Below are 62,940 nucleotides of genomic sequence, written 5' to 3' on the forward strand. Positions count from 1 at the left end.
AACATCCAGAGAGACAAAGAATTAATGTTTTGTTTTCATATTCAGTTTTATAAATACAAGGGTTTTTGTTTTATTTACTTTTATTCTAAGACACTAAATCCCCTTCAACGCGCAATCGTTGACAAACGGGATTAAAGTAAAAAGTGCCAATTTATGAGAATATTAGAAAAAAACTTACGTCAAAAATTTTTACGCTGGGTCATTTTTTAGGGTTTTTAAAGAAAAATTTAAATTTTGCCTAAGTAGGGGTTGGGTCCCTTTAATAACTGTCATGAAACTAATTTTTTATGATCGTATTATGCACATACATAAACTGGTTTCGGTAACATTTCGTGTATCAAAAATATTTACAGTGGTACCCGAGATAGAATCTATGTGCCAAAAGGTAAAATGATACAAGTTTCATATTGCTAGTATACGATTATATTATGCTAAATGGTGTCTGCCATGAAATTTAATTGTACTCCTTGTGAGGAAGTAATATATAATATGACGTACTGACCCTATTAAGCACTCCTAATTGATACTGTTCTTTTACAGGACTTGTAAAAATAAAGGAACGGTATTTGATTGTCTGGTATGTGGTTCAAGCATTTTTTTCAACAGATTTTGAATCATGCAGCGAAGGTTTTGGATTTTGTACCCGTATGTTCTAAGTTATCTTCAAGCTACTGATGGAAAGCAATTGCCTCGCCCAGGGTCGACTCCGCGGCCACTGGAGTACCCTCTCCCTCAGCGCACTGCCTCGCCCAGGGTCGACTCCGCGGCCACTGGATTACCCTCTCCCTCAGCGCACTGCCCTGCTGAGTTTGCTGTATGCTTCTAAGTTGATGCGCTAGACTTTTAATTCGACCCTATTTCAACAGACTGATTAACCTGTATCGTATATTTTAAATCGGTTTTGGAGAAAGCTTGAGGATTATTTTTATCTCTCACTTATCTGCTTGTACTGAACGAACCTCGCAAATTAGTTCTGTCCGTGGTTAGTAATAGCGGTCATCCGTATCTGCTGTTTTTTAAACAACAATATACCGGTATTGAGTTATAAGGTTTACAAATCACCGGTCTTGTGTTTCCAAGTAAAACAAATATATACATGTATTTATATTTTATCTTCCTGGTATCTGTCTGTACTGCACACTGCGTCATATTCATACATTGATTGTTTACTACTTCCTGGAGTTCTGGCTGGTAAGGATTATTGAGACCGCGGTCAATTTCCGCTCTTATCGGGATTCGAACCTCCGGATCAGGAGTCCGACGCTCTACACCTACATGATTCAAAGAAAGAAATTACCTTTAGGGCTCTCCACTTTTGTTGTTATTCATCAGTCGCACAATTAAAAAGTATGTACAAGTGAACATTATAGTTATATTTAATATATACATTTGTAACCTTCGTTTCATATGTCGGTAAAAAGCTACACATAGCTTATGTTAACTTGTTGAATCCCTGCGACAATAAATGCATTTTGATTTGAACGGTGAGGTATCTCCAAAGAATTGCCAAAGAGCGCGGTATATCAGTTACAAACGAGGACGTTAGTAGATAATTGACGGTACAATCGGTGGAGACTGAATTTCAACTTTTTGTGTTAAGTTTCAGGTTTATTTTCGTGTTCAGTTGTGAAAGAAGCGCAGCTTTGGATTGACTTCAACAACTATAGGGAAATGTGCATAATTATTTTACTTTTACCGTGTGTGTTTGGAGTCGTGGTTTCTGCTAGAACATGTAAGTGCAGCTACATATTTGAAATATCATTGTCCATATATTAATGTATTTTATACATTATTATATTTTCAGGATTGTACACACTATTTTATTTTAGGTCAAGTGTAAGGAAAATTAAGCTGTGAAGTCTGTTTTCATAAAAAAGCTAGTTCTTATGTGTTTTACGACAAGCCGTAATTATACTAGGGTTCGAGCCTGAAAAAAGGGCTTGCATTGAAAATCAATGGGACAAACTACTTTTTGTGTATATATTGGTGGTCTAGTTGTGGCATGCTTGACTCAGTCCGGAGATTCGGGTTTGAAGTCCCGTTCCAGACATTTGCCATTTCTGGGATGCTCCTGAGAGAAGAGGTCATCAATGGTTCTTTCCAGGGAAGATGGGACCGCGTGAGTCGGCGTGTATCGATGCTGTACACCAGACACATTAAAGAACCAAGGTGTCTTTTCATAAATTGCTGAAGTTAGGCTATACCTTGTACAAGTCCTATCCTCGTTCTCGATTTGGTCAGATCTGTTCTAGCAGAGAATGAATTTCGCGTCCTGAGTGACTTCCGTGTTCATAATAATATGTTATGTATCTTTAAACTGAGGGGTACTATATAAATCTGGTATAACAATGAATATACTTTCCACTGTGCTACATTTTCATATTTTCTATCATTATATTTGCATCTATATGCTTAATTTTCAGGTATTTGCCTTTCATCAAAGAGATTACTGAAACTAGATCAAGCTGATTTTATGACTTTATCCGAACAAGAACATGTTTTATAATCATATATGTCGTCTTTAGAAAATAACCATACCGGTTAAAACTTTATTTGTAGCAAACAATAAGTATAATTTTATGGATCAGCGCAACATCGGAATCCAACAGAATATTTAAACCGGAAAAATTGTACAGTTTTTAATTGTATCTTAAATAAGTAATGGAGTAATTATCTATAACTAATCTTGGCAAGATTGCTTTCGAAGATAAAATATCTCAGTTTTGTATGGTGTACCTTTTAGGTCGAAAGTCCATTTGCGTGGGCGCACATTTCAGAAAATACGTGCACGCGCAAATATATAGGTAATAATGCCGTAGTGTGTAATGTTTTATTTAGATTCTCACAGTAGTTTGTGTTCTGCTGAATGGCCGAATTTTTCACTTCAGTTTCAGTCAAAAGCTATTCGGTTGTTTAGAGTATTTTACTGATTCTAGTGTTACCTATGACATTGATATTTTGATTACTATCGGTATTAGCATTTTTTTAAGTAATAATTATGGTTGGACCATGTTCTCCTACATGAAACGATATAGAATCTGCACCATGTTTTGACATCTGACCTTAATAGTGTCCCAGAATCCTTTTAACTGATGATGCTAGCACACAAACGTGTTCGGTGGGATGGAGGTCAGTTATTACTGAAAAATGGAAATGTAAATGTATAACCACTGACATCGTTGTTTAGACTGGCGTCAAGTAGTAATAAGTTGTAAGAAAATTTTACTTCGACATTTATAAATTGATCACCCCTCACATACACGTATATATGAGCCGCGCCATGAGAAAACCAACATAGTGGCTTTGCGACCAGCATGGATCCAGAACAGCCTGCGCATCCGCGCAGTCTGGTCAGGATCCATGCTGTTCGCTTTCAAAGTCTATTGCAATTAGAGAAACTGTTAGCGAACAGCATGGATCCTGACCAGACTGCGCGGATGCGCAGGCTGGTATGGATCCATGCTGGTCGCAAAGCCACCATGTTGATTTTCTCATGGCGCCGCTCATATTATGATTTATCAACACATTTAAACACACATGAAGAAATTTGGTACGTTAAACGTTTTTATAATACCTGTCACAGAACATAATACTCTTGAAATCCCGTTGTAAGTTGTCTGTAAGTCAATGATATACTGCAGTTTTCCTTTGTACATACCGGTAACTAGTTTATCAAATCTTTGTCCAGCAACCTTTCCAATCTATTTCCTTGTCAAAATGGTAAAGTAAAGGTAAATAAAACTAAAAAAATAAAGACCGGCTTTTTTTGATAAGACTGATAAAATCCCTTTGGTCTACAGTTGTACACACAATTACCATTTTCTAATAATTAATTGATAGTTGAATGATGTTTCACACATTCTTATGAGCATGCGCATTGAACTGGAAAATAATGATCTTCAAAGGGTTACTGGTGAAAAAAAAGGAAACGGAAGTAACAAATAAAGAATGTATAGGCTTTTTAAACAATATTATCAAGATTTATTGTAAACTAAGCCTTTCAGCAGCTATGCGGAGTAGCACCACTATAAGGTTCGAAACTGAAAATCTGGCTGACTCAGTTAACGCACTGATTTTATTTATAACGTTTCCGTACATTGGAAGTATATGAGGACTACACTGGTCAGTCATGTCAGTTGATCGGTCTGTCCATAATTCGTTTACGGTAGTTATACCTAACAGGTGGAAAGATTAACCTAAAATTTGCAATTATCATTGAGCTAATCAAGACAATGTGATGAGCGTACAAGACAGATCAAGGGGTCCAAGGTCAAGGTCACACTTGGAGCTCAAATGTCAAATAGGTTAACTTCATGTCCGGTTCATATTGTCAAAACCGCTTAGAAGATACCCGTAAAACTAGCACTGGTAACTGTTTACCTCGTCAGGACGACGTGCAGAGCGGAAAACGCACATAACTAGGTCCAATGTCATGGTCACACTCGGAGGTCGATGGTCAAATAGTTGCACTTAGTGTCAACTCCATATCCTCTAAACCGCTGGGAAAAACATAAATCCAGCAATAAATATTAACCTCATCTAGACGTGCAGTACGTTCAACCCAGATTACTAGGTCCAACGCCAAGGTCACATTTGGAGGTTAAAGGTTAAATACTTTTATTCATGTCTCCTCCATATCTTCTTAACTGTTGTGATGATTTTCATAAAGCTGGCATCAATTGTTTACCTCATCAAGATGACATGCAGAGAACATTACCCGGGTCAGTAAGTCCAAGGTCAAGGTCACATTTAGAAGTCAGCAATCAAATAGTTTCAATTCATTGCATGTCTTCTAAACCACTAGAATAAACTTCATAAATGAAGCGTCAAATGTTAACTTCATCCAGACGGCAGACGACATGCAGATTGCACAACACAGATCACTAGGTCCAAGGTGAAAGTTACAGGTAGAGGTCAAATAGCTTATAGATTAAATTTTTGTCTATTCTATATCTTCTTTACCTCTAGAAGGATTTTCATAAAACTAGCATCATTGGTTACCCTAACCCAAGACGACAGTCAAGGTCACACTTGAAGGTCAACGGTCATGCCCACATTTTAGTAGCTTCTTGCCATTATATTAGTTATCAATTATGTTGACTTCACAGTTCTGTTTATTGACATATAGACCAAATGGATTTTCATTTCATTTCCGTATGTACTTTGAGGTTTGGGAAAATAGATATTTACAATGCACGTCTGGTTCAGGACAGAAGTATAAACATATTTATATACTGGAATTGAAACAAAATGTCAGAAATGGACTATAAAAACAGGTATTAACAATTTTGTGCGTAATTTATGATTTATGATAAGTTTTGCATAAGTCATACCGTCCTCTGAATGGATTTAAACGAACATGCATGAAAGTTGTTTGATCCGAAATATAAGAACAATGTTTAAAACAATGAATTAAGATCTAAAACAAATGAAATATACAAGTATATTTTCTCTATCCTGACATTCTTAGCTATTATTCGGTGACAGACCATGAAATTATTTTGTCTATAGAATATAATGTATGATATAATAAAATATACATGTATATGTAATAATAGATCAGTAATTAATTTGGATTTCATGTCATAAAATGTGACACTATAGCTCTGCGTACTTAAAGACCCACCACAGCCTAGTGGCCTACTTTTTCCTCCCACATGAATATCGTAAAAAATCTGATGAAACTGGTATAATACAGCTATACAAGTTAGACCCTCCCTGAATTAATGTTTTTCGCAACTTCGTCTGCAAAAGTATCCAATCATCTCTTTTCTGTATAGTTTTAAACGCATGGATAAGTATCTATCTTATCCTACAGAAAAAAATGTAGTCTTCTTGTCATTATATTAGTTATTATATTAGCAAATTGATACATTAAATACTGGTTTTCATTCAATAAAATGTTGACACAAACACAATGCTGATTTCGTGATTACTATGGAATGCCAAACACGGCTTAACGATTTAGTGTGATTCGGCTGTGGTAAGTTTTAAGGCGACAGTGTTAAACATTATGTGATACATATATACATTATGAGGTGGTTCGATGTCATTCGGCAGTGATAACTTGCCATTTTTCATTGGACAGTGCACAGTCGAATGTCAAGTTAGCATTGCCGAAGAACAAGTTAGCACTGCCAAATGATAATTTGCCACTACCAAAACATCAGAATGAAAATGTATACATCATAATGTAAAGTGACAGTACATTGTATTAGAATGAAAAGTTACCACTAACGGATGGCAACTATCATCTGCCTAATGACAAGTTAGCACTGTCGAATGAAACATCATAATATAAAGGGACGGCATCGGAATGAAAAGTTGCCACAAACGAATGACAAGTAACAACTGCCGAATGACAATTAGTATTGCCGAATAGCAAGTTTCTACTGCCGAATGAGGAGTTACCACAGTCGAATGATAAGTGTTCACTGCCAAATGAGCAGTTTCCTCTATCAAATGACAAGTTTGTACGGCGGAATAACGAGTAACCACTGCCGAATGAAAACAGGCCACAGCCGAATGATGAAAAGTGACAACATTAGAATGAAAAGTTAGCACTGCCGAATGACAATTTAGCACGGTCGAATGACGAGTTACCACTGCCGAATGAAAGCTTCCAACAGCCGAATGACAATATGCCATGAAAGTCGTGTTTGACATCCCATAGATTTAATCATAGATTTAATGGCTGAAAGGTGACAGACATTTGCAAAATTTGTATATGTACATATAAACCATTAGGTTTTAATGTGCCCTTGATGTGGCGTCTTGGACCGATATGCTCTTTTACGGGTAGGTTTACGATAGTTAAGACATATAGCAGTTTTATCCTCTAAAATGTTGAGCTGTGCTGGAATTCTTCTGTGACGTTGGGACATTAGTTAGATGCTGCCAGGCTTCGAGATGTGTCTTGACGGGGATTTTGTAACTGTTCATTCAGATCTACCCCGATTTTCGATGGCGTCAGAGATTTCATTTTGCCGATGATGTTGGTGCAGATTTAACTGACGATGTTAATTTCAGTTGAAGGTGCTGCTGTAACTGGTATGTTTTAATATTTTTCCAGGCTTTGAGATGTCGCCTAAAGATGATGTATTCATCATGGCTGGTTCCGAGCTGCAGGTGAATTGTTCATTGAAGATGCTTGAGAATGGTAGCGACTGTGTTGATGATTACAATATCTATAATATTACAATACGGAAGGTAACATTAAAAGCATGCTTGATTTAAAGGAAATTGAGAACATTTACTTTTTAACACTTGGCTATATTTTATACCTGTAATTCGAGGGCTCAAAGCGAAACTAGTCTAAGTGTATATAGAAATAGAAGCAGATAGACTAGTTTCGCGTTGAGCCCTCGGCATGTTTACAACTGTAAATCCTTAAAGAAATACATCGTACAATTTGCGGAAGATACCATTTGAAAATTTTACTTCCTGAAAAAAAAGCCCATTTGCAAAAACTTGAAAAGTTTATTATTATTAAAAAAAAATGTCTAAAAAGTCTATGGTGATATCCATATGTCAATTTATGCATGAATCAATGCTCATATTGAACACTTTATGTCTTCTTTGACCGATAATTATGCTGGCGAGAGAACACACCATGCACTAAGGGTTATTTCTAACCCGACACCTATATAATGCCATGTAGTTCGATTATTTATGAACGGATTTTGTTCAAATTTTGAATATAAATAATGTAACACATAAGACTTACTTCTCCTTAATTATTTGATCCCAGTTGATAAACATACAGGTAAAGAACTTAAATAAAAATATCGCTGTAAAATCCTAATTTACAAAATGGCATAACGCAAAATTCTAACAATGTGAAAAGTAACTGAATCACAGAACAGCTTGTACGTCCGAGTAATTAATACTTCGTGTGTCCTCCCATTACAAGTTTTTCAAGAACTATCTTAGTTCTACCAAAATATCGGACGAAAAACATATGAATAGTGATACTTTATTTAAGTAATTTTCGTGTGAATGAGATGACCCCCTGTTTACATCATTGACATGGCGGGAGAAATTCGTTTGATAAAACTTTTTTTTCAATACACATAAAATGCAGCAAATTTTGTCAAAATGTATAATAAAATACTGTAAATGCAGTGAAAAAATATTAATTTTGAAAAAATAATCACTTCCTGGGTTTGTTTACATGACTGACCAATCAGAACGCACAGATGTTACCTTATTCCCAGGTATACACTTACCTCATTCCCTGTACTTTTTTGAATTGGTGGTCTCTGACCATATGTACACTCGCATCCTTCCGTCGTTGTGGTACAAGTTAAACCGACTCTCATCCGTGAACAGGACATTTAACCACTCAGCCCATGTCATACGCTGGTGCCGTCGGGCCCATCGCTCCCGCTGTTGTCGGTGACGACGTGTTAGAATAAGTCCCCTAGCCTAGCTCTTATTCCGTGAATAGAATTCCAGAATAACTTAATTAAAATAAAAATCGGTAGTTTTGCTTACCAACATTTCCTCGTGCAAAGTGTTGAAATCGTGCATGTACCAGGCGCAAAACTGCTGGATCGTCAGGGTTGAACATTTTTATAATTTCTGAACAGCTGATGTAGCCAACCAACTTTGTGTATAGTTTCAAACTAATACATTGAACTATATCCGAGAAAACGGAATTTAAAAAGTAACGGGTTAGAAATGGCCCTATATGTACTGTTTAACTAAATGTATATTTATTATCAAAGCCCAAATGAGTCCGCCATTACCACGTACTCTGTATGTCTCTTTGCAGGGAAGTAAAGAATTTTCATCAGATTTATTTGAGTACTTTGCGGGAAAGAAAACATTGACGCTAACGATCCGGAATGTGACATTTGAAGACGACGGGTTTTACAATTGTGTATATGGTGGCAACATTCAGTCTACAATGCGCATGCACATAGGAGGTATACATAAATATTTCTTTGGGAAGTTTTTCTGTAAATGAAGGAAAAATTATAATTCACTGACCATGAATATTTTCTACACCACACATGAATAAAAAAAGGCGAAAGTTTATAAAGAAGTCATTTTATCTTTTCAGATTAATACATGTGTGAACAAATCATAAAATGACATACTTGATTGGATACTTAACATATTTTTGTCACTTTGTCATTTCAGAGCCTCCAGGAGCCCCTGAAAATCTGAGTTGCATCTCCAGGAACTTCAATGACCTGAGTTGTTCTTTTGCCTTAAGTGAAAAAATAGTGAATATTCCTACTGGGAACAAAATAAAGTTCAAAATGTAAGTTTATGTCATATTTATATTGAAAGTTATTAAAAAGTGAACTTGCAAGACCATTTCAGTTTTCAGCTTTAAATAAAACTCAAATGTAGATTTTACAGTTGTTTAAATATCTTACTCACATATTTGTATGTTGAGAGGTGTGGTGTACTTAATACTGCTTTACTGTTTGTTTATACTAATACATGTATATTTTATCATAATATTTGAATCATTCTCTGGTCCACCTCAGTACTTATGTCATATCGGAAAGCTGTTATAGCAACAACAACAATACAAGAAAATGCAGCCAAGAAATAAAATTAACTTCATAGAACAAAATTATTAGAACAGTAGGCTAAGCTTGCTCAGAGATATATTCTTGCTAGGCATAGATCACACGAGGAGGTAATGAAATATCTAAACTCGATATATATGAAAATTAATCTGAGATGAACATAGCTAGAAGTAGTACATACGAAATTGGATTCAGCCAGTTCAATATAAGCCATATAATTATGATTTTAAAAAAATAGGGTTTTTATAATACATGTAGTAGCTCGATCTGGGATGCTGTATTCGGCTCGAGTGGATATTGCTAGATCGGATCTCACGAGGCGCGCAAGCGCCGAATGTGGTTCATCCTTGCAAAATCCAGGAGAGCCAAATACAAAATCCCAGACTGAGCTATTGTTATAATGACCCTTTTATTATATACCTCCGTCTTTTTGTTTGTTGTTCTGTTACCGAACGAAATCTTTATTGTTTGTCCATGCTAAAATAGAAATGAAAGAAGTTTTCAAGTTTTTGTGTGCGCTTTTTATAGAACTGTGTCAGGTCGTGAGTATTAAATGAAAATAGTCCGGCAACATACAATACAAAAGGTACAATACGGACGGAACATTTTTCTGCCTGTTCATATTTACCTGTGAAATACAAGCAGTATTTTCGACAGAATTTATATAGGTATTAATAAATCGTCATATCGACTTTATGTAACAGCTGAAATCTGTAACAACACGTATAAGTGTATAGACGTCATTAAGAATATTAATCGAAACAATTTATATCTTGCACATTAGTGCTTAACATTTTAAAGTCCGGTTATCATGATAGTAACCATGTATTATATTATTATTTATTACCATTATATTATTGTTGTTTGACAAGTTTGACAAGCGCAGTGGATTTTATTATTTAAGGTTTTTCAAATTAGTTCATATATTCAATGCCGTTTTTGAAAATCCAGTTGTCCTAACCGATAACAGAGGATGTAAAATGCAAACTTATTTCATATTTACAATTGACAAGTAAATATTCAGTTAGAATATTAAGTTACGACACGCCACACGGAGGTTTGTAATACGGCATTTCGTTAGTCGGCGGAGCGCGAGATCATGTTGGCGAAGCGCAAGAACACGATAGCGAAGCGCGAACTTATTCCGCAGTTTCGCCGTTGTGAGCTCGGGCTCCTCAGTTGTGATTCCATACTTCGTGCATCAGCGGTACGCGGATAGAGGAGAGCGCCGGAGATCAGGCTGAAGAAACTGCGAAATAATTTCGCGCTTTGCCAGCACGGTCTCGCACTTCGCCGTTTTGATCTCGCGCTTCGTGCATGGCCAATAGAAGAGAGGGGGTCATGGCCCTAACGAACACAGTTTTTTTTAAAAAAAACAGTTAAATTTAGTCTTTTTCGGAAAATGTCAACAATAAAGATATGAACTAGTTTTTTTTAATACTGAGAATGACCGTTTTACTTTTGTTGTTTTTTCCCCCTGTAGATTCGATGGAGATTATCTGTAACATGACAAGGGATTAAAGCCACGTTTTGCGTGTTGTGTACCCGCAACAATATCACATTCCATACATAACTGCAGCAAGCTTTCAAAGCATCCACTCAAAATATATGTATAATATGTATAAAATACTCAATAGCAGAAGTTATATATTTATCCTAAACCGGTTATTAAATTATCTTTTAATGGAAGTCCGGACACCACTGTCTAACATTCGGTATAACGTCAAAAGTTAAAGTGACAATTTGTTGGGTTCATTTTGGAATGATTGTTGTTAAAGTCACACCATCATTAGACTGTTCAAGGCCATATTCTTGAAAAGAACGGCCTTGTTTTTATCCTGTAGGCTGTAAGGGCACAGCTTGGTTTAGGTTAATCGAGATACAAGTTCTAGGTCATGGACGCAATTTAACATATTACTGATATTACCACGAGGGTGGATAAAAAAGAGAAACCAGTATCCCCTTTAAGTGCAAAGCAATGGAGCTAGGCAGCTAAGCCGGTAATCGAGAAACTAACGTGTACTGTCATATCGGTGCTGTATCTAGTTATATTAGCTGCCAAGGACCAAGGGCTGATCCAGATAGCTTGGGATGAGCTGGCTTATGTCTACTCTGGGCTTAATGAAGATTTACTCATTCCATTGTGCACATACTCCATTGTGGTTAGATGGAGCAGCTTTACTCGTGTTATGTAACTAATACAATACAAAGTTAACAGTAGGAGAGTTTATCTATCTCTCTCTCTTCCTACCACACACAAACACGTGCGCGCGCATGCAAGGACGCACACGCACGCACGAACACACACACTTGTCCTTAATCCTGCTTCCGGTCCCGAGGACGAAACTTTACTTGTCATTGCTCTGCTGTATATGATGCCATTCACGGCATGTTCATATTCTGGTGTCTGTTTCGTACTTAGGATGTTTTTGTTTTCCTTTTGAAATTTTGAAATATACGTTTCCATGTTGTCTTGTATAGCTGTAATTGTTTGAAACAGGAACAGGCAGAAATGGACCAACATCACAGAATCAAACTACCATTGTAACAAGTCAATGTGCACCTTCTGGTTGAATAGCCGGAATGATGCGCCTTCTGCGTACACCTTCACGCCCAGTGCTCAATATAAAATTCGTGCCATTGCATGGAACAAACTTGGCAAAAAGTCTACAGATCTAGAAATTGGAAACACAGGCAGTATAGGTATTCCAAATTGTATAAAATTAAACAGTTTGCTTCAAAAATCAATATACACGCACATTCTAATCAGAACTGTACGCATCGCTTTTAAAAGCACATGTACTAGTATGTAAGGATATCGTTCCATTGACGCCCATAATGTTATTGCCTGGATTATAATTTTACCACAATTTTGTTGAACCATAAACAACTGAAAGAAATGTTGTTGAAACTGATTTAAATCAAAGTAAAAATATTTTTAAAAGTTTTGAATATACTGAATACTAACTGTGCATTAGATGGACATGAGCATACACTTTAATTAAGGTAGCCCTATATTTATGATTTTGGATTGTTTTCCTAGTAAGGAATGTGGAAATGATTATAATATATGAACAACTACGATTATTGTATCATATGAAACAATTTTGTCGTTCTTTTTTTTCCTCATTTAAAATGTTTATTTCTCATCCATCAATTTGATATTCAAAAGGAAGTTAATTAACGTAGTGGAATCTGCGGTTTTACTGTGAAATGTAGCTGAAACTTCCGATATCATCTTCACCTTTTACAAAATTACGGTTAAAATGCATTGTCGCATAAAATTTGGTGAACTAAATGATACCACAAATGTTAAAATATTCATAAAGCTATCAGGTTACGATGATTTTTATTTATGAAAGAAGTAGGAGAACATCCATCCAGATTGTTGATTTAGCATGAATAAAGTTTCAAAGTACATATAGGGGGCCTATGATATTAGGATATCGTGGCATTGCTTATATTTTTTGATAGTCTATGACAACCAAAATTATTACGTTATTGTTTTGATTATAATTTTGTCACACTTTAACATGAATAAAGTTTCAAAGTACATATAGGTTGGCTCTGATATTAGGATATCGTGGCATTGCTTATATTTTCTGATAGTCTATGGCTACCAAAATTTATTACGTTATTGTTTTGATTATAATTTTGCCACACTTTTGCTTAGCCATAAACAACTGGGTGAATTGTTGTTGAAACTGACTTATATCAAAGTAAAAAGATATTTTCAAAAATTTTGAATTGACTGTCTTAGAAATAAACACGGATAATAATTATTATGATTTATATTTATGAAAGAAGTAGGAGAACATCAAATCCAGATTGTTGATTTAGCATGAATAAAGTTTCAAAATTATGGTGGCATATTTCTGCCAACCACATATCCACTTATTTATGTAGACAGTTTTCACTAAAAATGCCACATATCCAGTTATTATCTGGCAAGTGGCAAAATTGCGTGTTATCCAGATAATTATGTTAACAGGACAAAACTGCCTGTTAGTGCCCACTTCTGCCATCCACATATTCACATAAATAAGTGGTTATTGTGAAAGTTATCTTGATATCCAGTTAATATTCGTACCCAAATTGGCGATTAACGGTTAGACTTTTCGTCCCCTATAAGGAATGAATGAGTGTATATCCACCTCGTCCCCAACCACCACCACTAATGGTTTGTGCAACTTATAGAAATGATTTATAACATTCAGAATTTATTTATTTGGTTGGGTTTAACGTCGCACCGACACAACCATAGGTCATATAGCGACCGTTCCCAGCTTTGATGGTGGAGGAAGACCCCTTCCGGGCGTTATTTCATCACGAGCGGGCACCTGGGTAGAACCACTGACCTCCCGTAAGCCAGCTGGATGGCTTCCTCAAGCCCCATGTGAGGCTCGAACCCACATCGATGAGGGACAAGTGATTTTGAAGTCAGCGGCCTTAACCACTCGGCCACAGAGGCCCCTATAACATTCAGAAGGAATGATAAATTTGCATATTTATTGTGCCCATTTATTTATTTCATTCATTCCGTAATGATAGAGGACGATTACGGGATATTACCAGTCATAACTGACTAACTGACAAAAATCAAGATACTAAGTGAATATGTAGATGGCAGTAGTGGGCACTAACAGGCAGTTTTGTCCTGCTAAGATAAGTGGATAACACACAGTTTTGTCACTTGCCAGATAATAACTGAATAAGTGACATTTTTACGAAAAATTTCGAGATAAATAAGTGGATATGTGGTTGGCAGAAATATGCCACCATACAAAGTACATATAGGGGGCCTATGATATTAGGATATCGTGGCATTGCTTATATTTTTTTATAGTCTATGACAACCAAAATGTATTACGTTATTGTTTTGATTATAATTTTGCCACACTTTTGCTTAGCCATAAACAGCTGGGTGAATTGTTGTTGAAACTGACTTATATCAAAGTAAAAAAATATTTTCAAAAATTTTGAATTGACTGTCTTAAAAATAAACACGGGTAATAATTATGTCTCCCACCACACAGTGGTGCGGTAGACATATTGATTTACTCCAGTCTCTGCGTGTGTGTGTGTGTGTGTGCGTGTGCGTGTGCGTATGCGTGTGCGTGTGCGCGCGCGTGTGTGTGTCACAAAGCTTGTCCGCACTCTAAGTCGAACATTTCTCATTAGATCTTCACCAAACTTGAACAAAATGTGTTTGCCAATAAGTGCTCGGCCAAGTTCTATAACTAGCCAAATCGGCCGAGGAACTTCAGAATTATGGCCCTTGAATTACCAAAAAAAAAACAGATTTTTTTGCGCATTTTTGCCCTCAATCCGGCACCTATACTTTTAAAAGTAGTATAGGGGTCCTTTTGGTGTCAAAAAAGCGCATGCACATGTGCTCTAAGTAAACAGTATATAAAGACTGACTTACTATTTAGATGATTAGGCAGTTATGGGAGACATGCGCTTTTCTCAAAAGCATCTTTAGTTAACAGGTATTGTAGATAATTGTTAGTTATAGCATATACTTCTTTTAGCACATAAGTGCGTCAAAATTTCTTGATAGAAGAAAAAAGCTCTTTATAAAATGTTTTACTTGTTACATACAATGAAATGTTTTGCTTGTTACATAAAGAAATTGGGTGTTACTATTAAAATTTAATGACTTTTAATGTGTTAAATCCAGAACGAGTGTGTCCAAATGATTTCCGTTAAAATGCCTTAGTTTATATTTTGTCGTAATGACATTCTTTGGTTTAAAGTAGGTCATGTGGCGACTTTCCAGCTTTGATGGTGGAGGAAGACCCCAGGTGCCCCCTCCGTACATTTTTTTTCATCATGGGCGGGCACTTGGCCTTATTGATTTTATTGTGGCTATTCTTCATTTTCTTTTCCCGTTCACTGATTTTTTCTTCAGTTTGAAATGAAATTCTACATCGTAGAAGCAAAGTCTGATCCAAACCTAACTAAATATTTGTAAATTGAATCAAAGTTATAGCTAGTTAACCTGTTATATAGCGATATCATTGGGATTCGAACCAGCGACCTCCAGGTTTGGCAATCACCCGGACAATCGCCATCCCCGCCAATCCATTTTAAATGTAGCAATGTATATTTTTCAGTGAAGCCCGATCCTGTGGACAACATTGGTTTTGATTTCACGAAGTTTAGTCGGCGTGTCAGGCTGCGATGGAGTTGCCCAAAGGATCTAACTTTTTCAGATTCATCATTTATAGCCATGGATTATAAAATAGCAGTTACTTCGGAGTGGCAGAATAGAACACTGGTGAGAGTACACGTTTACTGACTATAGTGTTTTCAATCATAATGACCTAATCATTTTGTAGCACTTTAATACTTAAACTCAAAATGATATACACCAGGACCCCTCCGGCTGGCTAGTCAATGCGAACGTATGAATATTTAAAATATTGAAAGAAGTCAATCCCGTCCGATGTGTGTGTTTCCCTGACAATTTGACAATCGCCTAAATACATTCGTCCCAACGACCGATTCATATGTCATATGAAGAAATTGTTAGTTAAGGGGTCTCCGTGGCCAAGTGTTCAAGTTCGGTGACTTCGAATTAATTGCCCCCCCCCCCCCCCCACCCCCACGCCCCCTCACCATTGTGGGTTCGAAACCTTGCTTTGGATGTAGAATTTTTTCCATGTGAGGAAGCCAGTCAGCTGGCTTCCAGATGGTACTGCCCAGGTCACAGGTGCCTTACACTACCACGAAAAGCTGGAAAGGCCGGCGTTTGATCTATATTGTATGGCTACGGCTGTGGGTACTGTAAACCCAACAAAAAAGTAGCAGTCAATAAATCTTAGGAATACTCAGCATTCTAACTTGTACGCCGTATAGCCTTAAAAATGGAGAGAAACAACAATTTATGGATCAGTACTTCCGCGGAATGATAATACTGTCGATATGATGTGCTATTAAAGTATTGCATTACAAATTAAGCGATTGTGAATGTGGTTTCAAATAAACACATTGCGAAAGAGGAGGGCTTACAAATGGTAAATGTATTGAAGAGCAAACAGCTGTTACGTGAAAAAATGATTGAATGCAACTGAGGCACCGGTATTTAACTATGAAGTTGATGAATAAATACTGTTTAAAGCATTTAAAGATCAACCATTAATGTGAACAGATTTTTATAGGTTTAATGCTTTACATTGATTTCTACATTTAACGTAAGGTATCTCCGTTGGTGGACATAAATTCTATAGATTATAATAGAATTTATGTTAACTTTTAAAATATGTAGGCTAGTTTTGAAATTATCGTCAGAAAAAAACCGATAGGGTATTTTCAAAAAGTAAATTGCAGCGATTTCGGGCTATAAATTTCGGAAATTGTTACTGTATCAATATTTTTGCATTTATAAGACAACACTCAAGTGTAAAAAAAAATGAGATGTTCATGAACCAAGAATCTTTACAAGAATATTCCTGTGGCAAGTACATCTTTATACTTAAAACCGAAATGATTTAAGATATTTTCAAAATTCATGAAATTCCTACGACCATTCCTGGATATCTGTACATTTGTACCGTGACAATGAAGTGCAAAGTTTCGAAACATTAAACCTACCATAGCATTTTATAATTGTTGAACCTCCACATTCCATCCCTGGTGATTATTTAATTGAAACGTTGTTATCTCGGCTGAGTATTTTGTCACGCGACTGATGTACCCATTACATTATTGTATCGATAATTTTCACAAAGTTCTAGCACTATAGATTGTCGGTAAGTAAATAAAGACACCAATATTTATTCCTATTTTTGCAGCTGGTTGAGAACAAGACAACCGCTGTTATGGAGCACTACATAGAAAACCTCATACCGTTCACAAGTTATACTGTAACTGTCCAGGCTAAACCTTCAGCGGCTGTCCTTGACATCTACTGGAGCAATACCAGCGTAGTAACCTTTGTTACCTTAAGTACAGGTACGTGTAAATTCCATCAAAGACATGTAGAACATTCTTCACGAATATATACTTTACACTACGTTCTATATAAAATGTTGGCAAATTATAACACGGTGAAGTTGTTTTTTTTTATTTAACGAAAGGAAGTGTACATTTGAAGAAATAATGACCATTTGAATGGTGAAATATAAATGTATACTTGACTCAGAAAACGTTTTAAATATTAAGTAAATGACTTTTAATCAATATTTTAGTAATAAATACTACTATACCTTTGTTTAATTAGCATTTTTACAACATTTCACTTAAAATGAACCGTCTTTGGATTTGATGATGACTGATGTTTATCCACTTCAGCTATGATACACTTTTACGGATAACTACGTCTTCGTCATTGTCAGTATGAAATTGTACAGTATGCGCCCACTCCCACTACCCCCCCCCCCCCCCCCCCCCCCCACACACACACTAAATATTAAGCGTATGCAAATTCCATAACATCTTTGAATATGTTTAATCAAATTTATTTTATTTAGTATCGGAGCATGCAGTATCAGTAACAGCTGGTTCTTATATGATGGTAGACCCTGGACGTCCGCTTCTTTACTGGAAGGTACGTGCGCATAAAAAGACAATTATTTCGAAACGTTTGTTAGACTATAAGCAAACCAGTATCTAAATTTTTCTAGTTGTATGTCACTTTAATTAATTGTATGGCTATAAGAAGATAGTATATTTTGATTGCATCCTTTCCAGCTTGTGGGTTAGTATAGTATAGAAGGTGCTGAGGGTTTTTACTATCATAAGGTCATTGAATTATTTGTTTAAGATGAGTGCATGCAAAATGAAAAACACAGTAATCATTCTTATTTATACATGTATCAGAACCCGGCTAGAAGATACTGGTACGGAAATATCACCGGTTATAAAACAATGCTCGAGAAAGTCGTGCTATCAGAAAACACTGTTGATGAGTTAGGTCGCATAGACAAGGGCTACAACTGGAAAAATCCTATACATATATATGGTTCAGAGCCTCTATCTGAGAATATAGAAGGGATGGCTGTATCTGCAGTACTGAATAATAAATCACTCAAGGAAAACAGTTACCAAGTGGAAATGATGCTGACAAATACGGAAGGCGTTTCCAGCAATCGCAGTAAAATGATTGTTCCAAACTGGAATATAGGTAGACTTTTATTTGCAAATATTATATATGAAGACAACATTTATAATAGGATAAAATCTTTATCAATCTTTAGATGACTCTACAAAATTCCACGGTGGTACCGTTTTTTCTGCAACATGTAGAAACAAAATCCAATTTACAATCGTTCATAAATTGATGAGCATTTGAATGAACATTTCTTTACGTATTTGGCTTTTGAACCTTGACGCCGCCCAATCTCTTACACCCTTGTAAATCCTAAAATATATGTTACTATAAATTTAGGCCAGGCACTGAGACCGGAGTGGGTATCAGTTGAGATTGCCGATTCATCAGTATATATTTCCTGGTACATGGATCCGGAGTACTGTGCTGTTGTCACCTCAGTGACATACTACTGGTGTATAGTGGACAGTATCCACCCCTTTACCAACTCTAACGTTTCTTGCAAGGTGAGTGTTATATGCCTCAATTGTAAAACACATTCTATGTCAGTCGCTAAGACCCGAGTGGCTGTCAGTTTACATCTAACTATATAGATTTGATGTACTCCTGTTACGATTGTCGTCCTGCTGGGTTTGGTGTGGCGCTGTTCCGCTGGTCAATACCGCTGATGTTTGGTGTATTTATCATATTTCTTGTCAATGACTTAAGTAAAGATGTGAACTCATCATTTGGGGTTTTGCAGGAACAGTTTGACTGGAAAACAGTGAACATATCAGATGGATGTGGCAGTCGTATAAGTCACGAGATACAGAATTCTGCTGATCCTCATGATATTAAATACTCTGTATCTGTCCAAACAAGTAGTCAGCTTAGTGGAGGGATGATGTGGGAGAAGTTCCGCTTCAGTAAATATAATGGTATATGGCAGTTTCTGCTCTCTTCATTCTCTCTTTGCTCTGCATTCTGCTTGTAATCATATACAACATAGATGTAGGAATACGCTTACTCTGGCAAGGAATAAATGGTATAAACATTGTTAGAGAGACTGATATTTCATACCTGTACAAGAATGGAAATTAGATTTTTTTTATATATTTCAATAAACGCACATTTTCACAAAATCTGGGTTACATGTTTTCTTTTATACTTTACTAGAAAACTTAACGAAGTTTACGAGATTGTGCGCAATCAAAGATATTAATTTTGAATATTTTCTTTGTCGTTTTTATGTCACCCTTTCCTATAAAAAGGTTTTTCTTAAACGCTGAACCCTGCTATTCTACCAAATTTCAGTGCCAGAGAAGCCACTGTATGCCGTCTCCACCGATGGTACTAACCTAAAGGTACATATTCTGTATGGAGACTACTATACCAGTAAAGGCGGAAGTCCCGATAATTACTCCGTTGAGTACCGTGAATGTTTACAGAATGATGACTGCCTTACAGGTTTGTAGTCCATTTTTACCGTTAGCTTGCTGGCGGCAGGTGATTCTACCTTTGTCACCAGTGCACATCCGCTCATGCAGGCTCATCTTGGTCTGCACTCCTCGCTGTTAAGTCATTAAATTTTCAGTGAAAACCCATTTGATTATAAGTGGTACTGCTCAAATTGTATGATGGACCAGTCCATTTTAGAAATTTAGCAGGGTAAAGGTTAATCTAAGTCTGTGAGTTCTCACATTGAAAGTAGAGGAATTTACCTAGTGTTGCTGAAAATGCTATTTCATTATTAAAGATATTGCAGCCTACTGAAGCACTTGTGATACTATTACAATAGTTGATGACATCTTTAAAATCGCTGATTAATATCTGTATTCTCAAATATGATCTTATTAAAAGGATGTTAGGATTTGCTAGTTTGAAGGAAATAACGGATAGGGCTACCTCACTTTAGTAGTTTCTGTAAATAGTCAGTCATTAAAAATATATATGGCAAAATGACTGGGGCAATTTGTGGCAAATAACATGTGTTTCTTGAAAATACGCATTTGTACTGATAAACAAAATCATTGGTAGTTTAGGCGATAGTTGTTACATAACTTTTACCATCGATTAATACAATTGGGACTCGTGCAATCACAATCCATGCATTTGTCTTTTAATAGAATCATTGTTTGGAGTTCAGATGCGAAGGAATTATATCACGGTGGCGCAACCTGAGTGCGTGCTGTAATAACACGTATCAGAACAGCAAGCAATGATTTTATTCAAGAGCAAATCACTGTTTGAGATAAATTTTCGATTCTAACGCGATAACAAGGATAAATATCTACAACCTTGACTACATCCATGGCACAGAATATTTGACGGTTTTGTGAAATTTTCCTTTCCAGTGCGCCGTTACAACGCTTGACCCTACGACGTAATAATTGTGATGTACAAACTATGATTTTGTTGCACACCAGTCTTTTTGATTAATAGCAAAATTAAATCAGGTCTAGATAGAATAAGTACTAATGAATACGAAATGCTGTTTGCGGATTTTTTTCAGGTATTTCGAACGGAACTATCCACTTATTTCCTGCAAACTTTATAAACCCTGTGTACATGATTGGTAACATGAAGTCTGGTTCCCAGTACCGAGTTCGTGTATCATCTTTTAATAGTGTGGGACGCAGTGAATATGGGGAACAATTCAAGATCACTTTCGCCAACGGTAACGAATCAAATTATACTTAGCTAAATGCAGTATAATACAATCATACTTAGCTAAATGCATTATAATACAATCATACTTGGCTAAATGCAGTATAATACAATGCACTGTACAAAATGTGTATTCTGCTCAAAATATTTTATTAAGACATCTTAATGTCTTGTCCGAAATAGAACAGTATGGACAAATATATGGCGTTCTATAGACTTTTAGGCAAGGCATGTAATTAAGAAAAACCTTTAGCCACAGTAATGATATAAAATGAAGAGGTCAATTCTTTGTTTGAGAGTAAGATCAAAATACATTTCATGGAGTGTACGTCAGTTACAAGATTGAAATTGTAATACGATTGTAATAGCCACGGGTACAAATGTTAGATATGGTGTTCACGAGTAAAAAACATTTCGATATTATGTACATGTATATGTACAATTTTTCACAAGTTGAAGCCATATTCACATGACATGTTAAGTGTTCACAAAGGAAAGAAATTGTGATTTTATATGTAAAAGAAACATAATTCCTTTTTATTTCACTTTTTTTAAGTTTTAACAAAATGTAACCCATTTTAATGTTGGCCTGTTCCATTGTGAAATTTATTAATATCAGCTGTGTGTTTTACTGTGACATTACCAGATATAGTTCACTGTGATAATTAAGTAATTCACAGATAACATGTACATCACTTTTAAGACTATTTTGATATATTGATTCGTGGAATTTGAAGAGCAGCTAAGTATGCGTTTGAATTATTGTTCCTAGTATTATTCTTAGTCAGTATTTTGTCATTATTTGACAATATTAATTCTTTGAAAATTTCCGACACAGTTCATTAACACCACCAGGTATATTTAGGTTAAGTATCCACTTGATGTTATCAGGCGTGTTTGTTTTGATTAAATTGAAATTATTTTATTCATATTCAAAACCATTGGGCCTCGCATTTTTCTACAGCTCAGTGACTAATCAACATTTTTTTAAGTAACTTGCTGTCCCTGTCCAAAGTTTTTAATTTGTTCGTACAGAATAATTTAGAGTCGTTATTGTTGGCTCTCTTTGACGTTCCTGCGTGCCTTTGCATGTGTTTTGCTTTCAACTGTATAACATCGGTATATAAGTTCTCTTCAAGAGACGTGTTTATGTTACCACATGACTTTTTTTTTGCTACGCCAACCTCAAGACGTAATTAACTTCGAATTTTACTTTCAGATGAAACCGTTTCAGTTGCTGGAGCGTTGGGTGGAACAGCTGGAGGCATAGTGTGTGTTTTTTTGTTGCTAGTTTTGTAAGTACTTCCAGACATTGAAATGTTCAGCATACAGATATATAGATATCCTTCCATTTCACAGGTAGTGTTTATTCGATGTATAACATATTCTTAGACTGAACGAAATGGACCACTTAGAAACCTCCGCGATTACTGTCAAATCTGTTCAAATTAGGAATATTCCGTTCGCCAATGCCATGCATATTTTCCTCTGAATTCTCTAGACCATATCTTTATGTACCTTTATATAGAATTACACAATGCCAATGGTAAGCAAATCATTGATGACTTTTACCTGTCATCAAAAGTTTTGTATTTCAGAAACCGTTTCAACGTTGGGAATGAGATTTAGGAGTGTTGCACATTTCATAACCTCTCATGAACAGACTCAGTCAAACCGATTTTGATATTATTTGGCTTGGTTACTTTCTGTGCTTCCAGAACATCTTCAAACAGATTTTATAACATATTGTAAAATCATTTAATTTCGTGGGCATGAAATTTCGTGGTTTTGTTCGAAACCGCAATTTCGTGGGGATATGATTCGTGGATTTCAACTTTTGAACATAAAATGAATTGGAATTTTACTTGTTTGTTGGGATTAAATTCCGTGGATTGACTCAACCACGAAATCCACGAAAATTAGTCCCCCACGAATATTAATGATTTCACAGTAGTATAAACAGACATTTGCTATTTTAAGTCACCAATTTCATGTAAATGGAAGCTTAGAATCAGCAGTTACATTTTACGTATATTTGCCTCAAACATTATGATTCTTGGAAGCCGTTTTAAAAATAAAATGCGATGTACTGTTATCCTTTCAGGATTTGGTATGGAAGGAAAAAGTACAATGACATACAGATAGAAGCGTCTATAAAAATGCCGGTAAGGTTGAAAATTCTAAGTTGTTATCCTGCCAGTATTGTAAGAAATAAATATATTTATTACCGGTTGCAGTATATTACTATTAGTTTGCATTTTGTTCGTCAAAGTACCAAAACATTTGAGTGAATTCTGGACAAAAAAGCTCTCTCCTACAAATCATATGATCTGTGTGCAGCTGTATTTTGTTCACAAAACCAGATGTTACATGTCTATGCGTTATTTGTATGTTAGGTTGTTGACCATCAACATTGCCATTGATTAACTGGATACTGAGATAGCTGTTGAATGCCTTAAAACCACCGTTATCTATTATGTGCCCTCATGAATTAGTTTTTAAATCAAATATCGTTTGGTACTTTGTGTTATTCTTACGTTATTTTGAAAATATTTCTAGCGCATTTGTACATTGATGTATAGATATATTGTGTTATGCTTCTTTTTAATATTCTCGAATCTGAATTTGCGAATGTAAACATGTTTTTATTATGTCTTCCAATATGGGGGAGATCTACTGATTTTGTCTTGTCTTGCTGTCAGTCTGTCCCGTCAGTCAAAAAAAACTTTATCGCACCATTCTGAAACTACTAGTAGAAAGCTTGTCTTGCATGTAAAAGCATTTCCCTGTTGAATGATTTTAATGGCCCACTTAAATGTCATTACTGGAGAGAGAGTGCATGCTATGTTTTGGTGCTAAAGGTGTTTCAGATCATTTCCCTTTCTGTTTGTATCACAAACATGGTATGGATAAATATTTCTTTTTGACTATCTCTAGACACATATGAGCCGTGCCATGAGAAAATCAACATAGTGGGTGTGCGACCAGCATGGATCCAGACCAGCCTGCGCATCCGCGCAGTCTGGGCAGGCTCCATGCTGTTCGCTAACAGTTTCTCCAATTCCAATAGGCTTTAAAAGCGAACAGCATGGAGCCTGACCAGACTGCGCGGATGCGCAGGCTGGTCTGGATCCATGCTGGTCGCACACCCACTATGTTGATTTTCTCATGGCTCGGCTCATATCGTTTTGCTGTAGCCGGATATTGCATAATCAGTTCATCTTCCCATATTTAAATGAACATGTGCTTCTCTACTTACTGTTAGACATTGCCGGTTGAGATGAAAACGGATTCGGACTATCAGTGGGATGTTTCAAAACATCATTCATTAAATTTAGAAATAACAGGAGTTCCTTATATTTAACTACAATTATTTTTATATGTGACTGCTTGAGCTTTTCATTTCTGATTCAATAATTACAAGCAAACCCTGAAGCAATCTGACTAAAGTACATCTCCTATATTACGCTACGCATAGGATCTGAAAAACGACCTATTCATTGCTCGTTCTGACGGCATCTTTCGCAGCCAATCAGAGCCTAGCTTTCACATCTTGCAATCTACAGTAGCATTGACTTTTGATTTTACAATTCCTTATGTCGTTAATGGGATCAGATAGCCGGTTAGCTCAGTCGGCTTAGGCCACTTGCTTTGTTCTAGCGTAGGTGTCCGGGTTCGATCCGGAGTAACCGCATATTTTCTTATCCTTTGACAATCGAACACGTGTTCAGATTGGTATTAAAAATAGCAATTAATGGAAATCAAAATATACAGGAGACGTAATGTGATGGGTCGTTCTCAGATCTTCGTTTAGAAGATCAAGTACTTTAGTCAGATTGACCCTGAAGTGACTTTTCAAAATGTTATCATTGTTTTACTGGTCATTTAATTTCTCTTATTACAGCATAATTGTATTAGGAAGACATGAAACAGTTCCGGATTGAAATATTTACTCCGTAAAGAGAACTGTTTCCAATCTTAAAATTGTAACTTAACATGCAGGCTAATCTTATATATTTAAATTCTCTACAAGTTTTGCATATAAAGAGAGAATCGTTTATTTTCATATAGATAACATCGGTACAGTAATATCAAGGATGATCCTTTCCGCGAGATCACATGTGCGATCCGACGTTCAAGACGTCATTCACACACACACACACACACAAAAAACACAAAAAAACAAAAAAAAAAAAAACATGAGAAAAATGGCGTCATTCGAAAAAAAAAATATTCAAAGTCGGACTTTCACATCCACGAATCGCGCTAGCGCTAGCTAAATGCACACAAATAGCGTTTACTCCTTAATAAAGTTTGTTAAGTAAGGGACTGGTCATATGTATTTGATACTGATTTTGGCTCAATTTTACGATCAAAGCACCCCAAGGGACCCCTCCTGTTAGTTAACATTAGCCTGCTGGCGGCAAGTGATTCCGCCTTTGCGACCAGTGCAGACCAAGATCAGTCTGTCTGCTCTCTATTTAGTCAGTAAATTTTCAGTGAACACCCCTTTGAATAATAAGTAGTACTTATTATGTTTATGTTAATATTTTACAGGATGATCTACCAGTGGATGAAATGACAAAGATGGTAGAAGATAGGATATCTATGGTAAAATATCTGAAAATTCTGCATATTTTGTGCAGACATATTTCATTCGTGTGATTCAACTGTTTATTATTCTACAATGGTGGCTGTTATTCCTTCGATAGAAGCAAGTTTTTTCAAACGCGTTGTTTTACAGTATTACAATAATGTAACATGTTAACTATCTGGATCAAGCGGCAAACCCCATCCATTTATTAAGCCATCCACCGGTTCAGTTTGTGAATAATTTCTAAAAAATTCAGCGGAATATATCACAAAGGCTCTAAATTTGTTTGAATGCAGTCTGTTTATTTCATTTTAATTAAAGCTGCACTTTTACACATAAATGTTAATTGATTGCCAACGTATTTCCTGGCTCAGTGCGTTTAGTTTGTTATATGAGCCGCGCCATGAGAAAACCAACATAGTGGCTTTGCGACCAGCATGGATCCAGACCAGCCTGCGAATCCGCGCAGTCTGGTCAGGATCCATGCTGTTCGATAACAGTTTCTCTAATTGCAATAGACTTTGAAAGCGAACAGCATGGATCCTGACCAGACTGCGCGGATACGCAGGCTGGTCTGGATCCATGCTGGTCGCAAAGCCATTATGTTGGTTTTCTCATGGCGCGGCTCATATATATCAGAATATATTTTGTTCGACAAGTCTGCTGCTTCTATCAATTCAATTTTTCAAGTGTTTCATTACAGTTAAAATAATTTGATTTATGGCAACGTTATCCTACAGTGATGGATACCTGTAATCCTTTGGCCTTAAAAAACTTCAAAGGCAGTTTGGCAGACATTTGTACATGTATATTCTACACAAAATAATGTAAGATTTATTTCGCCAACTTCAGGTCTCAGATGACCACGACAGTGGCAAAGGTACAGATAGTCTGAGGTCCAGTCTTGGTAAGTCTTTTTCTGTTCAGCAGCTGGAAGGTTTGTGCTGTATTGTATTTATAAGATCAAATCAACCCTTAACCAGGTTCAAGTATTGCCTTTCATAACACCAATCTATATCTAAACTAGAAGCCTAGATGATGTCAAAATTTAATCAGTATTTCACGGATATTACAATATTTTAGCAGACGTTATGCTAAGTATCATCATGGTCAATGTTGGAGGATTTGTAAAGTTATAATATTTATACTACAGTATGCTATTTTGAAGACTGATTTACAAGCTTGGTGAGATTGAGATCTCATCAGTATTACTATATAATTTCGACGTTTTTTTAAGATGATGCAACCTGTCCAGAGGCCAGATCATTGGGTTTAAATTCATATTGCATCGGCAATGGTATTTGCGGACCAACAAATCAGAGGACATCGACAGCCCAGAACGTGTTTCTGAATGGAAACTTATGCGAAACAGTGTGTGAGAAAATCGCGTTTGATGGTGAATGTGAAATATATACTGATAAAACAACCGAGGAAATGTCCAATGAAAGACGTAAAAGCAATCAGCAAAGACTTCCTACCAGCTCCTTTGGAGATTCTGCCCATAAATTATCATCGGACAAAAGTGAAAGTTCACCAGATACTTTTATAGCTGACAGGTCTAAACTGCATTTGACTGAACTCTGCTCGGGCTTTGTTACGGAAACACCAGTGGAAGGAAAATCTTCATTGGATCGGGAGTTGAATGGGCAAGGATATGTTCTTCATGGTACTGAAATGAACATTCCAATAACTCTCGAGAAAGTATTTTGTAATACCGATTATGTGGCAGCAGTTGCTGACACTGAACGTTACGACAGAAAGGGAGAACTTTTACCAATAAAGGGAGAAACATATGGACATGAACATCTACTTAATGACAGTACATGTGGTTCATCAAGGCTGAGTACATATCAAAAGTCAGAGAAAGAAAGTTTTGACGTAGACTCTGATTACGTGAAGGCATTGAATAACGGAGACAATTGTCAGAGAAAGGAAGGTTATGTGCTCAATTCGGATGCTGAATTGCTGCAAAAGATGTTAGATAATAGAATGGTGAACGCCTCTATTGGAATGAAAGACGAAGACTGTTATCAAAATACAGGTTCCATTTCATACGTACCAGAAGCGTTTAATTCAGTGATAGAAAATGCCACTTGTAGAACGCAGGTAGTAAATACTGTTGATACGGAAAATCCATATGTACTAGAGAGGGACCATTTTCCACTTGAACAAGTTTATCAAAGACCATCAAAGATGGGACAATGTTCGTGGAAACCGAAGGCATAAAATTTCAAGAAAATAGTTAAATAGATCCTGGACAACGACAAGATAATTTAGTAAGTGAAGTCATAACACCAAATGAAAACACTGAAGAAGAGATAGACACTTTAGATAACATAACTTCATTGAAAAAGAAACTTATTGAGCATGTTGATGATTGCAATATGTGTCTGCAAGAAGATTTAACTTTAGACCATCAAGAGCCCGATAGAAATATCTCTGCAAATCCAGGTTCATTCATTGAATTAATCAAACCCAGTCAAATAAGTGCTGATAAATTTCTAACTGAACCTTTGCTTGGATGTGAAGATACTTTTTTATCTAGCAAAGAAGCTAATCTTACAGCAGAAATATATGTACTCTCTACAGATGTTGATAGTATAAAGAAAACTGTGTTGAGTTCAACGTATGTGAGAGATGTTCATAACGTTTATAATGATATGAAAACATTTAAAGATTTCCCTCGAGAAACATATGTACCTATTGTTGATATAGAAAACGTAAAGCAACCTAACTGTTCTTCAGTGATAAATGTTGATGCCCAGGATGTTCCTGACTACATATATGATATTAGTTGATAATCTTAAATGTTGATTAGAACACATATTAGTATTAGAGAGAAAAAAACCTCTGATAATGTTTAATTATGTCAGAATATTGCCCAGATCTATAAATGTTTAACGGTTTTTAAATCTAATGTGTACATTTTAGCAGTATAACTCAGCTAAATAATCCACAAATGAATTGTAGGGTTGTAAGTTTTAGGGTGAAAATCATTTTAATGGCATAATTTTACTGACATATGCCTGATACAGTGACCCCCACCCCCCCCCACCCTTGTCCAAACTAATTTGACATTCATTGATATGCATGATTATATAAAATTATTCACATTCCCTCATTCTTTCCCATTGAAAATTATGACGTTTGGAAAGGTGCGAAAGTTACGTCAACGCTGCTTAGTGATACCGGGTCCTTGTTTTGACGACGTCCACGTATAGTTAGGGAGAACGTCTCTTAAGTGACCTCGCAGTTGTTCCGTCTGGTGAAAAAATTAGCCGGGAAGCTGTTAAATGCATCAACATGAGTGCAATTTATAATTTAATATTCTTCACAAATGGAAAGGAAATATAATGTAAATACAAGAAATGAATTTTTTTCCGTGTTCATGCAAAATGAACGGCAGAATAGGATCGGCAATAGGATCGCTAGCACGATTCATTATTAATTTGCCGATCCTAGTTTGTTCATTTCGCAGGAACACCGAAATGATAATTATATTGTTGATGCATGTGATATTTTCCTTTGTGATAAACTATATTCTATGTGATATTCATAGCTAAAAATAAAATCATTAACTGCCTCTCTATGTCATGCCATCAACACAAAGAATCACAATGGTGTTATCCTTGGTGTTGTGTGCATGTCACGGTATCTATGCTCGTGGTATTTTTGTAGTTATCATACATGTAGAAGGATGAAAACTGTGAGAACAGAATATTATCATTTATTGAAGAAGAATTGAAAATTGAAGACGCAAAATCTAACATAAAGCTACACAGGGCGCATAGGCTAGGGAAATACAGCCAACATGAAACTCGACCAATTGTTGCGAAGTTTGCCTATTATCCAGATAGAGAGAGAGTGAGGAAATCTTCAAAGCAGTTAGGCGGCACAACATTCGGGATCAGCGAACAATTCCCCAGGGAAATCATGGAAACTAGAAAAAAGTTAATCCCAGTCATGAAAAAAGCACGGGAAAACGGAGATGAGGCGTTTTTGAAGGTAGACAAATTGTACATCAATAAGAGATTATATAACGGTAACGGTACAAAGTAGGCCGCACGTGAGAGTGTTCTTAACTGTTTATCATGGAATGTTGAAGGGTTTAGCGAGGCGAAACGATCTTCGTCCGAATTTTTAGATATACTGAAAGATTATGATATAATTTGCTTATCTGAAACATGGACAAATAAAAAATCGAAAATTGACCTTAAGGGATACAGTAATCCGATTCACTCGTATAGGCGCTTTCAACATAGAAGAGCTAGGAGATCTAGCGGAGGGCTTATAGTTTATATAAAGGATAATTGCCGAAGGGGGATAAAAGTTGTTCAAAATGACATTGATTGTTTAATTTGGCTTAAACTTGATAAAGTGTACTTTCAAATAGAAAAAGACATATATTTTGCAATAACATATATAGCGCCAGAAAATTCTCCGATTCACGAGACATATGACGTGGATATCTTTAGAAAAATTGAATCTGATATTAACAAATATAGTTCTTTTGGAAAAGTCTTCTTATCAGGCGATTTGAACTCTAGGGTTGGTAAAAAACACGACTATATTGATAACGATCGAATAATAGGAAATGATGACGTATTTAACATCGATACACCACTCCCGCGCGCAACATGTGACGTGACGGCGAATAGATTTGGAGAACTATTAATCGATTTGTGTAAGTCAACCAATATACGTATTGTTAACGGCAGGTTACATAACGACAACGGTATCGGTAAACGGACCTGCATGACACACAATGGGGAAAGCTTAGTAGATTATGTTTTGACGGATGAGGTTAATTTCAAGGACATAGTCGACTTTAATATCAATGATTTTAATATCTTTTCGAATCATGCACCGATCTCGTTCTCTCTGTGTATTAATACTGATTTGCCATATACATCTTCCGAAAAGCACATATTCTATAAGTGGAATAGTGAATATAAAAATGCTTTTATAAATGATGTCAAAGACGGTATAAGTGACTTAGAAAACAGCTTGCTGGATGATATTTCTCAGGCAGAAATACCCGATGTACTAGTTAATAAATTTACAGAGTTTTTACATAGTAAAGGAAAGAAGTATTTTGAGAAATGCTCGAAAGGAAAGGATGTGTATTTTGCCTATACAGATAAAAATAGGCAAAAATGGTATAACGAAGTATGCAAAGTGAAGCATGAATTGTATAAAAAAGCAGTGTATGAATATAATATTACGCCAAATGATGAAACAAGAATGAACGTGTATATGAAGAAAAACTTGAAGACTATAAATATTACTGCCGTCAATGTAAAAACAATTTTAATAAATCATTTGCCCAATCCCTAAATACAATGAAACATAAATCGCCGCGTGAATTCTGGAAGACATTTAAACAGAAATCTTTCGCAAACCGAGGCGAGCAAATAACAGTTGACTCTTTTTACGAGCATTTTAAAGGTCTCTCCTCCGACCACGACCAACGTGAAACAAATGTTGAGTGTGATGACTTTGTAAAAACATTTTTAGCTTCGGAAAGCAACAGTGCATGATTTGAAGAACTTGATAGGCCTATATCTATTGAAGAGATTGTGCGGGCATCTAAATGTCTGGGTAGTAATAAAGCTTGTTCGGCTGATAATATTTTATATGAATATTTTAAAGCAAATATAAATGATATTGTAAATCCTTTGCAACTGCTATTTAATTACATTCTTGATAGTAGAACCTTTCCGAGATGTTGGTCGTCGGGGTTCATTATTCCATTACATAAAAAGGGTGATTCCTCAGATCCAAATAACTATAGGGGCATTACAATAACAAGTTGTTTTGCGAAGTTTTTCACAGTAATTATAAATGAAAGACTTAAGAAATGGTCTATGGAAAATGATAAGATTACGGATGCCCAGTTTGGGTTTAAAACAGATTATAGTACTGTAGATGCTATTTTTATATTAAATTCTTTGATTGAAAAATTTATAAACGATAAGAAGAAACTTTTTTGCTGTTTTATCGACTTTAAAAAGGCATACGACCTAATTGACAGAAGCTGTCTGTGGTATAAATTAATAAATTGTGGAATTGATGGTAAATTGTTTTCAGTGATTTATTCAATGTATGAAGAGGTTAAATTGTGTGTGAAACATGTAAATACGTTGTCAGAATTTTTCAGTAGTGAAATTGGTCTGTTTCAAGGGGAGATTACTTCTCCAATTATGTTTAGTCTGTTTTTGAATGATTTAGAAAATACATTGCAAGAAAATTTATATGATGGTATAACATTAGATCAAATTTCGATTTACTTATTATTGTTTGCAGATGACGCAGTTATTTGTTCCGATTCTGCGCAAGGTTTACAAAACTCCTTAGATAGCTTAGAAACATATTGTACAAAATGGAACCTAACTGTAAATGTAGATAAGACTAAAATTGTTGTTTTTAGAAAAGGTGGAGTTTTGAATAAAAGTTATAATTGGACCTATGCGGGATCTGATATAGAGGTTGTCAAAACTTTCAACTATTTAGGTATTGTTATGTCTAGTGGTGGATCATTCATGCCTGCGACAAACACGTTGAAAGGTAAAGCACTGCGGGCAATGAGCTCATTGTTAAATGTAACCAAAGGGAAGCAAGTCCCAATTGATATCATGTTCAATTTATTTGATGCATATGTTCTATCAATTCTTAATTATGGTTGTGAGATATGGGGTAGTATGCAGGCGGACAATTTAGAAATCGTACAAAGAAAGTATTGTAAATGGTTACTTAATGTGAAAATGTCGACAAATACCTTATCATTGTACTCTGAAGTGGGCAGATTTCCACTATATATTTCAAGACAAGTAAGAATTATTAAATATTTCATAAAGTTGTACCAAAATAAAAGCAGTAATTGTATACTAGATTACATTATTAAAAGCCAGAGACTGGAGATAGATTCTAAACCAAATGCTGTAAATTGGTTGTCCAAAGTAAAATCACTTTTGCAAAGTGCGGGATTTAACGAGGTATGGATGTATCCAGAATCTATAAACTTAAATGTATTTATACCAGTGCTACATAATCGTTTAAGAGATATATATATCACACATTGGAACTCTAGTGTAAGTCTTTGCTCTTCGTTACATTTGTATAAACATATTAAGACAGAATTTAGCAGGTCTGGATACCTTAAAATTGTAGATAGTATGAAATTAAGAAACACATTGGCTAAACTCAGATTATCGTCACATAATTTATCTATAGAAACAGGAAGACACAATAATATTGATAGAAGTGAACGAAAATGTTGTATCTGTAACAAAAATGACATCGAAGATGAATACCACTTTATATTGATTTGCTCTGTGTATGATACAATAAGAAAACAGTATATATCTAATTATTTTGTAAGACACCCTAGCGTGTATAAATTCATAGAATTGCTTAATTCAGAAAGGAAGTCAGTGTTAATCAAATTAGCTGTGTATTGTAATAAAGCCTTCAAAATGAGATCGAATGCATTGAACGCCGGATAGTATTTCTTACCATCCTAGTTATCATGTATATAGTTATATAGATTGTGTTACATGTGATGTATTGCACTCTCACAAATTTACTAGTATATGTTTATTATACTAGGTATTACCATTTTTTCGTATTCATGCATGTATATATTGTTGTATATGAAGATGAGCTGTATATGCTTAATTCAAATAAAATGTATGTTCTGTTCTGTTCTGTTCATGTAATGTTGTTTAATTAGCCGTGCATCTTGTTTTCCTCGCCGAAATAAATCTGTCTTTCTAAATACTGTGTACAAATCATATCAAGTAGTTATAAACAATACATCTGAACATTGTACGATGTCCCGTTACGGTCATCGCCTAATATTGTGAATTCGAAACAGCAGAAGTACAATACACTGATGCTGAACTTAAAGTCGAAGTAACGCAACTACGAACATGAAAACACGGAAATACGATGTTGAAAAGTTGAAACAACAAAACCACGAAAGTGTAGATTGTTTCGTACATTCATCATCGTACGTTTGAGTTTTCACCATTGTAGTTTCGAAAATTATAGTGACTAAAACTCGAAAGTATAATAATGAATGTACGAAATAATTTCGACTTTTCACCACCGTTGTTTTGTTGTTTCGGCTTTTCAACATCGTAGTGTTGTGTTGTCATCATTGTGGTTTCGTATTTTTCGTTATTTCGACTTTTCAACGTCGAAGTATCGATCTTTCGTTGTCCCGAGCTTCACATTTGCGGCGATGGTCCTAGTGGGACACCGTAACATTATGTATTATTATCGTGTATAACTTGTATGAGAATTATTTGAATGATGTTTTTCTTTCAAAATGAAAATTATACAACTATTATATAACTTTACTTATCTGAATTTATTCCATAAAAGCGTATTAAAATGATATATAGTATTTGACATTTTATATCCCTTTAACCCTTAGAAGCAAAGCCTTTGGTCTCGTAAATGACGTAACTGTTGGCTTACATTTTGCATTTGTATACTGTATTTATGAAATCCTTTAAAGCTGAACTCGATTATAGACTGGACAATAATTGACCAAATTAGACCAAAAGATTTTAAATCCCGTAATCAACTAGAAAAAACAAATGGAACATGTAAAGTTAAGAGCTTGTGTTACGGTTATAGATTTTGGCACATTGGTTCAGTTGTGTTCTTCTCGTGACAAATTTAGTTATGTTTTCCACCACAATGGTGTATAGGAGACATATTGATTTACATCCGTGTGTGTGCGCGCGTGTGCGCGTGCGTGCGTGCGTATGCGAGTTACTATGCGTGTGCCCCACATTAGTGTTTTTTTTTGCTTGTCTGTTTGTTTATCGTATGTATGTGCGTGTTTGTCTTTTGTACGTCGTGCGTGTTTGTGACACTGTAGGAATATTTCGTTTAAGGAACGTAGTTTTCCCTTCATATGCTTCGCCTCTTCCCCAACATCCGACCCTTTTATCTACCCTTACCACCCAACCTCATTTTCTGTATTTTGCATATAATTATAATGTACTTGTTGTTGGAATTTTTTAAGCAACTCGTCTAGAATATTGTTCCGTTACAGCTTCTTTTGTTGTTGGCCTACTTTGCGATGCATGGCTCTATGGCTGTTTGATGGTGCGATGACTAATAAAGTGTAGGACTCCATGATGCTTTTCTCCTAAATCCTACATACAACGGACGGATATGGCATGTCAAACGTTACTAAATTATATATGTATGTTACTATTATTGTATGTTTGTTATTGTTATTCAATGTCTTGTCATTCATATTCTAAAAGTCATTATTGTTATTCTATATAGAGGATATTACATAAGTGTCTTTTCATATTAAATTTATTAAACGAGCTGAATAAAAATAGAGATTTTTCTGTCCGATAAGTGAGAAAAAGCTTAATTACACTAGTGTATTATCATTTTTATTTAATGGCTTTATTAAACTCCAGCCGCGTCAAACATGTGATAAATAAAAATATTTAACTGATAGAATACAGTATTTGATTAGTTAACATAAAATAAAACGACATATACAATAACAATAGCAAATTTTAGAATATGAATGACACGACATTGAATAACAATAACAAACATACAATAATAATAACATACATATACAATTTAGCAACGTTTGACATGCCATAGACGGGGGGAGTTTATTAAATTTATTTAATAAGTTTCAAGTTACAAGTTTATTCAAAAATTAAGGCCCTTATGGGCATCTGACATAAACATTATTACAAACAATGTAACATACAACATGGCATATGAAACAAGATGTCATTTTTGTGAACTGTGTACAAGGAGGATGAGAAATTTTATTAAGGTAGTGGACCCGGAATCACAATTGGTAAACTATAAACCCTTTAAATAATCTACAAGCCCGAGAAAAATAAGCAAACACTCGGTTGTTACTCAGCTTGATTTCGGATCCATCACCCAAACACTAGCAAATTATGTAAGACTAGACATCATATTTTACAGAAAAACTGCCAATTTAAGTAAAGTTGAGGATGAGAAATGTTGTTAAGGTAGTGGGCCCGGAAACACAATTGGCAAACTATAAACTCACTAAATAATCTGCACCCAAATAATGCTGAGCTGCTTAAGAACAAGCAAACACCCGGTTATTACCAAGTTTGATTACGAGCCCATCACCTCAAAACTAGCAAATTATCTAAAACAAGACATTATGTTTTTACAAAACACTGCCAAGAGATAATGAAATTCATCGCCTAACAGGTTATTATCACATAATTGACAGATTCTTTGTTCTCTAGCAATATTGTAAAATCTTCTTTTTTCTATAGGTAATTTATGATTCATGCACCTAAATTTACATAGTGTAACAGCAAGATCATTTGGCAGAAGTTTGAAATATTTTTCAAATACAAATTCTTGTTTATACATTCTGTAATTCAAACATTTACTTGAATTATTAACAATACTATTCCAGTTTTGTACAAATTGGTCGTTAATCCTGGAGTTAACAATCCTTTTAAATGAGTTAAACAGTGGAGTTTTTTGTTCGAATCAATAATTGGACATACCCAGATTATTCAAAATATCATTAAAGTTAGAAGTCATACATTGTTCTCTAAAAATGCAAATATTTAATACAGTCTATAAATAAATTTTTGTAAATAACATGGATATATTTTTTAGAAAAGAAGTAGTATTTTTAACATGATCGTATATTTGTTTTTAAATAACTGGAAATGTTGTAGCTCTAGTTATACAGTTAGGTTGCACAGTCTCATGTAGCTTAAGAAAGTTGCCATGTATTCTTAAGAGCTGTTATGTCTTAATTATGCACGGTAATATATGTAAAAACATAGAAGAGACTGTAATAAAGAATTTTATGTTTAAACGAGAGGCTGGTATTAATCAGTTTATAACTGATCTGATCTGTTATAATAATTGATTTCTTAAACCATTTTTTACCAGTTACACATTAGTGTTGTTTTGGCTTTTCAGTTGTTTAAGGGAATTGTTTCTTTTTATGGCAGTTTTTAGGCATTAAAAGGCCCAGATTAATGCCAGCTTCTCGGGTTTTTACATACAATTTTTTAAATATATATCTTAATATATAGTAATAATAAGTTAATAGTGTGTAGTATATATAGTAGCTATTTCAGTCTCCTATAATTTTCTAATAGAATGGTTTTGCATATGATTTTATGTTCCTATAAATTGTAAGTGTGAACTGTATTTTAAAATGAGAGGTAAATAGAGTATATATAATTTATGTGCATTTAATCATGTACTTACTCGGTCACTTACTTAACATACGTACATTCATGTAATCACACAGTCTCTTACTTAACACCCATACATGTATTATATACTCACTTGGTCACTTACTCAACATCCGTATACTCACTCAGTCACTTACTCAACATAGGTACTTTCACGCACTCACTTGGTCAGTTACTCAACATTCGTACACTCATGTACTCACTCGGTTAGTTACTCAACATTCCTACATTCATGCACTCACTCAACATCTGTACATGTATTATGCACTTACGAGGTCGCTTACTCAACACTGTGCATTCATGCATTCATTTGGTCACTTACTCAGCAGCCGTACATTTATGTACTCACTTGACCAGTTATTCAGCATTCATACATTCATGTACTCACTCAACATCTGTACATTCACTATGTACTTATTTGGTCACTAACTCAACATCCATACACTCATGCACTCAAAAGGTCACTTCTAAACATCCATACATGCACGTAGCCACTCGGTCAGTTACTCAGCATTCATGTACACACGCAACACCTGTGCCTGTATCCATGTACTCACTCGCTCAGTTACTCAACATTCGTGCATTTATGTACTCACTCAACACCCGTACATATATTATGTACTTATTCGGTCACTTACTCAACATATGTATACTCCTGTTCCCACTCGGTCACTTACTCAATTGTCGTACATTCTTGTACTTAATCGGTCATTTAGGCTCAACTTCGTGCATTCATGTACACACTCAGCATCAGTACATGTTTTATGTACTCACTCAGTCAGTTGCACCACATTCATACATTCATGTACTCTCTTAACTTACTTTTTAAATCAACAATGAATTGTGTTAGGGCTTTTTGTTTGTCCACCATTATATAAGCTAGGTGCGTTGTACTTCATTATAGTTTCGTTACTGAAAAGTTCATTTTAAGACATGATATACAGATCTGCAAATGTATAAAGCAGGCTATCTCATAATAAAAAAACCCCGGATTTTCTTTGTTGATGAATTATCTAATATCATATAAAGCAATTGTTGTTCTTTTTATATACAGGTCGAATTTTTTTTAGTCTTTCGTTTCGCCTAAAAAGTTCAGACAAAAAATATTACAGGGGTTTAATGAAATGTCCTAGTTTCACGGTACGGCACGACACAGCACGAGTTGTATTATCTTCTTAAGTAAAAGTACATTTTCAAGCTTTTGAATAGCAACGTACTACACTTTAACCTCTTGATATAATGCAATTGTACTAAGACTGTAGACATGTATATTTTAATTATGGTTGAGTGTACACATGGTTGATATGGAAATGCCTGTTACTTAAAATTTCTTCAGTTTAATCGTTTTCGTTATTTTTTCGTTCATTATTGAAGAACGTTGATTTCGGGCAGATTTTATTGTATTCCGTCTATAATTTGATATACTTGTCGTCTTAAATGTTTTACAAGTTAATGAAAATTTTCTTCAACTGATAAGTGAGGTGCCAATCTACTAATATTACGCAGTGTTGTTTTTTTTTGTTGTTGTTGTTTTTTCACAAGTAACTAGGTAACTAGATCTGTAAGTTCAAATACAACAAATGAAAAAGAATATGTAACTTGCTCTTAATCATTTTACTGTAGAAATAGCACTTATAAATATACGTTTAATGCGTACAGATGAAGTCAATTTTTAACAAAGAGTAAGAATAATTTATAACCAGATTTAAAAGGTTATCTGTTTAAACGGTGAGTTTCCTTCTATTCTAAAAGAATACATTTATACAAACATTTGTGTAAAACAGTACTGTGAACATATAAACGATCTGACTTGATATTGTTTAAACGAAATATTGACTTGACTGGATGATTTTGATGTGATATGTATGTACATTGCTATAATCAAAATTAATATGTTAATCGTATAATGGTCAAAGGAAAAATAGATATTAATAGATTGTGTTTTTTTCCATACGTTATATCTAAGTGCTCTTTCTTTTTCTTCATATTAATGAAAGTGACGTTTTTTCCCTGTATGTACGAATGGAGGTTTCATGATAAATGTACTTTATTTGTTTACAAACTGAATTCAGCTCTCACTACATCCCATAATACTTTGTTGCATTGTGTCTATTTATTGCCTGATCTTCTATATTAATAATTCATGTTAAACAAAATTTGTACTTTTAATGTAAAAGGATTAGGAGATACTAAGAAACGAAAACAAATATTTAACTGGAGCTAGAAAGACACATTGCGACATTAAAAGGAAAACTTGCTTCACATAGCATGAAATGGGATCATATAGAGCTATGAGGGAAAATGTCGGTTTGTTGGCGAATTTTTAAATATAACCTCCATTCATTTCATTCACTATGTATTTTTTTTTTGTTTAAAATATTAAGATCTTAAAAAAAATCAACCATCCATAAGCAGTACATACTAAGATTAAGATTGCAACTCTTTACTAATAATTTGTTATTTTTTTTTTATTTCTGCTCTTAACTTCCTCACTATGCAGCCTTGTTTACATGTTGTATTGTATAAATTGATGTACTGCTTTATATGGAATGGAAAATAAACGGGTTATCACTAGATAACTCAAAAAAAAAAAAAAAAAAAAAAAAAAACTTAGATCTACTCATTTGATTTGCAACTCTCAGCTTCTAGCTAGTTTCACCTTGAACAGAGATTTTATTCATACTGTTTTTATATATGTATACCGTATTGTCTCTTGTAGTTCTAGTTAGAACGGTCATTTACAATACAATTGTTTTATGCTGTATGTAAATTTAAATGTTTGTAAATGAATGAGACGTAAATAAACTAAATAAACTAAACTATATATTTTTTTCGTAACATTATTAAAGAATGTACAATTAAAGAGATAATGAAATTCATCGCCTAACAGGTTATTATCACATAATTGACAGATTCTTTGTTCTCTAGCAATATTGTAAAATCTTCCTTTTTCTATAGGTAATTTATGATTCATGCACCTAAATTTACATAGTGTAACAGCAAGATCATTTGGCAGAAGTTTGAAATATTTTTCAAATACAAATTCTTGTTTATACATTCTGTAATTCAAACATTTACTTGAATTATTAACAATACTATTCCAGTTTTGTACAAATCGGTCGTTAATCCTGGAGTTAACAATCCTTTTAAATGAGTTAAACAGTGGAGTTTTTTGTTCGAATCAATAATTGGACATACCCAGATTATTCAAATTCTCGGACAAAGGAGATCCAACTAAATTTAATCTTTCATGCAAAAACAGTGATGTTCTATATATGATATTGCAAATTTTATCTTTCTTGGAATTCACAAGCTTAATTACACCAGTAATTTAAAACTCTACTTTTGATACGATTAGAAAGTGGTGTAGTACCAAATTCGCCATATAACATACAGTTAGGTGTGCTCTGCTTCAGATTCAAGATATATTTAAGATATTTCAATTGAAATTGATCAATAATATCAACGTTTTCAGTTCCCCATACTTCCGAGCTATAGGAGAGATCGTGTTTGTATACAAATCCCTTGTATTTTCTATTTTTAGAACTGATAAGACAAAGATCGGGTGGGCAGACGCCGAGCGTCCATGTTTTTTTGTAAACAGATGTTTTTCTAACGGCTTAAACTTTCTTAAAACACAAATGATATCAATAATTTTTTTATCAATGGAAAGGATATAAAACAAGCAATTTATTGATTACTTTTAATTATCATTTCGAAACAAAATGGATTTATTATGAACGCTTAACTTACAGTGTTTTTCGGCGACGCCGTCTAAATTCGTTTTCGCTACCTATGCCACGTAACTTCAGTTTGCAAATCGAACTACTTGATAACGCATTATAGATAATTTATCAGAATGGAAGATTTATGCAACACGCTGCCTGATTGGACGAGAGTGTCAATTTCTTTCACCCTGTTGATTGTGCTACGCTGAGAGAAATGTAGACAAAGCGTTTATCCTAAACGACGCTGTTCACAGTTTTAAAGCTAACTTTGGCTCAGTATATTAAGCAAGAATATTGATATATCTCAAAATGATAAGTAAGTTTAATAAATATGATAAAAACCTGTTCAAATACCAACCTATATCAAATTAAAGAAAGAGCTGAATACGGTCTGCGTATCACATGAATAAGGGTGTGATAAGAGTCTTTTATGTAGAGAAGTGCTTTTTAAAAGATTTTCCTTGTTACAGTTGTCGTCTGAATATGAAAAGGTTTCTTGCTTTTGTGACTTATTCAGATTGCATATTAAAATGAGTACTTCTTTGCTTTGATATATTTGTTATAAATTATTTAACTGATTTATTATATATGAATATTTTTCTTTAGTATGGTATGCAAATATTGAACTCAGTTGAAATCTGTTTCATTATATATATGCTGTATAATGACTGAATCTCATTACACTGAAGTGAAGGTACGCTGCATACAGTTTATCTATGTGATATGACTACGGTCAAACTTTGCTTATGAAACAGAAATATTGAAATAATTACAATTGTATGTTTTGCTTGACCTTCACTTTTTTATAGGTGTGACGTCATTGTCCAAAGACTATGCATTTGTTAAAGCGGGATCAGTTGGCTTATTTTAGAAATAAATAAAAATAATAAATAAAAAATCCTTTAATTGATTTTTTCTCATGTATTCTAATCAAACTTGATATGTAGCATCTTTATTAGTCCCGCAGCCAACTTTGTTCAGCTGGGACATTTGACCTCTTTTAGGGGCTGCTAGAGCTAAAACTAGAAATGCCTTTATACAGCGTCTCATGAACAGCTTGGTGGATCTTTGTCATACTTGGTTTGGAGCATCATTATAAGGTCCTCTTCGAAATTTATTTATATAGGAACTTGGGTCCTATTTGGGACCACTATAGCTAAAAGTAGATATGCCTTTCTTCGCATTAACCACTAAAATGCAATGGATTTTTATCAAACTCGATGTGTAACAATATCGTAAGGTCTCCTGCAATTTTGTTACAAATGGGGATAGGGACCAATTTAGCTAAATATATAAACACGTTTAATGACCTCTTCCCATGAACCGCTTCATGAATCTTCATCAAACTACTGCTGTAATTATTCGTCTAAGGATAAACGAAACAAAATTGCAACCCTACGAAACCTTTGCGAAAAAATAAAAGAGAACCATTTAAATTGCTAAAGTGCGGTGTTTAGTTTTACAATTTGAAAAATGTTAGATGAAAGATGAATGTTACTGGTTCGAGTCGTAAATTCGGCCAGGTCGTAAATATTCGGCCACCCACTTTAAAGCTTTTTTTCGAGCCAGATGCTTGAGAACGCATCTGTGTCATCACAAGCACTTGCGTTAGCAACAAAGTCGGCAAAAACAACAAGTTGAGGTGTGTAGAAAAAAAGTTGTCCTTCCCAAAAGTTGTGTACTCTAAATAGCAAATATTTTGTCTCGCGGGTCGCGTGACGTCATTGCACGCGCTCGTTTATGCTGAGGCCCAGCAAGGGTTAATTCAAATCTAAACTTTATAACACAAAAAGAACATGCGCTAACTAGCATAAAACGCGTTAAAACCAAGAAAATGAATATATTGTCCCTCAACGTCATTGAATTTCCATGTCTACGTTGTATTTTCACGTTGACGTCATTTCTTTTTGAATTATCCGTTTTGGGGCCGTAATACCTTTATGCTTTGTCACGGAACGCGCATATATAAAAAGGTGTTGTAATAGCACGTGAGCGAGAGATTCTCTTTACTTTCCTGTTGAAACACCCCCGAAAAGTGACAAGAACAGCAGTTTTATGCTAGAATGTGTGATAATCAGTGACGTAAAAATTAAACTACGTCATGCTGGTGTGAGAAGGATGACAGGCGCTTTTTAAACCTCTGTTGGCAAATATTTCCCACGAGGTATATGCTATTGAAAATTGATTGCAGTTTGTTGAAAAAAGAACAATTTTGGCTGTAGCATCGATTTATTTCCAAGAAAATGTTGAAAATACAACCAACTTTATGTTTAAAAAGTGGCCGAATATTTACAACCTCTAGAAGGCAAAATGTGGAGGCTAAACCTGTCTGTTATTTTAAGCGCGGTTGTATTGTTTACCATACTGTAAACGGCCGTTAATGATAACAATCAATGTTGCTTGTATCAAAGCACATATGGTAGAAATTTTGTACAAATCAATTGTAAAACGAAAGAAATATTTATGAAAAACCGCAAAAAGTGGCCGAATTTACGACTCGAACCAGTAGATGAAAAATTCATAAACTTCTTTCCTTATTACAATTCGCCGACCATCATTTTTAAAGATATTTCTTGTTTCTAAAAGTTTGGAACATCGCTACGCCGCTAGTAAAATCATATGTCATTTAAAACGGTCATTCATTTTAAAAAGATATTTAAATGAGAAAATATGAAAATCGTAAGCATTTCAAAACTTTTTGAATTTTTAAAATCCATAAATGAGCGAAAAAGTTATTAATAATTAAAAATTCCGATACAATACACAAACGATGTAAAAACATTTGTTTTGCCAACCACCAGATAAACAGGTGTTAATGCGTGACGTCACGGTGATCTAAAAGAATAGGTGATACCATGGTGTCAAATAGTTGTAATTGCGTATCAATAGGCAAGTGCAGTTTTCTAGACTTTTTAATAACAGAAAACATATGGCTTTGCGGGCTTGGTCAGTCAGATAGGTTTTGGTTTTACTAAATTTCCCATTAAAAGAAAAAAATAACACCCAAAAAAGAAAAATGGTCGATAATATCTAAAACGTTTTCTTCGAAACGAAAGACAGGAAGATTACGGATACCCCTCTTATTTTTCCAGAACATTACTACTTTAGTTTTCGAAGCATTGACTTTAAGGCCCCATAAATTACAATATTCTGACATAGCATTCAAAGCTGTCTGGAGATCAAGAGCAATTTCTGCTAGAATAACTGTATCATCAGCATACAATAATAAAAACAGTCTGAGAAAAACCTAGATAGACTAGATCTACATCATTATCACTTAACATCTGGCTAACATTTTTAGACAAAAGTTGCAAACCTGTGTATTTAGTGGACATAAAGTCATTCAAATCATTTAAAAATAATGAAAACAGTACAAGCGATAAAAGATTTATAAAAGAAAGACACATTATTTAAGGGAAGCAACACTAAAATTTAGCTCTTACCGTTCCTTCTTAGCGGGGAAATTCCCGGTAGACGGCGCTCAACATTGACGTCACACTTTACGATCAGAACCAAAAGAATGGCTACACAACCGCACAGCAAAAAGCGAATTTGTTACTATTATGATGGTAAGTTATGTAATTTGCTATATAAAAATCATTTTTATCAACATGTAAATGAAAGAAAAATAATTCCCAGTAAATTATCTCAAAATCTGATATATTTTGAAACGTGCACGTTTCCGCGGCGGAATTTCCTTGTTGAAAGTCGGTCGCTTTTTCTGCCGGTATTTAATTTCTTTTAGTCTATTTACTATGCTGCCATGCCAGATTGATCATAAAATTACAGGAAAAGAGACTTGCATTTGGAAAATTTCAACGTTTCCTTTAAACTTTGGATATTCTTTAGAAAACCGCTCTGACCTACTTTTGAAACCGGTGTCCAAACAATGAACTATGGAAGACGAGAAAGCCGAATTCTATGTAACCGAGCCAACATTTAGAAGACGTTGATTTATCGCTTCTGAGAAATTGAATATCATTTGAAAGAAGTTTAGAAATAGTTATCTGTATTAGTGTATTCCGTTTTGAGTTTCTACTCGAAAGAATATTTTGAAGTGATAATAATAAAAAAATCAGAAAAATATGGAAGCCCAAATTCCGAATTTTATGTAACCTGTAACTTGCCAAAGGGAAGATACCACAAACTTTCTCTACACCACCACAGCTTACTAGGAAAAAGGTGTTGGCCATTCATCTGTCTGTAATTAGGGCAAAGTGGAATAAATACTCTGATCATGTTAATAAGTTAATTTTAGGGGAAAACTGCATAATTTTCTGAGGGAAAGAGGCCATAATGAATGACCAGTACTTTTACCAGGTCCCAGAAAAGTCACAAATTAGCTATATAGCTATATATAGCTAGAAGTAGCTAAAAAACGAATAACAATTGTTCAAAATATGTGAATATCAAACATAAAATAGTTATTGTCCCATTCAAATGGTTTATGAGACAAAAGACAATCACAAAGAATGGAGATCTATGCAGTTTCAGTTTTAATACATGTTGCGAATTTCTGCGATTAGTCTCTTATAAATTTGTCATATACACGATGATTTTCACAAGTGAAAAAATCGGTGATGATTTATCGCAAAATATTGCTGAAGTTATTGAAAATGTGACTACAAAGATCTTGGGTTTTGTGTTAAATTGCCTTTCATCTTACAAACCTTTTGGACGTGATTATGACCATTTTGCATCTTATTTTGACATATTTTGTCTTATTGGTATTGGATTTATACTTAATTATAGCTACTTCTAGCTATAGTATATATAGCTAGATTTAGCTATATAGCTAATTTGTGACTTTTCTGGGACCTGTTTGCAGTACTTCACGCTTTGAGAATAGTGAATACTCATTTTGAGGCATGCACTTTCTTGGAAGAAGCAGAAGAAAAAAAACGACTTAAACTTTGGAATGGTAGCTGGTCATTTTTTTTTCTTTCTGAAACCACTTGTATGTCAGTGATCAATGAACACTCGACTGTCTAAATGCTTAAATTATCAATAAGCATAATTATATTTTTGTGCAGCCTCTTCATAGATGAGATCTCATTTGAAATTCAAGGGATGTATTGAGATTTTGTTAGATATGCTTACTTAGCCCAACTATAATATTATTGATAATCCCAGAAGCTACAATATAATATTATGTGAAGTTTGTTCTTAACAGTCAGGGGTGTAACTGTTTCAAGTTATCACATTTTATAACCCATTTGAGTTATTGCGTTTACTTTCATAACTTGTTTCAGTTATCATAAAATATTACAAAGCCCTCCTGTGCCAAATCCTTATTTTGAATGTGACTAATGCAATAATTTCCTGAATCCTTGGTCTTTTATCTTTCCAGCTATGCAGTAAATGTTTTTACGCAAGGCTGATAAAGTCTTACGCAAATTGTTTTAAAGCTATAAAACTCTTAACATCCCATTATGCTCATCAGGCCATGATCAGACTAAAAGAGAATTTGATTAACCACAGTTTGCTACTAATTACACTTTGATGGTCAATTTGTGAGAACAGCAAAAAGGCTTTTTATGAATAACTTACCTGGGTTATCTATATTTTATAACTCATACAGGTTATAAAATGCTGGAAAAAGTAACTGAAATAGGTTACATAACTTAAAACAGTTACACCCCTGACTGCTTAATGACATTAAAATGAATTTGAATCTTTTAAGTGATTCTTCCCTTTTTTGTTTATTTCTTTATCCTTCCCATTTCAAAATCTCATAAAATGTCATCTCAAAAATACACACACACACACATACATACACACATACACACAAAATTTTGACAAACGCCATTAAATCATACGCACTCGAGGAAACGAATTCATATAAGTCTTCAAAGACTTGTTTTCGAATCCTATGTATAATTTGCTTATATGTATCTAACTGTATGTATGCATGTATAAACTCATTGTAATCGAAATAAATACTGTTTAAACCAAGTGATTTGAGACTGGCTCTTTGATTGAATAACTTCACTGTTTATTTCAGGAGACATAGGAAACTATTATTATGGACAGGGGCATCCAATGAAACCACATCGTATACGTATGACACATAATCTTATTCTGAATTATGGCCTCTATCGGAAGATGGAAATATATGTAAGATTTCATGGTTTGCTAAATATTTACTTTAAATTTCAACGAGTTATTAAAATATTGGAATGAAATAAAGCTTGCACTTTTACATGAGTAAAGATTCCTTAACACACCAAGAAAACATGAAATAAAACAATCTTTTTAAATTTTGATTCATATCTAATAATTATCAGTTATTATACCACTCTTTATTGATCAACACATAACACCTAATCAAAGAGCATAGGTCAGACTCAGAGTATTCAGAAAAACTGATGTCATGAAAAAGACATTGAAAAGTAGTAACATTTATTGTGTTGATTTCCAGCGACCACACAAAGCTACTCAGGAAGAAATGACAAAGTTCCACAGTGATGATTACATCAAGTTCTTGAGGAGTATACGACCAGACAACATGTCAGAATATAACAAACAGATGCAAAGATGTAAGAATTTGCTGAACTAAATCGGCTGCTTTGATGTATAAGGTCTTAAAAATCTGTTGAAATTATATATTATAACACTTACGACCTTATATTTCTAAGGCATCAAAATATTTATTTTCCTTAAAGTTGAAGATCCAAGATTTTGGTCGCTGTCATGTGAAGTGATCAGGTGAATATTTTATGTTACAGTTTTGACAGCCACCTTTCTGTTTTTAGTTTTCGCTCGATGACTTCAGAATACTTTGACCTATGATTCTCAAACTTGATATGTTAATTTTTTCTGGCATAACTTCCTGCACACAGGGGTGCCGTTGTTGAGATGATAGACTGCTTATGATAGTGGGAAGAGCTGCTATAAATCATTAAAGCTGATTGTTTAAAATTAGCAATATTGAACTGTTTTGTTATGAATGTTGATATGAAATTTATTAACAAAACTGTGTTACATAAGACGCTGCTCTATTTCAGTTAATGTAGGAGAGGATTGTCCGGTATTTGATGGCATGTACGAGTTCTGTCAGCTTTCCACAGGAGGATCTGTTGGTAAGTAAAGCTGATTAAATGGAAAACAGTTGTAATATGAGCTGTGCCATGGGAAAACCAACGTAATGGCTTTGCGACCAGCATGGATCCAGACCAGCCTGCGCATTCGCGCAGTCTGGTCAGGATCCATGCTGTTCGCTAACGGTTTCTGTAATTGCAGTAGGCTTTAAAAGCGAACAGCATGGATCCTGACCAGACTGCGCGGATGCGCAGGCTGGTCTGGATCCATGCTGGTCGCAAACCCACTATGTTGGTTTTCTCATGGCACGGCTCACATTATTTATATTGTTTGTTTGAATTTTGACCTTTGTAAAGGTCAGGCCCCATGTTCATAAAACATTTTTTCAGTCTCTGCTGAGTTTGAGATTGACATTTTACTAGAGCTTTAAGATTTAATTCCATTTGAGACTATCGATATTCAGTAATCATTTGAAAAAAAGTCATAAACTTAACATGTAATTTTAAACATGCAATTTAGATATAATACAGATAAAGTTTCTTTATAAAACTTGGTTGAGACTAAAAATGTTTTGTTAACATGAGGCCAGATAATAAATGAGCAAACAAACATAGTGTATTTGTGACCAGCATGGATCCAGACCAGCCTGCGCATCCACGCAGTCAGGTCAGGATCCATACTGTTCGCTTTCAAAGCCTATTGCAATTAGAGAAACTGTTAGCGAACAACATGGATCCTGACTGGTCTGGATCCATGCTGATTGCAAATGCACTATGTTGGTTTTCTCATGGTGCGGCTCAAATAATTGCTGCTTACAGCTATGAATTAAGTCATATTTAAAATGGATACAGTTACTGTTTAGTAAAGTTCCTGACTGGTATAGAATGTGGAGTTTGTTCAGATGCTAAAAAGCAAACTTGTTGATTTATTACTAGTATTTAGCAGTTGTTTACAACATTATTTCTGAATTCTAGAAAGGGAAGATTTTTTGTTACATGTCATTTGTTCTTCATACTGGTTCATTGCTGAGAAGTTTCTGAGGGATCTATTAATTTGGTATATATGGTTAGAAATCTAGGACTTTAGCTCTTACCAGTTACCCTAAAACATGTTGCAGCTCTTACCAGTTACCCTGTTACTCGGTCAGATATGTTTAGTAATTTTGTATTGCACACCAAGTTTTCCAAGTAACTACATACAAGAGATACAGTGTATTTGTTGTTCAATAATGAGGAACTGTTGCTTTCAAACACAGCTGGAGCAGTCAAATTGAACAAACAGGCAGCAGATATTGCTATTAACTGGGCAGGAGGTCTTCACCACGCTAAGAAATCTGAGGCTTCTGGATTCTGTTATGTAAACGATATTGTGTTGGCCATTCTTGAACTACTCAAGTAAGAACACATGGATTTGTTTTCTGTTATAGCATGCAGTGACTTTTTAGATATCATAGAGTATTTTCAACAATATATAATTTAATATGTGCAAATATTTCTTTGAATGTCACAAAAGATTTTCAATTCAAACTAGAAGATCTGAAACTATGGTCTCCCTAAATTGCAGACATTTTAGCAGATTTCAGTCTGCAATTTTATCCCTAAACTGCAGATTTTTTCTGCAGTCTGCACTGAAACTAACTATTCGTTTGGAATCTACTGTAGATAAATACCAGGACTTACTATGTAGGTCACAGAAAATTCACAAAAGTGTACAGGTATACTGGATCATTTGAAATTAAATGTGAGACTTCTCTATCGTAAATACTGCATATTGTTTTCTAAAATGTTAAACTGAAAAATGAGTATGAATAAAAGAGGATTTGAAGTTTTGTGTTTGAAATTCTATTCATTGTTACTTAGGAATTTAGTTTACAACACCATTCCCAATTAGGAGAATATTGGAATATATTGCCCTTGTTTCTAAATATAGATACCACCAGAGAGTGTTATACATTGACATTGACATTCACCATGGCGACGGTGTCGAGGAAGCATTCTACACCACGGACCGTGTGATGACAGTGTCATTCCATAAATATGGGGAATACTTCCCTGGAACTGGAGATCTTAGGGTAAATTACTGGAGATTTAAATTATAAAACACATAGTTGTTTTAATTGCAGTTTATTGTATACCTTACCTTAGACATAGATTAAAGGTTTACCATATATGCATGATGTTTGCTGTATTGATAGTGAAGACTTAAAAATTCTTGCCGAGACATTGGATAGTTTAACTTGAGGCCATTGAAAGGTGGTATTATCTCTTTGAAGGTAGTTTGATCTGACAATGTTTATGATACAATACAGGATCACGCTTAATTTAGCAGCTGACACATATTGCCATACTGGTAATTACTTAGCAGTACAATATTTTCATAAGTGTATATGAATCAAAATTTTCTTCCTTACAGGATATAGGTGCAGGTAAAGGGAAGTATTATGCAGTTAACTTCCCTCTTCGAGATGGTATAGATGATGAGGCTTATGAAACAATCTTCAAACCAGTAAGTTGGCACTTGAGTAACCTTGATTTTGGCATATGAAAATCTATTTCAGACATCAGTATGTTGACCATAAAACTGTTGGCCCTTTTTAACGCTCATTAGTTTTGATACTGTTTACTTGCCACTTGTGTTTTATCTAACTTATTTATTTAAATAATATTGTCTCCTTCTTCACTTTCAACTTCTCTCGAACGGCATGATGGAAAGAAGTTGTGACTCCCATACACCATAGTTAAAATTTGATTGGATAATTTCATGCAGTCAGTGCTCCTTATGTCTTTACTTATGTACACCATACTTGGCAGGTGATGACTAAGGTAATGGAGATGTATCAGCCCAGTGTTATAGTGTTACAGTGTGGTGCTGACTCACTCTCAGGGGATAGGCTTGGTTGTTTTAATCTCACTCTCAAAGGTAGGTATACACATGTACATTCTTTTATGTGTACATTATTTATATGTAATAAGCAGAATGTGGTATTTAGAACTGTTTTTGATATTAAAGAAGAAACAATAGTTATACTGTGCTTGTAATCATAAGCAGTGTTTTTAACACATTTACAAAATCATTGCATAAATAATTATTATATGAGCCGCGCCATGAGAAAATCAACATAGTGGCTTTGCGACCAGCATGGATCCAGACCAGCCTGCGCAGTCTGGTCAGGATCCATGCTGTTTGCTAACGGTTTCTCTAATTGCAATATGCTTTGGATGCGCAGGCTGGTCTGGATCCATGCTGATCGCAAACCCACTATGTTGGTTTTCTCATGGCACGGCTCAGTTATCTTTCACTACAAAATAGAAGAGCACTTTACACAATTTTAATTTTCTTTAAGTACTTTAGTCATTGGTCTTGCCAGACAAAGGGGAAACCTTTTAAAAATTATAGTATACTTAAATTTAAGATTTTCTTCAGTGTTAAATAAACCAGTGAACTGAATTATTTGTATTATTATGAAGGCTATTCCAGGCAAAGATGTGACTTTGAAGTGAGTTGAGATATTTTTACAGTATATCACACATTACTATTATTTCAGGTCATGGTAAAGCAGTAGAGTTTATGAAGAAGTGGAATCTACCATTAATGTTGCTAGGTGGAGGAGGTTATACCATCAGAAATGTAGCTAGATGTTGGACACATGAAACTTCTATAGCACTGAATGTAGAAGTAGCCAATGGTAAAACACTGTCTTTATTAAAAATCATAAATTATACTGATGTCAGAATCTGTTACTTGTGAATTTAGGCTTACTTTCAACAAAACTTGGTAAATTGTCTTCACAGATCTTTTGGTAGTATTCTTAAGGAGATAATTTGTATCAAATGGGGCCATCATATGCAATGGGCACAAGTATCACTTGTACTGCTTCCACATCCAAAGTTTAGTGTTGTGTTTTTATGTACATGTTCTAAATGTAAAAACATCATCAATTCCAGTTGCTCTAGTAATGTATATGCAAGAAATTTTAATGTATCATTTATAATACGATGTTGATACGAAGTATTTTCTTTAATATGCGAGTTGTTAAAAAGTCAGTAGGGTTAAACAAAGAAGTTTTGTTTTATTAAGTTCTAGGGGAAGCAGCTACAAAGCCCAATAAGGATGAAATTTGACTGCAATCACATCTGACAGTCCCTTACTATTGCTCTTTTATATTTGTGAGATTTTTCTGTGCAAAATGAATAGAGTATGACTCTATTTGTGAGCTTTATAATTATATTATCAGTAAATGTGTTTATTTTCAGAATTGCCATACAATGATTATTTTGAGTATTACGGTCCAGACTTCAAGTTGAACATCAGTCCATCTAATATGGCTAACCAGAATACTGGAGAATATTTAGAAAAGATAAAGTAAGTTTTGATTGACTGCATTTAGGGTGTATCACTGTTTTCTGTTCTAAATGCGCATCCACATTGATTTTGTGGAGATGAAATGAGCCGCGCCATGAGAAAACCAACATAGTGGCTTTGCGACCAGCGTGGATCCTGACCTGACTGCCCGGATGCGCAGGTTGGTCTGGATCCATGCTGGTCACAAAGCCAATATGTTGGTTTTTGTCATGGCATGGCTCAAATCTAAAAAAGTGATTGTTTTCCTGAGGCAAAATTGCACTATTCTGAATTGTAACCAATCTGTAAATTGTTTTATATTGAAATATTGTTGCTTGAAAACACTATGCCATTACTTTTTGTAGAACACGGCTGTTTGAGAACTTGAGAATGTTACCTCATGCACCAGGAGTACAGATGCAAGGTACGAATATAATGTTGATTCTGTTTTTCTGTTTCTTTACGTCCATTGTGAGATGTAACTATAGTAATCACATGTTATCTTTCTGCCTGAAACACCTTTCTCTGAAATGACTTTTAAAATATTCAAAATGTTTCTGTTGAACCTTTACACAAATGTTAAACATGATGAGAGTGTGTGTTGTGTGAAAAGTTTGGGTCTGAATGGTCAAGGTCACAGGCAGGGACCCTAACCCTTACACTAAACCATTGGTATCGGCACACAAGTGGCATTAATATTAGATACTTACTAGCTCTTGTTAAGTACATTCTGTTTAAAATGAAAGCATTTACCAGTTACAGACTTGTGTCTTTGTACAACGATTTAAAATGTAAAGGGTGGAGACTTGGGCTGTAGATGTCATGTTTGTGTGACTTTGTTTCACATTAAAAGTTGTTTTTATTGTATTTTGGATCAAAGAGTTGTAGAGTTGAAGTCTAATAACTTAAACTATGTTTCAGCAATACCAGAGGATGCCCTAAACGATGAGAGTGACACAGAAGATAAAGAGAATCCTGACAGTAGAATCTCAAGTAAGTAACTCCTGACAGTAGAATCTCAAGTAAGTCACTCCTGACAGTAGAATCTCAAGTAAGTAACTCCTGACAGTAGAATCTCAAGTAAGTAACTCCTGACAGTAGAATCTCAAGTAAGTAACTCCTGACAGTAGAATCTCAGGTAAGTCACTCCTGACAGTAGAATCTCAAGTAAGTCACTCCTGACAGTAGAATCTCAAGTAAGTAACTCCTGACAGTAGAATCTCAAGTAAGTCTGTCATGACAGTAGAACCTCAAGTAAGTCACTCCTGACAGTAGAATCTCAAGTAAGTCTGTCATGACAGTAGAATCTCAAGTAAGTCACTTCCAACAGTAGAATCTCAAGTAAGTCTCTCCCAACAGTAGAATCTCAAGTAAGTCTGTCCTGATAGTAGAATCTCAAGTAAGTCTCCTGACAGTAGAATTTCAAGTTAGTCTCTCTAGACAGCAGAATCACGAATTAGTCTCCAACTGAGAATCTCAAGTAAGTCTCTCCAGACAGTAGAATCTCAAGTAAGTCTCCCAACGGCAGGATATCAAGCTAGTCTCCAACAGTAGAATTTTAAATTAGTCTCTCCCGACAGTAGAATGTCAATTTAGTATCTCCAAATAGTAGAATATCAAGTTAGTGTCTCGCGGCAGTATGATCTCAAATAAGTCTCACCAGACAGTCAGTTCCTCAATTATTCACTTTAAATAGTAAAATCCTATTTTAAAATCTCCTGACAGCTAAATTGCAAGTTAAAGTCACTCCTGACTTGAGAATCTCAAGTAAGTCTTTCTCTTTGTAGTAATTTTATTAAGTTGTGTCAGAACTTTCCTTTTAATTATTAAATATGTGTTGTGACATAAATTTGTCAGATGAGAGTAGACTTATAAAAGGCTTTTGAAATGTTCACATTAATTTTAGGATGACACTTGTTATACATGTCAGTAAGGGTTTGGAGACAGTTGTTGTTATTGTGATCCAGTCACTTTTTAGCCCGAAGTTTGACATGTTATTTGTAAAAACTGAATCAGAGATGCATATTTTCTCTTCAATTTCTGTGCCATGTGGAAAATTTGTCAGTTAACTTGCTGAAAAAAGTGGGACTGTAACATATTCTTTACACTTGTCAAAGAAACATTGTTATTTCAGAATTCTGAAACAAGAGTCCTGGACTTGTTATCTTGTAGGAACCAAAGTGTTAGGAACTGCCTTTTTCAGTTGCTAGTTTTATGATGTTTTGACCAAGGTCATTGTTATTAACAGTAACGTTATTTTAAAAAATAAACCAACTTTTTTTAATTCTGTTTTAGTCCGTGCCAGTGATAAGCGAATTCATTGTGATGAAGAATTCTCAGACTCCGAAGATGAGATGTCCGGACCAAATGAGAGTGGTGCACGCCGTGACCGAACATCACATAAACCTAAACCCAAGCGTCCAAAAACAGAGGAAGAAAAGAAAGCTGATGGAGCAAAATGTAAATATAGTTTGAAAATTATAATGCTGTAATGTTGTTTGTGTTTGTAGAACATTACTACATAAAGTTAATTGAAAGAATTTACTTAAAAGTTCACAGTTCATGTTATATCAAAATCTTCTCCTGGAACATTTATAAAACAAATCTGTTCAAAGGGAAATGGATGCAAAAATATTGCCAAAATTTCAAGTACCTTTTTACTGTTTTATTAAAACAAAAGTCATGAATAATTTTACCATTTTCAGCTGAAAACAAGGATGGAGAGAAAAAGGAAGTAAAGAAAGAGGCTGATAGCAATGAGAATGCTAAAGATAAGGATCAGAATATGTAAGATGTCATGTATATTCGTATTTAACATTGCATTTCTTTAGAATGTCGTTATAGATACAAAAAGCCCAAAAGCCAGCCGGTAGCTCAGTAGGTAGAGCACAATCTGTTTCCAGAGGGTTTTCTTACAGATTTTATTTCCAGTCAGCTTTTCTGTTTAAGGTTCTGTTCTCAGGCAAGGTTTATACCCATCAAGATCATTGACTGTGAAGCATTCAATTTCCACTTCTGATTCATGTGGGGAAGTAGCCATTTACTTGTAAAGAACAGGTTAATACAAGTAAAAATCCAGGACCAGTTGTTATGTTAAAATAAGTTATCATGCTATATTCGAAATAGTGTTGAAAAATGGTTTGAAACCCCCAAAAACTAACAAATTAAACTTCAAAACGTTTGTCATGGTGCATTATAGTGCATACCTTTAAATATTACTCGTTAAGCATTTATCCTTATTATGTGATCCACCCGATTACCTGAATGAAAAAGTGGTTAGTATTTTCCTCTTCAAGTGCAGTTGCTGTCCATTATAACTTTTTAACACACTGTATATGTCATCTCAGTTATTGTCGTTTTACCACATTTCGTTTGATGATGTCAGTAACATCAGGAAAGTAAGATTGAACAATGCAGAAATGCACGAAAACTCCTAGTTTAAGAGAACATAGTTAAATAACTAATCTTGCCCCAGTCATTCAAAGGAATAAAAGATATACATTAAGAAAGTTGATCAGCTTTTATGAACAAGCCCTCCCGCTTAGCTCAATAGGGAGAGCGCAGATCAATGGATCGCAGAGTCGTGAGTTTGATCCCTGGGCGGGTCGCATGTTCTCTGTGACTAGTTGATAAAAGACATTGTGTCTGAAAAAAATTGTTCTCTACCTCTGATTCATGTGGGGAAGTTGGCAGTTACTTGCGGAGAACAGGTTTGTACTGGTACAGATTCCAGGAACACTGGTAAGGTTAACTGCCTGCTGTTACATAACTAAAATACTGTTGAAAACAGCGTAGACCCCAAGACAAACAAACAAAACAGCTTTTATGAACAGACTAGTATTTTTTTCTTTTGATGTGGATGACTTGATGTAGTATAACCTCTTCCACTGACACCTCTAATGACCCACCACCCCCTTACATATGCAGATATTTTTACCCCGATTAAATAATTTTGTAACACAATTTAATGTTTCCAGCAGATATGATTAGATTACACTGTAATTCATTTACCTGCTAAAAATCCCATTTGTTTCTCGTATACACTTTCGCCGAGAAAATATGCTAAGTGGGTTTGTGCAGCTAAAAACTACTCATTTTTACATATGTAAGTAAAACAGCTGTTGAAATTTTTTTAGTATATTGTGTTATGCTTTTCAGGGAGGAGAAAGAAAAACCAGCTGTTCCCGAACAAACTGAAAAGAAAGGTGAGAGCACAGGTCTTGTTTTAGATGTGATAAATTTTAATGTCTTTTTCTTAACGTTAAAACTAGTTCAAATTCCATATGCATATTTTTTGCAAGTATTTAAAATTTGTACTCATTATCAATATCATAAAGAAAAATTACTAAATGTATTTGTGATTACTCAGCCCCAAAAACTTAAAAGAAAGCTTACAGAGCATAGACCAGAGTAATAAAAAATATATAAAGCCAAATGCTTAGCAGAGTATTACTAAAAATATTGGCTACTGACTTTGTTTTTTTGGCCTTATACATAGCAATGTTAGGCTTTTATTTTTGCTAACAGAAGAAAAAATATAAGTAATTGGTTGGCATTTGCTGGTAACTTTTTTCATATATTAATAAAATACATTGCCATATACTGTGAAATCATTGATATTGGTACTGGGCTAAATTTTAGTTGGGGTCCGAACAATTAAAATTTCCATTCATTTAATGCTCAAATGTTGAAAATTATATCCCCACGAAATTACTGCTTTGGTTAAAACCATGAAATAATATTATTTCACAGTATTTTCACCTGTGGCAGGGGATTATAGGAATGGTCTCCGTCAGTCCTTCCTGTCCTTCCGTCTGTCCGTAACATTTTTTGCCCGCTCTGTATCTACTAAACCCCTTGAAGGATTTTCATGAAACTTTGGTCAAATGATCATCTCGTCAAGAGGATATGCAGAACTCATGAGTCAGCCATGTTGGCTCAAGGTCAAGGTCACAACTCTAGGTCAAAGGTTTAAGCTCTGTATATCCTAAACCCCTTGAAGGATTTTCATGAAACTTTGGTCAAATGATCACCTCATCAAGACGATGTGCAGAACTTATGAGTCAGCCATGTCGGCTAGAGGTCACAACTCAAGGTCAAAGGTTTCAGCTCTGTATCTCCTAAACCCCTTGAAGGATTTTCATGAAACTTTGGTCAAATGAGCACCTCATCAAGACGATGTGTAGAACTCATGAGTCAGCCATGTCGGCTCAAGGTCAAAGGTTTGAGCTCTGTATATCCTAAACCCCTTGAAGGATTTTCATGATACTTGGGTCAAATGATCACCTCATAAAGACTAGGTGCAGAACTCATGAGTCAGCCATTTGGCTCAAGGTCAAAGGTTTGAGCCTTCCATATTGTGTCCGCTCTGTATCTCCTAAACCCTTTGAAGAATTTTCAGATTCATTGATGTCGACAACATGGACTATAAAATGTACTTAACAAAGTCAATGCTACCACCTAAAACCATCAACCCTTTCACTATCCATAACAGTGGCGGGGTATACAGCTGTCTTTCAGACTGCCTTGTTTAAACTGCTGACATTTCATATGAAACGACTAATATTTGTTTGTCTGAAATAAAACCTCAGCCATTTGTGCCATTGAACAGTTTAACTACAAGCTATTTTGGTATAGAAAGAATAATTGTTATATATAATGGACATATTTATAAAATGTGGGAATTGCAATCTTTGCAGTTGATATCTCTACTTAGACAGGTAATTGAACACTGATACTATTGTTATGTGATAATGCTTTTTGCTATTAATGTCAATGGCTAGCTAGGATGTAACATCCTTAATGTAATATCTTTAACAAAGATAATAAATTCAAAAAAGGATAACAGAATTTATATATCAACAATTGTCTCATACAATATATTTAATTTATTGTATTTCATTTATACACTTCAATATGTACAAAGTATGAACCATTTTTCAGTATTGTAATAAAAGAGTTACGGACTTTATTGAGTCAGTAAGATGAAATTGACAGTGACCGGTCAGTAATTAGAGTACTTGTTCTTTGGTATCAGCCATACTTTTTCAGAATGTGTATGTCTTTAAAATCTTGATCATTACCAGCCAGTTTAGATAAGTACCTGAGAGTTTTGGCCCTTGAATTAGTCAGAATTATGAAAATTGACATTGTGTCTCTTAAATATCTAGAGTATTTGTTGCTTGAACTGAACCATAATTATACAAAAAATATGTGCGCTATAAAATCTAGGTCATGTTTGAAAACAAACCAGGCCCTTAAATTAGTCAAAACTGCAAAACTTGACTGTCATCTGGCTATAAGTAGAGTATTTTTAATCCCCCGCCACGAGTGGTGTGGGGGTTATAGGAAATGGTCCATCCTTCCATCTGTCCATAACATTTTGTGTCCACTCTGTATCTCCTAAGTCCCTTGAAAGATTTTCATGAAACTTCGGTCAAATGATCAAGATGATGTTCAGAACTCACGAGTCAGCCATGACGGCTCAAGGTCAAGGTCAAAGTTTGAGCCTTTCAATTTGTGTCCACTCTGTATCCCTAAACCCCTTAAAGTATATCCAGGAAACTTGGGTCAAATGATCACCTGATCAAGACGATTTGCAGAACTTGAGTCAGCAATCTCGGCTCAAGGTCAAGGTCACAACTCGAGGTCAAATGTTTCAGCCTTCCGTTTTGTGTCCTCACTGTATCTCCTAAACCCCTTGAAGGATTTTCATGAAACTTGAAACAAATGATCACCTCATCAAGACGATGTGCAGAACTCGTGTGTCAGCCATGTCGACTCGAGGTCAGGGTCACAACTCAAGGTTTAAGGTTTGAGTCTTTCATTTTGTGTCGGCTCTGTATTTCCTAAACCCCTTGAAGGATTTTCAAATTTATTGATGTTGTCATACATGGACTATAAGATAAACTTAACAACGTCAATGCTTCCACCCAATACCATCAACCCTTTCACTCTCCATAACAGTTTCGGGGGATATAGCTGTCTTTCAGACTGCCTTGTTGAAGTCAAAATTAATTTGTGTTTAATGTGAGACTGGCACTCATGTTTAAGAATTGAGATCATTAAATTTTTTGATATGTTCTGGTGCACAAAAATAGGTTAATTAGTGCTGCACATATGTATTGTTTTTCCTTGTTCAGTGACTTGACTGAGACCAGAAATGTTTTTGTGAACTATTATATCTTTATTACCATATAAAATTGCTGTAAAGAGCATGGGAAAGTTTTAACAAGAACACAGAAATAATAACGTGTAAATCTCTACACAGACTATAGCTAACAAAATATTAACTCAATAATTCCTTTTTGAAGATTATTATTTTAATATGCTTTCCAGAGTTGAATGAAGTTCATGTGTTATTTTTATGCGGTGTTGTTAATATATTTGCTCACTGTCTGTAGTGCAAGATTTTATCAGATTTTATGTTATATCCAAAAAGGATATAAGATTTCCAATAAGTTGTTATTTTTGAAAAGAGTTTAAAAAAGTTTAAAGGGTATTTTATCCAGTTATTTGTTTATAAAATGTTTTCTATATTACCATAGGCATTTACCTGTTAATTTATACAGAGAATTACAGAAGTTAAAACAATCTTAAATGCCTGCACTCATTGATATTCTTCTTAATTACTGTACATTTAAAAGCAGTCACACAAGGTATGGTGCCAGTATTCTTTTATATATTAATGTGAATTTATATAGCAGACATTCACATTTATTGAGGGCAAAATTTTAGGTATGAATGTTCACAGTAAACACTGACTAATGCTGCAGAGGAAAGTAAAAGTAAAAAAAAAAATATACTAAAATTATATCTGAAAATGAATTCATATATTTAACTGTTTCAGCAATTGACCCAGCTAAAACTGAAGCTGAGGAAAACAAAGACACTCAAAAGACAGAGGACAAACCTGCGACATAGTGTACATAGGAACTTGGCAGAAACTTGACTGGCAGCTTTCTAGATTGAGAAATAAGGAGTTTCACAATGAAATATAAAAACAGGCTTATTGTAAAAGTGTGTGTTGTGTCTAAGAACCCACTGTGTTGTGTCTCAAGCTGAAATGTCCTAGACATATAGTTCTGAAGATCAAGAATTTAATTGTGACCATTCCAAGATAATATATTTGCCATAGCATCTTCTTGAAACAGTTGCGTGTTTACTGGATATTAGCTGAAGTTGTCAGTTTCATATAAAAATCTCTTCAATTATGGAAAAACAAGGTTGAAATTAATTTCTTGGAACAATTTGGTGGAATTTTTGAGAGGTCCATTTATAACATTAGCAAGCTCACATTCCAGAATGTCACTTACAGAATCTACTTACCAGATACGCTAGCTGCCTGAAGTCATAATCATTTTGATAAGTCAATGGTGCATGATTAACTGTTAACAGCATTGAAAAATAAACAAATATGGTGATTTTGAATGACAAAAATTGAAGAATGAATTAAACATGTTAAGAAAGATTGCAAGAAGTACATGTATGTAACTAAATCTTGAATGATTGCAAAAAGTTACAAATTAATTGTAGCTTGTAAAAGTGTATACTATCTTCAGCAGTTTATGAAATAGCTCATTAATACAATGTATGATAGTTATTGTGGTTAAAATATACTGAAATGAAATGTTTGTTAGGAACATTACTTACATCAGTATCACAAAAAGTGTATTTTTATTTTGTTGTTTCAAATCAGATCAGCTGAATTCAGCATTGGTGGATGAATATGTACTGAAATAATCATTCAGATGATATCTGTTAGATTTTTTATATCGTTCAATCATATGTTACATTTAGGTACATGCATGACATACATTTTCTCATATTTTGATCATTGAAATCATATTTCAGTAATTTCATATTAACAGACATGAAAAAAAAAAAAATCTTGTAGAAATCTCATTTTGTTCCCTGTTGAAAATCTGTATCTTTATTACTTTGTAATGAAGGTCACAGAAATGCAAGAAAGTAGATCTGAGTGAATGTGGCATCAGTCTCCAGTAGGCTGCAAAAGTAATGGAACTCAGGAAACTTGCCCAGATCCCCATGAAAGCCTTTAAATATTTCATCAAGGTACTGTTTTATGGTCTTGGACATGTATTTTGAACACTTCCAAATGTGTGTTCAGATTATCTGCGGAACTAACATTCTAACAGTAAAATAAAGAGAAGAGTTCAGATTGTGACCAGTTACAGTTTAACATTCCATGGATTTAATCTTTTTTAGCTCACCTGTCACATAGTGACAAGGTGAGCTTTTGTGATCACCCGTCGTCAGTCCGTCCGTGCATCCGTCCGTCAACAATTTCTTGTCTGCACGATAGTGGTTTCATTTATGATTTTATTTTAACCAAACTTGCACACAACTTGTATCACCATAAGATCACGGTTCCTTTCTTGAACTGGCCAGATCCCTTTATGGGTTCCAGAGTTATGGCCCCTGAAAGGGCCAAAATTAGCTATTTTGACCTTGTCTGCACAATAGCAGCTTTATTTATGATTTGATTTTTACCAAACTGGCACACAACTTATATCACCATAAGATCTTGGTTCCTTTCTTGAACTGGCCAGATTCCATTATGGGTTCCAGAGTTATGGCCCCTGAAAAGGCCAGAATTAGCTATTTTGACCTTGTCTGCACAATAGCAGCTTCATTTATGATTTTATTTTAACCAAACTTGCACACAACTTGTATCACCATAAGATCTCGGTTCCTTTCTTGAACTGGCGAGATTCCATTATGGGTTCCAGAGTGATGGCCCCTGAAAGGGCAAGAATTGGCTATTTTGACCTTGTTTGCACAATAGCAGCTTCATTTATGATTTGAATTTAATCAAACTTGCACAAAACTTGTGTCACCATAAGATCTTGGTTCCTTTCTTGAACCAGCCAGATCCCTTAATGGGTTCCAGAGTTATGGCCCCTGAAAGGGTCAAAATTAGCTATTTTGACCTTGTCTGCACAATAGCAGCTTCATTTATGATTTGATTTTAACCAAAGTTGCACACAACTTGTATCACCACAAGATCTTGTTTCCTTTCTTCAACTGGCCAGATTCCATCATGGGTTCCAGAGTTATGGCCCCTTAAAGGTCCAAAATCGGCTATTTTGGCTTTTGCAGCCATATAGAGACTTCATTTATGGTTTTATATGATACAAATTTCCAAAATATCTTTAACAACAATAAATCTTGGATTCCATGACAAATCAGATCCAATTGTAGGTTCCAGAGTTATTTTATATCTGATTACCTCCCCTGATTGTAATCAAAATGGATTTATATCAGTAAGTACTTATAGGACTTATTTGAAATTTCATTATTGTTATTAGTTGGACTGAGACAATCAGGGTAGATAACTATGGACAGATTTTATGTCAAATTACCTCCCTTTATTTCAAATTAAAATGGGTATATCTCCATAACTAATGCAGATACTGATCTGAAATTTTATTTATGTCAACAGATTTATTTGGCAGATCCTTCTTTTGTTCACTTACAATATTTTTATTTTTTTAATTACTTCCCTTTTACGTTACTATAAATAGCTTATTTTTAGTAACTTTTTTATTATTGGCCATAGGGAAAAACCGAGACCACTTTTCTGTGGTACAACATGGATTGTACCTCCAATTTTTAGGTGTATTTTGACATATCTATACCTTGTAAGAATTTTTTTTCTTTTTGGTTAAATTTCTTCGCTTTGTTGTTCCTGTCCTTTGGACTT

General features: G+C 34.7%; 2 protein-coding genes across 4 annotated transcripts; both read left to right on the forward strand.

Moving 5' to 3' along the window:
• Positions 1 to 1,458: 1,458 nt before the first annotated feature.
• On the forward strand, positions 1,459 to 28,072 carry LOC123524929 (uncharacterized). Of its 2 annotated transcripts, XM_045303549.2 has the most exons (18): positions 1,459 to 1,732; positions 7,073 to 7,209; positions 8,777 to 8,930; positions 9,148 to 9,271; positions 12,049 to 12,251; positions 15,668 to 15,831; positions 17,348 to 17,507; positions 18,026 to 18,102; positions 18,375 to 18,678; positions 18,943 to 19,109; positions 19,346 to 19,520; positions 19,897 to 20,049; positions 21,095 to 21,259; positions 22,469 to 22,544; positions 23,354 to 23,414; positions 25,807 to 25,860; positions 26,696 to 26,750; positions 27,081 to 28,072. In XM_045303549.2, the coding sequence occupies exons 1-18, from the start codon at positions 1,672 to 1,674 to the stop codon at positions 28,067 to 28,069; spliced, it is 3,279 nt and encodes a 1,092-aa protein (XP_045159484.2). In that variant the 5' UTR covers positions 1,459 to 1,671; the 3' UTR covers positions 28,070 to 28,072. The 2 variants fall into 2 exon arrangements, with proteins under 2 accessions (XP_045159484.2, XP_045159486.2); XM_045303551.2 differs by lacking the exons at positions 18,026 to 18,102; positions 18,375 to 18,678.
• Positions 28,073 to 44,252: 16,180 nt separating this feature from the next.
• Positions 44,253 to 61,114, forward strand: LOC123524930 (probable histone deacetylase 1-B). 2 transcript variants are annotated; one of them, XM_053538342.1, is made up of 17 exons: positions 44,253 to 44,401; positions 46,837 to 46,949; positions 47,254 to 47,371; positions 47,840 to 47,914; positions 49,129 to 49,267; positions 49,803 to 49,944; positions 50,286 to 50,378; positions 50,684 to 50,792; positions 51,418 to 51,558; positions 52,127 to 52,235; positions 52,580 to 52,638; positions 53,136 to 53,207; positions 54,510 to 54,674; positions 54,920 to 55,001; positions 56,373 to 56,419; positions 57,914 to 57,934; positions 60,064 to 61,114. In XM_053538342.1, exons 1-16 carry the CDS (start codon positions 44,353 to 44,355, stop codon positions 57,928 to 57,930), a joined length of 1,530 nt encoding a protein of 509 aa, XP_053394317.1. In that variant the 5' UTR covers positions 44,253 to 44,352; the 3' UTR covers positions 57,931 to 57,934; positions 60,064 to 61,114. The 2 variants fall into 2 exon arrangements, with proteins under 2 accessions (XP_053394317.1, XP_045159488.2); XM_045303553.2 differs by lacking the exon at positions 57,914 to 57,934.
• Positions 61,115 to 62,940: the final 1,826 nt, after the last annotated feature.

Source organism: Mercenaria mercenaria, chromosome 3 (genome assembly GCF_021730395.1).
Source record: "Mercenaria mercenaria strain notata chromosome 3, MADL_Memer_1, whole genome shotgun sequence".
Lineage (NCBI taxonomy): Eukaryota > Metazoa > Mollusca > Bivalvia > Venerida > Veneridae > Mercenaria > Mercenaria mercenaria.

What these genes read in the sequence shown, in the direction of transcription:
- LOC123524930 (XM_045303553.2), top strand. Translation starts at nt 44,353, where the DNA reads ATGGCTACACAACCGCACAGCAAAAAGCGAATTTGTTACTATTATGAT. An exon ending in CTGGAACTGGAGATCTTAGG is followed by an intron (nt 49,945 to 50,285) that starts GTAAATTACTGG and finishes TCTTCCTTACAG; the next exon opens with GATATAGGTGCAGGTAAAGG. An exon ending in GAATGTAGAAGTAGCCAATG is followed by an intron (nt 51,559 to 52,126) that starts GTAAAACACTGT and finishes GTTTATTTTCAG; the next exon opens with AATTGCCATACAATGATTAT.
- LOC123524929 (XM_045303549.2), top strand. Translation starts at nt 1,672, where the DNA reads ATGTGCATAATTATTTTACTTTTACCGTGTGTGTTTGGAGTCGTGGTT. An exon ending in ACTCTAACGTTTCTTGCAAG is followed by an intron (nt 19,110 to 19,345) that starts GTGAGTGTTATA and finishes GGGGTTTTGCAG; the next exon opens with GAACAGTTTGACTGGAAAAC. An exon ending in CAAGATCACTTTCGCCAACG is followed by an intron (nt 21,260 to 22,468) that starts GTAACGAATCAA and finishes TTTTACTTTCAG; the next exon opens with ATGAAACCGTTTCAGTTGCT.